The sequence below is a fragment of the Homo sapiens genome, chromosome 22, assembly GCF_000001405.40.
Source record: "Homo sapiens chromosome 22, GRCh38.p14 Primary Assembly".
Classification (NCBI taxonomy): domain Eukaryota; kingdom Metazoa; phylum Chordata; class Mammalia; order Primates; family Hominidae; genus Homo; species Homo sapiens.
This window is the reverse complement of record NC_000022.11, coordinates 48,032,466-48,102,352: the sequence shown is the minus strand read 5'-3', so window position 1 is coordinate 48,102,352 and position 69,887 is coordinate 48,032,466. Positions and strand designations below refer to the sequence as shown.

The window sequence follows — 69,887 nt, the reverse complement described above, 5'->3', positions numbered from 1 at the left end:
ATTACCATCCACGTAAGATGTGACTTGCTCTTCCTTGCCTTCCACCATGAATGTGAGTGGAAGTGGAACTGTAAGTCCATTAAACCTCCCAGCCATGTGGAACTGTAAGTCCATTAAACCTCTTTCTTTTGTAAATTGCTTAGTCTCAGGTATGTCTTTATCAGCAGCGTGAAAACAGACTAATACAGAGGTGGATGAAAGTCTTCCTCCTGCCCTGCGGATTCCTGTCCACACAAGCTCATACAGGCTGGATGTGTACCAGGGACACAGGCCCCTCAGCATCAATCCCTAAGCCTTCAGGCCTGATCTCCCACCCTGGAACAGGACCCGGTCCAGAGGTGCGTGAGGGCAGAGCCCTGGGCAGGACGGCCCAGCTGACCTGTGGGGCTGCTCCAGGTTCCTGTGTGGCCCCGGAGCCCATCAGTGGGCACCAGTGTCCTTCAACCCAGCATAGAGTGAGTTGCCAGCTATGAGCCTCATGCGGACCAGGTCAGCTCCTCCCTATGGCTGAAGGATGGCCGGCCTTTGTCTGGGCATCCCAGGAACTCACTTCAGGGACCCCACCTTGGTGCAGCCCTGACTTGCTGGATCGAGCCGCAGCATAGACTTTGAGATTTATTTAAGGTGAGATGGTCTCATTCCATGAAGGACAAAAGCCCACTAAGGGTGTTGGTGGGGAGGGGTCCAGAGGACAGTTCTAGCCTGACCTTGGAGAACTGAGTATTCTTTCAGTTGACCTGGGTTCTATTTGACACCCTCAAATGTCCAAGGCTCATTCATTCGTCTTTTCATTAAACATATTCAAAAAATGGCAGACCATTTCCTAAACAAAGATGTATTTAAAAACCTAAAACACAGGCTGGGCTGAAGGAGTTCCCAGCGTATTTTGGAGAGAGATGGTTGGAGGATGTTTGCAGAGAGTGGTGCAGGCACAGCCTTGGTCCTCAGATTCATGGCTCCAGAGAGAAGGGGCCTCCTTCCATTCTCCTGAGGAGCAAAGGGCACTGGAGAGACTTCTAGGGACCTGTGCACTCTTCCCCCGGAAGGCAGAGTGTCTTGCCTGTCAAGAATGTCCCCTCCCTTCCCTCAGCTCTTCCCTCCCCTCTCCTTTCTTCCCCTCCACTCCCTCCCCTTCCTCCCCTTCTCCGCCCACATCCCTTTCCCACAGGTGTGGTTTCTGCCTCAAGGATCCCCTGAGTGATGGTTTCCTCTCTCCTGTCTGAGGACCAATAGTGAGAAAGTGAAAGAAAAATTAAAACCCTTGAATTGAGCTGGAAGAAGAGGAGATATTCCTAAGGAGAACACTTGCCATTTTATGGACCAGATTAGACCCAATGAAGAGGAAAATGAGACAGAACCACCCGCACTGTGTTCAGGAGTCCAGGCTGTCGGAGGCGCGTGTGGGGTGGCTGGAGAGGGCAGCGAGGCCAGGCCAGAGGAGACGGACGGCTCTACCAGGACATGGCGGCTGAGGTGACCCCCTGCAGGGGCAAGCCCACTGGAGGGGGCCCTTAGGTGATGTGAGGAGCTGCAGCACCGGTTACCAAGAAGGAGCGTGGTTTTGAGATCTGAATGAAACACCTTCACCATCACCGATGACCTTCCCGCCTCTTTCTCAGGGTGGAGGAGCAGGGAGTCCCTACCCAGACAGAGCACAGCTGGGAGAAAGGTGGGGCAGGAGTCCCAGGGAGATCCAGGGAGGGGCAACGCTCTGGGCAGAAAAGCACAGAGACAGTGACAGCAGGAGCCCAGGGAACATGGGGACCTCCAGGGGGACCCCTCCCTCATGCAGGGGAAAATGAACAGAGCTTGGGAACAGAGCACTGGGGTCCCGGAGCCTTGGACTCCCAAACTCTCACCTGCAGGACAGAACCAGAATGAGCATGTTAGGAAACCCAGTGGCTGGACAGGGAGGGGGACAGGGAAGGAGGGAGGAGGAGGAAAGTAAGAGGAGGAGCAGAAGGGAGGGGAAAAGTGGGAGAAGGATGAGGAAGAGAAAAAAGAGGATGAGAAGAAGGAAGAAGAGAAGGAGGAGGAGGGAGAGGTAAAGGGGGAGGAGGAAAATAAGAGGAGGAGGAGGCGGCAGACAGAGGAGGCTCTGGGGTCCAGCACTCAGTTTCCTGACTTATAGTAAAGACAGATTGGAGTCACCCAAAGAAGTAGATTAATATTTTCAAGCCCATAACTGGGTCAGCTCCAGGGAGGAAGGTGACAAGGAAGGGACAGTGATGTGTGGGGCATATTGCCCTGGTGGAGGGAAGGTTTGGCCATCAATGAAGGGCTTTCATTACCCCAGGCCTGGAGGATCCCAGATCTTCAGAGGCCCAGCTCTGCACAGAGCAGCTCCTTCCCAAAGAGGCCACCCTGGGCCTCTGAGCAGCTGGATGGATCTGCCTCCTCCTGGGTTCAACTGGCCGAGCCCTGGGGAAGGCTCACAGCTGCAGCAGTGTCAGTGCTGGACACAGGACAGATGACCAACAAGACACCGCAGAGCCGTGACCTTCTGGGAGGAAGCAGCCCCAGCAAGGGTGGCTGCTGCGGAAGGAAGCCTGAGCCCCCGGGAGCCCCTCGGGCTTCCAGAGCGGAGTCGGCAGCTGAGCTGAAACTTGCAAGAGAAAGAGGATTTCAATTTAGATTTTCATTTTTCTCTGGAAACGTGATAATTGGAAGGGCTCTCACTGCTCCAAGGAAGGCATGATTCACCTTGTTGTCACCAGAGCTCATCCAGTGGTACCCCAGACCCACAGGGCAGCATGGCAGGGCAGGCTGCTTGGGGAGCAGGTGGGCCGTGTATTCCCCATCTGACTGCAGCAAGGCCTCGAAGCTCGGCTCTGAGGTGCTCCTGTAAGGCTTCCAGATGCAGAGCCAGGCTGGCAGGTGCGGACTCCAGCAGACACGCAGCCTCCTGTGAGCACAGCCTGCCCGCAGGTCATTTGGGGGCCCAGCCAGGGGCCATCCTGGTGGTCTCTGCTCTCTGCATTGCTGCAGTCCTGGCTTGCGGCTGCATGGGGAGTGGGGTCAGCCTGGCCCTTCATGGGTGCCAGCTCTTCAGTTCTGGGAGAGGGCAGGTGGCCTCAGGACTACGGCTTTCACCAACACAAGTGACCAGAGCATGGTACTTCAAAGGCACTGGGGTTTGTTTAGTGTTTAAGCCCATTCCAGTGCTTTCTGCCCGCTGTCCTCTGATCACACCTGGGGGGTGCTGTTATTGGGCTCCCCAGCCCTCTGAGGATATTGGCAGTAAGGGCTGGGGAGGTTGGGGAGGTTGAGCAGTGGGGAACAGGAAGGCACCCTGGACGAGGTGCCCGGCAACGGCAGGGAGACATGGAGGCTCTGGGGAGGGCCCCGGTGGGGTGGGAGTTGAAGCTTGGCGTCTCGAGCTGACACCCTAATTTCAAATCCGTGCCGCACTTCTCGTGAGCTTTGGGGAAAGTTTCTTGCCCTTTCTGCACCTCATATTTCCCATTTGTTAAAGTGAGGATCATGACAGCACATACCTCATAAAGCGGCTCTGAGGATTGAGTGAGTTAATATGTGCAAAGCGCTTTCAGCATTTCCTGGCGGAGAATGTGCAATGGAAGTGTGAGCTATTCCTCAAGTTGTTCACGTTTTAAGCAAATTAGATAAAGACAAACTACTCTCTTCCTTGATTACCCAAACCAGCAGACAGTGTTTACCTCAGCATGGAGTTTTTTTCAGGTTTGTTTTTTAATTATAAAAGAAGTAACATTTGATAAAACATGCAAACAATGCAGAAATTCACACTTTATATACATTCCCGGAAGTAATTATTGTTAACACGTAGGTATGTGGCTTTTCTTCTGTTCACATATTAACACATACACTTTAAAAAAAATAAAGTGGCATCAAAACGAAACCATCATATCAGTTGGCTTTCGTTTCCTGCAGAAACCAGATGTGTCTGTGGGTCACTGCAAATAGATGCACCTGCTCCCCTTTCCTGCTCACACAATACCACTTCCTCATTCAGCCATTTTCATCATCCATATTTCTTTTTTCATTTTTTTCTGTTAAAAACAGCATCACTGGGAACATGCTTATGCAGTAACTTCTGAGCACTTTGTGTCTATAAAACAGACTTTTCAAAATGAAGCATCTTACAATGTTTATAGGTGATGTGTGCTGTCAAATTCCTCTTTATAACCATTTTCCAGTTAATGATCTCACCCCAAAAATGAAAGAGTGCCCAATTCCCCCACACCCCTTTTAATATGATCAGTGTTTCACTTCTTTATTCTTGTGATAGATGAAAATCACGTTTTCTTCTTTAGTTCACATGGATGCGTTAACTTTGAGGTTGAATTAGGGAGTTCTGTTTTGCTTTTTCCCAATTGACTTAAAAGACAATGAAAGATGTAGCAGACACGTGCATTTGAGATGTAAGCATGAACATGATCAAGGTGGGGCAGAGGGGCCATGCCTGGTGGCCCCTACTGGAAGCGCTTCTCTGGGAACCTGACCACAGGAAGGCCCTGCCCTCCCCACCTGGCGGGCCGCACACACACACAATTGTGTGTGGGGTGATTTGTGGTCCTGTCAATTTTAAAGGGTGAGGCACCCCCTAAAACCTTTTTTGTTAAGGCGTTCACTAAACAAACAGGGAAGCAGGCCACACTGGAGCCCATGGGAGCCAGCTCCTCCACACAGAGGCTGTCAGGATTTGAACTCAGGGTGCCTGGAAGCCATGAGTCTCCGGTGCCTTCTCCTGTGTGCTCCAAATAGTGCTTTGCCATCTTGCTCATGTGTGACCTCTCCCAGGGGCCCCTCCTGACCTTCCCAGAGTGCAAGCGCCACCCCCAGCCTTTGCAGCTGTTGGCGAATGTCACCTGCACCTTTCAGCACTCTCAGCCCCACCTATACCCCAGCATACCGGCCGCTCACCTTCACTCCCCCAGCACCAACGCCAGCACTGCGACAGGGAAGGGGCCTTAGGATGGAAATGGCAGCCCTGTTTGGTCTGATTTTGAAAGAATCCCAGGGCCAGAGAGGGCTGTTGGGGGTAAAGGGAGTTCCTTTCCCCGAGGCAATGGGGATGCGTCAGGAAGACGCCCATGTCTCTGTTACCCCAGCCTAAGGCATGCCTGCCCTGGGGCCCTCATTGCAAGGGGACCCCACAGACAGTGAGACTAGAAAGAAGCAAGCAGATTCTTCCTGGTACATCCAGGCAGCAGGAGTGGCAGGGTGGTCAACTGGCGTGAAGCTGGCAGCAAGGAGGGGCTGCCAGGTGGCTGCAGGCATGGAGGGGCAGGGGTGGTATTCGCTCTGGCTGAGTTGCAGCCTGATGGGCAGGTGGGGGGCTCAGCAGATGCCTCAGGCAGGACCCAGAGCCTGTTCTGCAGCTCCAGATGGCAGGGGGCAGGGAGGAGGGGCTCCTGCAGGCCGGGCTGCAGCCAGGTCAGCAGGGGTGAGAGCCCTTTGGCCAGATAACCCTCACAGCATCCTCTGCTTCCACATACTCCTGGGATGTGGGGCTACAGGTTTCTCCAATCCTTCCAGGCATGGGAGGAGAGAACTGGAGCTCTCATCCCGTTTCCTGAACAAATAAAAGCAAATGAAATATCACAGTCAAGCAGCAAGCTGGTCCTAGACAGACACCCTGGAGTCGCGGATGGACCTGGGAGACACTGGCTGAGGAGGAGACACTGGCTGCGCGGATGGACCTGGGAGACACTGGCTGAGGAGGAGACACTGGCTGAGGGCTGCTGCGTTATTCTCCTGCCCAGGGGGATAGTCTTGGGCCTGAGTTTGCCCTTGGTGAAGTCTCCTGTCCTGCACCAAATTCCAAGCACGCTGGCTGCTCACTGCAGGACAGAGTCCAGATCCTCCTCACTAGGCTGATCCACAGAGTGGGCTCTTTGCCCTGGTCAGGACAGGCTTTGGGCTGGGAAAAGGATTCTGTCCAGTCCAGACCCCAGAAGCCCCTTCTGAGTCCGGCAAATGAGGCAGGGCCTGATATGCCAGAGGAGATGCTTAGCTATACCTCCCAATCCCACCTGTACCTACACATCTCACCTGAATCTCCCCTTCCCACATGGACCTGTCCATCCCACCTGCACCTCCCCACCCCGCCTGCACCTCCCCACCCTGCCTGCACCTCCCCACCCCGCCTGCACCTCCCCACCGCACCTGCAACTCCCCAACCCACCTGCACCTCCCCATCCCGCCTGCACCTCCCCAACCCTCCTGTACCTCCCCATCCCGCCTGCATCTCCCCATCCCGCCTGCACCTCCCCATCCCGCCTGCATCTCCCCATCCCGCCTGCACCTCCCCATCCCACCTGCATCTCCCCATCCCACCTGCATCTCCCCAACCCACCTGAATCCCCTCCTCCCATCTGTACCTCTCCATCCCACCTGTATCTCCCTGTCCCACCTGCACCTCGCCATCCCACCCGTATCTCCCCATTCCTACCTCCAAGTGCAGCTGCCCCTCTGCATCACATTAATGCGGCTGCTAATTGCTCTAGGTGGGAGACTTGCAATAGCCCTGAGCCTGTCTTCATTGCAGGAGGCTGAGGAAAATCACCCTCACCCAATCTTAAATTTCCACCTGGCAGAGTCTGGGTGTGCTTGTCTTTCTGTTGAATAGGAAATGTTTGCTTTCATGGGAAAAATAAAATGTCCCTTTTGACTGCAGCCTGCGGGTTCTATCCTGCTTGTGCAAGAGCTGAATTCAGATATCTTAGCCATTTTCTCATAAAAGAGCCTTTTCCTAAATCACTACAGTAATGCTGTGTAGACTTACATAAAACATCCACACCTCCCCAGCCCTCAGCATGTTCCAGTAGCAAATATGTGAGTTGCGCTTTGCAGGTGAAACCATTCTGTTTCCACCCTCATCCTTTCATCTTCTCCGGGTCTCTCCTCTCCCAGGGTCCATACCCCAGCTTGGATATTGCACAGATATGCAGAGCAGAACAGGCTCTTCAGCAGAAACCAGAAAATGCCCGCTAGTCGTGGAGATATCTTTCTAATTAACCATAGAAATGAGGTCTGTGTCTTCATTCTCATTATGATCATTATACTGTTTCCAGAGGAAAAGTCAGCTCTGCATGGCTACAGGATCTTAGAGCGATGTCTCGGTGTCTGGGGCTCTTTGAGTCTCCCTAAGCTTCAGATGAACCTGGTAGGTGATCCCACAGAAAGATGGGAGACCAATTGCATGTGATACTGGCTCTCCTGCCAAACATGCCTCCGCCCATTTGTTTAACCATTGGCTCATCCACTCTCCAAACACTGCTGAAGGCCACTATATGTTTGTCCTTATCAGATGCCAGCTGTTTCAGCATACTTTTTCATATTAAAGTTACATTACACCCTAGGAGAAGGTCATGATTTTGTATGATCACCAAGGGCTGTGGTGTCTCAGGTTGGATTCCTGACTTTGTCATTTGCTACAAAAATGACATCATGCAACTTATTTATTTATTTATTTATTTATTTATTTATTTATTTGAGACAGAGTCTTACTCTGTCACCTGGGCTGGAGTGCAGTGGTGCGATCTCGGCTCACTACAAGCTCCACCTCCTGGGTTCATGCCATTCTCCTGCCTCAGCCTCCCAAGTAGCTGGGACTACATGCGCCCACCATGAAGCCCAGCTAATTTTTGTTGTAGTTTTTCAGTAGAGATGGGGTTTCACCATGTTAGCCAGGATGGTCTCGATCTCCTGACCTCGTGATCCACCCACCTCAGCCTCCCAAAGTGCTGGGATTACAGGCATGAGCCACCGCGCCGGCCGTCATGCAACTGATTAAGTTCACTTGACCATGTCCACATGTTCTTAATTGCCTCAAGACTTTCTTTTTATATTTGATTTGTTTGAATCAAGAGCAACTGGCACAAGTATTCGGTGGTTTTGTCTCCAGTTTCATTTAATCTCTGATAGCCCCTCCTCTCTTTTTTGGGGGTGGGGGGAAGGGAGCTTATTAAACTTGTTGTTGATGTATCATTTGACCTTAGAATATCTCAGTTTGGCTGATCAGTTTATTTTTGTGCTATTCGAAATGTTTCTACAATCCACCAACTTCTAATAAATGGGTGTTTGCTGTCAAGACCCAGCAAGCTTCAGGTTCAATGTTTTGGGAATGAGCACTTCCCTTTTTTTCTCTCAAGAGGCACATGAGTCCAGTTGTGCCGTGGTAGCTATGTCGACTGGGATGAGAGGGTGGGTGCTGTCAGCCTGGACTGTGGTCCATCATAATCTCCTCCGATAACTCCTCTCCCGGTGCAGGGGACGGGTGGCATTGATGACGGCATTCTGGATCCGGCAGCTCACTGGTGGTCACCAAATGGTAATCTTGAAATTTTATAACTCTTTCTGAATTTATAAGCTGGTATATTTCTATAACAATCTTTTCCATCAATGATTCATTTAGTAATATATTTAGTAATCAATTTATTTAGTAATTCTGAAACATGCATCTTATAGGAAAGCAAGGTAAATTTTGATTTTTTTCCTCCCTTTGTTCTTGAAGTTTTCAGAGGAATGTCAGTGGTTACCTTGGCCACCCCCGGTGATGAGTTTGATTTTTGAGTGTCCTCACGAAGTTATGAATGACTTTCAATCAACACCCATTAGATTCCTTATGATGCTCAAATGGTCTCCTTTCGCTCCATGTCCTGTTGACACAACCACAATGACTTCTGGTAGCTTCTTCAGTTTCTGGGGTAGCAAGTTCCTCAGGCTTGCCATGCATAGTTCCTGCCTGAGAACTGGACTTAGCCACTTTCCTGAAAAGCCTTGATTCTTTTTTGTTTGTTTACGTTTTTGAGATGGAATCTCCCTCTGCCACCCAGGCTGGAGTGCAGTGGCGCAATATTGGCTCACTGCAACCTCTGCCTTCCAGGTTCAAGCGATTCTCCTGCCTCAGCCTCCTGAGTAGCTGGGATTACAGGTGCCTGCCACCACACCTGGCTAATTTTTGTATTTTTAGTAGAGACAGGGTTTCACTTTGTTGGTCAGGCTGGTCTCGAACTCCTGACCTATTGATCTGCCTGCCTCGGCCTCCCAAAGTCCTTGGATTACAGGTGCGAGCCACTGCATCAGGCCAAAGCCTTGATGCTTTTTTGTGGAAAATCATGCTTAGAGAACATAATCCAGGTTCCTAAGTGCTCATTGCTGTGGACTATTAAAGTTTCTGGGCGTTTGTGTTGGACTGAGCTAGGAACTAGATAATAAATTTTTTAAGAGAGAAACAAATCATTAATTTATGCTGATGTTTCCAATTCTGACTGAGGACTGCTGGGTTTTTCCCGAACTCCTCGATGTTACATTTGCATCTGTTTTCTATCATGTTGGAAATCTTGGCTTCAACAACATCAATGTAAATAATATTTGTTTTATTATACAAATATATATAAGCTAATTTCAAAATAACAATATTGATTCTAACAATAAAACATCTGAAAGCGGTCTTTTTGTGTCTCTTGGGAGACACAGTTGAGATTCAGAATTTAAAGTCAATTATAACAATTATTTTTTTTCTTTGTGTGCTTGCCACCAACTCGAAATACAATTTATTTCAGCTTGTTTTCAAATTTCTGTGGTCTTCTTTTCTTTTTGATTCAAGCTTTAAGGATTATTTTTAAATGTAGATGGTTTCAAAAGCAAACTATAAAACAAGGTGTATTCAGAGAGGTTTCTCTCTTCTTCCTTCTGTATCTTCCCTCCCCCAGTGGCAACCATTATAATTCATTTTTGATTTATTGTTTCATGTGTTTCTCCATTTTTCCATTTAAACAAAAAGAGAAATATTTTTAGAGCACTGTTCTGTTCATTGTTTCTTTTCTTTCTTTCTTTTTTCTTTTTTTTTTTTTTCGAGACGAAGTCTCACTCTGACCTCCAGGCTGGAGTACAGTAGTGTGATCTCAGCTCACTATTACCTCTGCCTCCTGGCTTCACACAGTTCTTCTGCCTCAGCCTCCCGAGTAGCTGGAATTACAGGTGCACACCACCACGCCTGGCTAATTTCTGTTATTATTAGTAGAGACAGGGTTATACCACATTGGCCAGGCTGGTCTGGAACTCCTGACCTCGTGATCCGCCTGCCTCGACATCCCAAAGTGCTGGGATTACAGGCGTGAGCCACTGCGCCTGGCCGCCTCCATAATATTAAACAAAACCTTCAACCCCTCAGTCTGAAGGGGTCACATTTGGGTTCATTTTCTGGTACAGCAGTTCCTCAAGAACGGCAGGCAAGCATTTGCCTCGAATCTCCCGACAAAGTTCAGCACAGAAGAAAGGGAGGCTTGGCCCAAGGACCACACCAACGTCTGCCCACAGTGGAGTTGGCTGGCCATCCACTATGATCTGTGTTCCACAATGGCTCTGAGGTTTTGGCGTTTATTTCTTCATCCAGCAGGCATAACTCTTGCTAATGCAGAAAGTGTCCAACGGCATGCAATTCCGATGTGAAACACCCAACATTTGAAAAGTTACTTTTTCTATATAGACCAATCCCATCAGATGAGCTGGCCCACGGTGCTTCAGCTGTCTGTCACTGGCTGTGTCCTACCAGACGGGGAAACCCCTTCCAGGTGGGGCTGGGGTCTCCGGACTCCCACATGGCTCATGCCCACAGTTGGTGCAGGGAAAAATGCCAGTGAAGATGAAGGATGAAACATGAGAATAAAATAAGTTTTATAACTTACTTTTTAAATAAGCAGGTATAAATTAAAATCAATATAAGAAAAACAGGCTCCCCAAAATAGAAGAGGGGTAGGAAAACCGATCTTACCCAGGCAGGCCCAGTCAATCCCCCAGGAAGGAAACCTCCAACGCAGAACAGTGGGAGCAGCTGGAGAAACAGGCCTCGTGAGATCTCAGGACGGGGCTGGGACTGAGGCAGAAAACCAGGAGGGTGCAGGCAGGTGCATGGGGAGGGAGGGGGGCCTTTTGGTTTTGCAGGATGTGCTGTGTCACACTTGAGAAGGTGGCAATGTAACTTCACTGCTGTGATCAGGGACCTGTGAATCCCGAATATCTGAGACAGGTCTCAGTTAATTTAGAAAGTTTATTTTGCCAAGGTTGAGGACGCGCCCATGACACAGCCTCAGGAGGCCCTGATGACATGTGCCCAAGGTGGCCAGGGCACAGTTTGGTTTTATACATTTCAGGGAGAAATGAGACATTGATCAGCATATGCAAGATGAACATTAGTTCAGCTTGGAAAGGCAGGACAACTCGAGGCGAAAGCGGGACAAATGGAAGTGGGGAGGGGGCTTCCAGGTCACAGGTAGACAAGAGACGAATGGTTGCATTCTTTTGAGTTTCTGATCAGCCTCTGCAAATGAGGCAATAAGATGTGCATTCATCTCAGTGAGCAGGGTGGGGGGCTTTAAATAGAGTGGGAGGCAGGTTTGCCCTGAGCAGTTCCCAGCTTGACTTTTCCCTTTAGCTTAGTGATTTTGGTGGGGCGGGGAGGGGCCAAGATTTATTTTCCTTTCCTAGAGGGCAAACCTGCTTTCTCTCTCATCCCCACCAGCTGGGATCAAGTCCATGTATTCCATACAACCCAAAGGCCCTTGTCCACTTTATGCTGCCTCTTTCTGCCCTTTGGGAGCAGTGGGAGGCACACCCCAGCCCCTTCTCCCTGCGTCCTGTGCGAGTCTCCTGGCTTAGCTGACTTTCGCTTTCTTATAGCCTGCCCAAGGAGGCATGGAACAGAGACCCTGGGGAAGATCGGGTCCACAGTCTACCAGTGAAAGGACTGAGCCCAGAGAGATAAAAAGACTAGGCCTGGGTCTTAGCAGTGAAGCTGCAGCCCCATTCTAGGTCTCCATAAGCATACAAGTGGACAAACAGAAGCCTGCTGCTGCGTGGGTGCAGAGAAAAATCCCAGTGCTCACAGGCACTGAGCATTTACCGTGTCTGTGCTTAGCAGCCCCAAGGGGGAGGCCATTCTCATTCTTCTTTTACAAAAGAGGAAACTGAGGCAGGAGAGGTGCCGTGCCTTGCCCTGGGCCTGGGGTGTGACCCGGAACGGGCTCTGGCTGGCGTCCTGCTGCTGGCACCACCGGCCGGGGAAGGACTGAGTCATCCTGGCCCTGTGGGAGTGGGAGGACGAACGGCTTGCTGTTCCAGCTTCTGACATGTGATAAAACAAAACAAAACAAACCCGAGCCCTTAGATTATCTGATTTGTGGTTTAATTATGTGTCTTCGGAGATGATTTAGGGGCTTAGGAAGGAGGCGGCAGCCCAGGCTCTCCTGGCTGTCCTCAGCCTGGCCCCGTCCTCCCGCTGAGAGCCGCAAGCCCAGCATGCTCAGCTTCCCTTCAAGAGGGGACCGTGCTCAGGACCCTGCAGAAAGCAGGTTCCAACTCTGACCCTGAAAGGGTCCCGGACACAGCTGTGTAGTGGCCTTGGCATTCCTGGACACAGCCATGTAGCAGCCACGGTGAGCTTAGGGCAAGAGGCCACGAGAGTCAGCCTTGCAGTCAGGTGACCTCAGCCTTGCTGGCCATCTTGGAGGCTTGTGATGGGACAGATTAGTAACAGAGGACAGTTCCTGGGACAGGAAGGAGGGTGGGAGACCTGCTGGGTGTCTAACGAGGAGTCCAGGCCCAGAAAGCTGGCCTCTTGGCAAGAGATTCCACTCCCTGGGACGGAGACGCTGGGAGGGCAGAATTTGTGGGGCTCAGATGCTCTCAGGATATGCGGGGGGCACCACCTGCTCAGTGAGCCTCTAGGTGTGCACACTCTCCCCACCCCGCCTGCCTCCCACCCCTGCTGCCCTCCCATCCCTCCTCCCTGCCTCTGCACCCGGTTCCCCCATCCATGCACACTCTTCTCTCTGACTGCGGCACCAGCCCCTCATCCTTAGTTGCTGGCTCCATGCAGCCCTCAAAACCCACGTCAGCCTGGCTGCTCCAGGATGCCTTTCCCCAGGCCCTCTGCCAGGCCTGCTGTGCCTGTCTCTGGGCCCCCATTCCCCCTGCAGGTGGGAGTTAAGCAATTTCCAGCAATCCTAGGAGTGGGAGGGAAAGGGATTGTCTCCCAGGCCCAGATGCTGGGGACAGCAGTCTGGTGGTAAGAGCCGGAGTCCCACAGCCAGATGACAGCTCCTCAGACATCTGGCGGAGACCCAGGGTGGCTCCTGCAGGGAGGAAAGAGACAGAGCAGGGCAAGTTGGGCCCCAGCCATGCCGCCCTTGAGGAGACAAGGCCTGGAAGGAGATGAGGCCTGGAAGGAGACCATGCCAGACTTGTCTCTCTGGGCCTGGCTCATTTCACTTGGCATAACGGCCTCCAGGTCCGTCCATGTTGTTGTAAATAGCAGGACTTCCTTCTTTATGGCTGAATAATGTTCCATTGGGTATACATCACATTACAGTACGCAGTCTTCCATAGACACACATGGAGATTGTTTCTGGATCTTGGCCCTTGTGAGCAGTGCTACAGTGAGCCTGTTCAGTGTGCCAATCACTCCTTGAAATACTTACTTCGACTCCTTGAATATACATAATTTTTATTTGTCAATAAAAATTTGACACAAGGGATAAAAATGGGACAAAACCCCCCCAGAGCCATCCCGCAGGCACTGCAAGGCAAACAAGGGAGTGGCCAGGGCGCTCCTGACCAGAGTCAGTGGTTCTCAAATGATTTAGTCTTAGGAACCCTTTCCACTCTTGAAAATCACTGAAGGCCCAAAAACCTTGGGTTCACATGAGTTATAACTATCGATATTTACCATGTGAGAAATGAACACTGAAACATGTTTTAAGTGTTTGCATATTTTTTAATATAAAAATTGCAGTCAGCTCATGATGTGTAAACATAACCTGTTTTTAATTAAAATTAAGTGTTTTCCAAGACGAAGCCAAAGTTAAGGAGAAGAGTGACATTGTTTTATATTTCTGCAAATCTCCCTAGTGCCTGGTTTAACAGAAGACAGATGGGTTCTCATCTTCTCTTCGGCATGCAAACTGTTGCAATATGTTATTTTGGGTGAAGTATGCAAAGACAATTCGGCCTTGCATAGATATCCAGGTGGAAAATGGAAGCGTATTTTCATAGACTTTTCAGATAATTATGAAGATTATTTTTGATGTTACATCAAAACTTAACAAACGGTAGTTTTTAAAAAGTTAGTTGCCATGTGGAATCTGAAACTATATCAATTATCTTTCACAATGAGCTGCATTCAAGAAAAAAAGCCAAACATTGGTCAGCCATCAAATAGCACTGTTACAAAGGCATGGTCTTGTGAGATCATGCATTGGTTATTTGAAAATATTGGTTCACTGAATTATGAAGACCTTTCAAATATTAACACATGATATTATTGATATAAAATTGCATTCCTTAGTATCACTACTTACTTCTTCACGAGAGTTTTTAAACATTGGGAAACTCTTAGTCTCTCAATGGCACATATGTGTTCGTCAAAATTCCAATTTTTGCTTAATATTTCCAATTTGTCATTCATAAATACTGTCATTTGTTTGTATTGAAGTGATAGAGGCTCATTGTTTCATTTTTAGGAAAATGGTTGGCAAAGACCCACGTCTAAGTAACCACAGTTTGTGTTAGCACAGACGTCCCTACGAGGAGGAGTGTTCTTTCATGAAGAGAACAGCTAGCTCAGCCCGGAACTTAAACAGCCATACCAATGCTTTTCCTCGGGCCAGCAAGGTTCCTTCCATGGTCAGCAGAGATGTTTTCAGTGCACTTTCCATCTCTTCACATGGAATACTAAAAAGATGCATGCTCCAAGGTGAAGTTCTGTGCTGCTTTGTCAGGGACATTCATGAGTGAAACAGTGTTTTCCCATCTTACCTCTGTCTGTCTGTCCATGCGTTATCATCCGTCCACCTGCCTTACCGCAAACGTGTGTGGTGAAGGAGACGATGACAGTGGCACATGTTGGAGACATGCTATAATTCATTGCAAGGCATCCTAAGTCTTACCTGTTGCCATCAATTCTGCACACCCTTGCGAATGTCAACACAGTGCAAAAGGCAAGTCACTTCTTAGCAAGCGTATGAACATAGTTTTAACCTGAAGAACACCCTGAAATTATCTCTGGCACTCCCAGGGGTCCACAGAAGGCAACTTGCGAACCCCTGCCTTAAATAATACAAGAAATGGCCGGTATCATTCCTGAGACCTCATCTGCTGTTGCTAGGACCTGGTGCCTCACCCTTTCTGGGAAAGCGAGAGCCGGATTCTCAGCATCCAGGAGGGTCTTTCTCTCCCTGCGCCTTAGTGTTTGTTTTCTTCGTTTCTTCTCTTAGAAAGCCCAGGTTCCCACCATTGCAGATCACTCCAGACTCAGGAAGTTCATGGGTCTGAGCTGGGATACTCACCACACCACTGTCCATGCGTCTGTGCAGCCCCCACCCCCACCCCGACCCGGGCCCCGACCCCCACCCCGACCCGGGCCCCGACCCCCGCCCGACCCGGGCCCCGACCCCCACCCCGACCCGGGCCCCGACCCCCGCCCCGACCCGGGCCCCGACCCCCGCCCCGACCCGGGCCCCGACCCCCATAGTCACTCCACTCAGTGCTCTCTGCTCACCCCTCCTCCTCTGTCCTGAGACCCCCTACCCATGCACTTTTTAAACTCCACGTTTATCTCTTGAGCCCCTGTTCCCATGCAGGCACGGGACCTAATCTAAGACACAGAAGTTTCCCTGGGAGAACAAAAGTGAAGCGTTCGAGACGCTCACGATGTGGTGGGGAGAAAGCTCCACGATTCAACCCTTCCAAAATAAAGTGCACAGTAAAACCCACAGGGAGGGGCCCCTGATGCTGCGCAAAGGTGCAAACGACCCACACAGCCTGGGTACTGGGGCTGGGGTGGAGGAAGGACAGTCCCTCTGGAGGAAATAATGTATACAGTGGTCCATTTCCAAGACAAAGTGCCTTAAATCAGCTTAGGTCAGCAAACTACACAAAAAAAACAGAAGATACTAGGCTCCTGGTTGGATAGCTGACACCTGCTTATTGGTACACCCCACTTTTCTTGCCCTCATCAGAACCAAAGAAGTTTAGTCTAAGATGAAGGTTTATCAGCCTGCAAAATGGCTCACTGTCTGTTCTTATCAGCCTGCCCAGCTACTTAGGTCATAAGTCAAATACTTAAAAAGCCCCTGAGCTAACTAGGATTGCAATGCAGTGTTGGCTGCAACAAAATGCAGCAAGACAACCCTAAAGAAAACACCTAAAGCCCCTGCCCAACAACAGACAGTTGACGTCTGGGAAGATTGTGGCCCCAGAGTACTCAGCCTATGAGGAACCGGGGGAGGGGCCTGCACACTAGGGGATAAGTTGGTTGTTGTGGCTGTGCTGGGTGCCCCTGCCCATCAGACACCCGATCTCACAAGATCATCATTAAAAGTCTCACTTTCACTGTTCTCCGGGTCTCTGAGTCCATTTTTTGGGTTTGGACAGGAGAGTTTGTTTCCCATACCTCAGAGAAGACACGGACTCCAGCCTGAAATGCTGGCTGGAGAAGGCAGTTGCTCAGGTGAGTGTTGGGGGAGCACATTTTGCAGAGAGCAGGAGGTCCCTCTCTACCCATTCCAGACCCTTTTCTCTCCTCATTTCCCTCTCACAGAACAGCAGATGCCCCCAACCCTGCAATCTCCCACCAGATAAAACCTTTGAGGGTCATATCAGGCCACTCCCTTTATCTCTTCCCTCACCTCCAATCAGGTACAGAGTCCTGGCGATTTTCCTCCTTCACGTTTCCTTCTTCACGTTTCTGGCATTCCATGCCAGCTGCCCTGGGCTCCCTCTAAGCCAGAATGCCCAGCCCAGGACGTACCTGAAAATCACCCTGATACCTTTCAACCAATACTCATTCTTGGCCTCCACCTCCAGGGACTCTGACCCCATCTTCCTGGTGGTGTCTGAGCAGTGGGGTGTGTTTACTAAGTTCCCCTAGTGATTCTGATGTACATGGGAGCTGAGAACCCAGATCTAAGCCCTCATGGCTTCCCAGCTGAGGTGGCGGCTGTCCCTTGCTGGTCCTACAGGTACGGTTAATCTTCTCCAGGCCTGCACCTCGGCCTTCTCCCACATGAGCCCCTACAGGGCACCCTTATTTTATTTAATTGAGGAGTAACTTACAGTAAAGTCCATAGATATTTAGGATATAGTCAATAAATTTCTATGTATGTCACATGATCAAGGCCCTCCTCTAAATAAGCTTCTGGAATATTCCCAGTGCCCCGGAGGCTCCATGTGCCCCTCCCAGCCAGCAGCCCCACACTTGTATGAACACAGAGGAGTGGCCTGGATTTGGAGCCCTGCAGACGGGGGCTTCTCTGTGCCTGGCTCCTGGCTCCTGGCTCCCTCCCTCAGCACCTGACTGTGTGGTCCTCCCAGTGGCTGCATTGGAGCCCCTTCCTTGCTACGCTGTGCAATCTTCCCGCACAGGGACCCTCTCACACACACACGGAGGCCTCCCCAGTCGAGCCTCTGCAGCTGCAGCAGCCAGGGCACGGCGGCATTCAGAAGCAACAGTGTGGGGGCGCAGAGGCCCACAGGAAACGTTCTCCAGGACCCCGAGTGCTAGGTAACCCCCCCGTTGGCATGCTTGGAGGTTCATGATTTGAAGACAACAGCACGTGTTTTGTCAAAAATTTGTACATGTAAAGAAGGCACGAAGCACACTGGGACAGCTACCTTGTGAAGGGAGAAGGGGAGTGTGGAATGGAGAGCAGAGAGGAGAGGAGGCTTGGGCTCTGCATTGTGCACCTGGGGCCCAGCCAACCAGTCGCTCTCCAAAACCATCCTGCGCTCCATCGGCTCTCAGGACAGAGTCATTCATCCTCCTAGAATGCAAGGGTCTTGTTAGGAATCCTGCTGCTTCCTAATGAGTTTCCATCTAGTCATCACGGGACAAACAAAGCTTGCTTTCCAAAACAAGCCCCGGTTGTTGACGGCCACTTGACATTTGTGTGTGGTTTCCATCTGCCTCAGATCTCTTCCTACCACAGGCCTCCCTTCTCACTTCCCACTTTAACCACAGCCCAAGAGCCCTTTCTCTGAGGTGACTTTTCCTGCCCAGCCCGAGGCTGAGTCTGATAAGGCTGCAGTATCCAGTGCCCCAAGCCTCCGTGGTCAGCACCTGCCCCCGAGTTCTGGTCTCTCCCTTCTTGTAATTCCTCCCACCAAGGCGCAAGGCTGAGGCCTGGGCCTGGACCCTGGGAGCCCCGGCAGCCCCTCCACGTGATGGCTGAAGGGAGCAAGCAAGGTCTGGAGTGAGAGAGGGACAGCAGATGCAGGGGTAGCCCTTTGAGCTGGAGCTCCTGGGCTGAGGCTGGAGGGTCTGCAGAGGCAGGCAGGGCCACCTGTGGCCACCTTGAGGCTATTTCCTGGAGTTTGGACTGAGTTGCCCCACAGATGGAGGGTTGTCAGCAGAGCCTACACAGAGTCCAGGACTCGTTGTGGCTGTGGCCAGGCCTCCCGGAGCTGCATTGGAGGAGAAACTGCTTGGCAACTCTGTCCAGTCTTTGACCATTTCCCATTGAGTCAAATGCAGTAAACGTTGATTCTTGCCTTGAGGTCGAGTCTCAGAGCTTTCCTCCAGTTCTAAACTTGGCTATAGAGTCCCTGACTTGAGGCGATGTCAGAGTTCTCAGCATTTCAATGCTAGTCAAATTGAAATGTGAAACGTCGGTATCTTTGGAGACAATCACTGACGGACAGCTTGATTTGTCAGCACCCAAGGGAGTGGAGACTAGGGAGGAGGGTGCAAGGGCCTGGCTCTGTGGTCAGACCCAGGTTCTCGGCACAGCCACCTACCGGCTGTGCTGACCTAAATGGACATGTCCTTCTGCCAGCCTGAACCTCCATCCCTCCGTGCACCACGAATGTGCAGACGCTGGTGCTCGCCCTGAGAGGTGCTGTGGGTCCAGGGGTGTTCGTGTCATGCATTACAGAGCAGAACGTCTGGCCTATTAGACACCTGTTAGATCACTCCTGTTGTGAAGTGTTCTAATTTTAAGATGTATTTTAGAATTTACTCTGCGTTACATTAGAAAGTTGCTGTGTCTAATTCCTATGCTTGTTTCCACCATGTACTTCAGCGTGGAGAGTCAACACGACGGAGATGGTTTATTTTGAGATTTTTCCCTGCATATGTTTATTTGATGCATTCTCTTTAAAAAATTGAGATCCATTTGGTTTAGGGCCAAATAATAACTTAGCTGAAATAGAACGTGCTTTTAACATCACTTGATGTCCAGTAACATGACTTGAACTCAATTAAGCTGGTTCTAGGACACCTTTCCATTTGCGTTTCATAATGGAAAGCAGAGTAAATGAAAAAGCAATCAGTATAAATATGGAAAGTGGACACTCTCATAATCACCAGATCATTGCTGGAAATTAAAAAGCAAACGCGCAGGCCCATGGTTCCCCTGCAATGCTCTGCTGGGCGGTGCGGACTTGAATTGGGTGCTAATTAAAGCTGTGCAATAGCGGATGCATGGCGTTCGATTACTTTGCTGAATCCAGGCGTGAGAAGGTACTGTCCTTATGACAATGGTTAATTTTCTTATTGGAGTTCAAAGGTACAGAGACCAGGGCTTTTATTGATAAATGGTCAGACGCCCGTGTGCACATTAATTTCCACTGGCCATCTCGGGCATGGTGGAAATGAATGCACAGCCATGGGTGGAATTAAATGCATTTTTCATCATCTGTGAACCCTGGGAGAGAAAAAGGCTTTAGCGGCCTTAATAAGGCAGACAGGAACTTCAGCCCAGTTTTTCACGTCCACACTGGCTGGGCACAGAGCCTTGGGTCTCTCAGGTCCAGCTGCCTATCTGCCCCTGGGAAAAGGAAGGACAAGGAGCTTCCTCGAACAGTGAACATGGTTACTGGGTGCCACCCAAGCCCTCAGCAGCGGGGACCTACCACTTTCTCACCAGCTGGCACTTGGCAGACTCGACTTGAATGGTCTTTGCCCCAGTCTCCCACTATCTAAAGGGCGGGAGGATAACCTGCTTCATGCAGGCTCTGTGATGATGAGAGAGGTCCCAGCCTGCAGGGCCCTGCCAGCCCAGGCACCTGACACAGGGGGGACCTAGAAGCACTGGTCCTTGCTGTGGTCAGTCATCACCGACATCACTGTTATTATTATAGAATTACCCATGTGTTGAAGGGCCTGAATCTTCCCCCTCCTGAACATCATCATCCCCTGCGGGAGGAAGGGGCGGCTTTCCATCTTTGGAAATGAACAAGCAGTCACCAAATCCTTGGCCAATGTGCTCACTTAATGTCACAGCCAAAATCCCCCAGCCATGTGGATGTCAGCACCATTCCTAAACAAATGTCCAATGAGAGGTTTGTGATTGAGAAGTGATATTCATCACAGTCCTGGTTGGGAATGATGATAAAGAAACACCGTGCTTGCGGCCTCTGCTCATACAGGTAAGAAAGGGTTAAGGGAAGGCAGTGATAGGGGTGAGCACACAGGGCCCACAGCGCAGGAACTTCCCTCTCCCTGCTTGGAGAGGAAAAGGGAGCAGCCCTTCCAGACCCTGGAGACAGCGGTGCTGGTGTGGGTGTGCCCTTCTGTAGGGGGACACAGATGGCCGTAGTGACAACCCAGGGGGCGGACTCTGGCAGTGGATCTTGGGCTTCAGCCTTCTTCCTTCTGGGATCTTTCTTGTGCCTCCGTGTGGCTGATGCCATCTGAAAAGCAAAGGGGTGGAGAGCTTGTGGACATTCTCATGCAGGCATTCCCCCGGGACGCGGAGCAGGGAGAGGGGTGGAGAAACCGTGGACACGCTCATGCAGGCAGCCTCCCAGGACACGGCGCAGGGGAGAGGGGTAGACAGGTGAGCGGGAAGAGCCAGTGGTGACATCAGTGTAGATGCCCTTGCATGGTGCCCCTGACCAGGGCCCTCTGGGCTGCCTCGGTTTCCTCTCGGCATCTGTGCCATTGGCAGATACATTTGCCTTCCCATAGGCACTCCCTTGAGACGCACCGTGCTGGTTTCTCTTGGGGTCCTGGGGCTCGGGATGGCCACACCAAGGCCTGCATCTTTCCCCGGACCCTGACCTCGGGAGACTATTGCCTCACGTGGGACAAGGCTTCTCTTCACCAATTCCATCTTTCCATTCCACGTTGTGGCTCTGGGGGAAACACACCTGTTTACTCGCCTAGGATAAACCTACACATCTATGGCCACTTCTGACAAGGTTGGGTGGGAGGCAAAGGCCAGAGAGCAGCACGGGCAGTGTCAACCAGGAGACGCAGGCGTGCCTGAGAACCATCACACTCAGGGTGCTCTCAAAGCCTGAGCTTCAGCCCTTATGCTGCAAAGGGACAGGAGCATGAAGGGAGGAGAGAACAGGCCTCTAGGAGGAGGGCCCGGTGCCTCTGCCGTGGGGCCTGCGTTCCCTGGGGCTCCAGCATACAGCAGGTGCGCCTTAATTGCCAGAGCCCAGAGCCGCTGCAACTGTAGGCGGCACTTAGTTGTGTGGTGGGGGAGGGGGAGGGGTTGATTGGGTTTGAGGTTGTGTGTTGTGTGTTTGGTGTGTGTGGTGTATGTGGGTTTATGATTGTGTGTTTGGTGTGTGTGGTGTATGTGGGTTTGCGGTTGTGTGTTTGGTGTGTGTGGTGTATGTGGGTTTGCGGTTGTGTGTTTGGTGTGTGTGGTGTATGTGGGTTTGCGGTTGTGTGTTTGGTGTGTGTGGTGTATGTGGGTTTGTTGTTGTGGGTTTGGTGTGTGTGTGGTGTATGTGGGTTTGCGGTTGTGGGTTGTGTGTTTGGTGTGTGTGGTGTATGTGGGGGTGTTGTGCGTGTGTGTCACCTACCCCTTCCACCTGCGTGGACCTGTGTGGAGCACCGCCCCGAGGAGCTGGCGTTCAGTCGAGTGGGGGGATGAGTAAGAGGTGGCCCTGCCTGGGCCTGGTGGAGGCTTCGGGGCCTGAGTGATCACGGGCACTGGTGAGATTTGGTCAGGTCCCTCCTTGAGGAGAAGGTCCCTGAACCCCTCCATCCTGCCCTCAGGAATGCTACTGGAGTTCTGGGGTCCAACTGGGATGAGGGATCTTCACCTCCCTCTTCACTCTCATTCCCAAATGTTTTTTATAGGAATTCAGATCTTCAGCCAAGCTGACTGTGAAATGAGCCCGTGGGTTCACCTGGATCCGCAGGTTGTGAAAGTCTGGCTGCCCCTGCTTCACCCCCTCTTACATCTGCTGGAACATTCAGAACTGAGCTGCCAGAGCCACAGGTGTTCTCCACAGAAGGATGTGCTGTCACCGCGCCTGGGGCACTGAAAATGGGCACAGTGACCGCGAGATACAATCTGGAGGCAAGTGTCCCCATTCTCCCTCAAAACATCACATACAGCTGTTTCTGTTCTTTTGCTCTAAAAACCCAAGGTTTCGTCGAGTATCTTGCATTTGGTTGCCTTCCTCGTGAGCAGGTGGATGCGTTTCTTGCAGCCGCTGTAGCAAATGACTCCCAGCTCAGTGGCTTGAAACAGTGGGCATTTGATCCCTCACGGTCATGGGGGCCAGAAGTCAGAAATCGGGGTGTTGACAGGGTCGGCCCCTTCTCGCTCCCCTCCTCTCCTGGTGGCTGCGGCGTCTGTGGTGTTTGTGGCTTCATCACTCCAGTCTCTGCCTCTGTCTCCACGTGGCCTCCTCCCAGCAAGTCTGTCTTCATGAGGTATTTTCTCTTCATATAAGGACACACTCTTTGGGTTAGGGCATACCCTGATGACCTCATTTTACTTGATGATTTCTTTTTTTTTCTTTGAGACAGAATCTCACTCTGTCTCCCAGGCTGGAATGCAATGGCGCGATCTTGGCTCACCGCAACCTCTGCCTCCCAGGTTCAAGCAATTCTCCTGCCTCAGTCTCTCCAAGTAGCTGGGACTACAGGCATGCAACACCTGGCCCAGCTAATTTTTGTTTTTTTAGTAGAGACAGGGTTTCGCCAGGCTGGTCTCGAATTCCTGACCTCAGGTGATCCACCCGCCTGATTACATCTTTAAAGGTCCTATCTCCAAATAAGGTCACATTCACAGGTACTGCATCTCAGGAGTTTAACGTATGTTTTGGGGGGACACAATCCAGCCCATAATAGGGGCTTCAGTCAGGTGCACCTGCCTGCCAGTTACTCGCTGTGTGTGTGGTCCGTGCTGAAGAACAGAAGCTGGGGTGTGGTGGAGCTTTGGCTTCTCCATGGTGCTCTCTGAAGCCCTGGCTCCCACTTGAATCGTCCCAGTGGCCTGAGGATCGTGATGGGGAGGAAGCCTCGTCAAGCAAAACAGGCAGGAGTTGGGGTGTCAGGTAGTTCTTAGGGGCCAGCCTTCTCTGCCACCTGCTCCCCTGAGACTTCAGGCAAGGTTTGTGTCTCTCCTCTCATTTCCTCCATTTCCTGCACCACGAGATAATGGTGCAAAGGCTGTACCATCCAGAGTTCAATGGCAGAAGGACTCTCCCATAGATGATCACACACTGACCCCACAAAACCCTCCAAGCACAACAAAGGAAAACACATCAGGGACTAAATGCAAAGCAGCACACAGGGCCGAGCCTGGGGTCAAGGTGGGTCCTGCACCTTCCCTCCCGGGCATGGACTGAGGCTGGTGGGGTAGAAAACACTATTTCTTCTATGGTTCCATGGCTTTCTTTCTGATCACATTGGCCCTGGGGGGACATCCAAGTGAAGGAGCTTTGCTCTGGGAAGAGAAGATACTGGGTCATGTGGTCGAGACACTAGGCTCGTAGACCTGGCCCTACCTCCAAATTCCAGTGACTGTGTAGAGTCAGTGGATCTCTGGGCTTTTGTCTCCTCATATGAAAACTGGGCTCACCATTGTCATCCTGTGATGCACTGATGGACAGGTGGACACTCCAGGATGGCATCTGGCCCATGACGAGGTTGCTGTTAGAGGGTGATTTTCTTCCCTTCTCCTCTCGTCCTCCATGTTATAGTTAAACTGTGGCTCCCAAAGAGATGTGTTCAAATCCTATCCCCGATACCTATCAATATGACCTTGTTTGGACTAGGACAAACCCTGAGTCCAATACGACTGGTGTCTTTATAAGAAGAAAAGAGACTCAGAGATACACACACACACACACACACACATGCGCACACACACTGGAAAAGCTATGGGAGAAGCCACAGAGAAGAAGATGGAGGCAGAGACTGGAGTGATGCAGCCACGTATCAGGAATGTCCGGGGCCACCAGAAGCTGGAAAAGCAGAAGCAGGAAGGATCCTCCCTTAGACCCTCCAGGGAGAGCCCCGCCCTGCTGGCACCTTGATTTTGGACTTTTGGCCTCCAGAACTGTGAGGATGCATTTGTGTCGTTTTATGCCACCTGGTTTGTGGTACTTTGTGCCAACAGACACATGAAGCTCATGCAGCCCGGCGTGCTCATTTTGGGTGGGGAGTGGGAGGTGCACACACATGCATGCACACAGGCACATGCACACACACAAATGCACATACACAAACACACGCACACACACATGCACACATACAAACACACATGCACACACATGCTCACACATCAGCATTTGTGCATCTAACTTCAAGCCCCCTCTCTTCCCCAGCCCCCCTGTGTATATAAATCAGGGATACGTTTTTTACAAAGGGGAATGATCCTTAATGCCCCTGCAGCAGTTCATACAACTGGGTGAGGCTGTCACCCAAAACAGAGCCCCCTTTAGAAGATGAAAGACCAGGAGAACGTCATCTTCCACCCACAGGACAGCCTGTGGTGGGACAGGAGGAATGAATGTTTCCTAAGAGCTCTTCAACCCAGCTGCCTCCAAGACACCACAGAAGGAAGCTGTGTTAATATTCACTGCAGAGACGCCAGGCTTACAGGAGGCCACGTACAGGCGTGATGAGGGGGACCTGGTGTTGTTAATGAGCTGTGTGATCGTGAGGCAGGCACTGGACCTCTCTGTTCTATGGTTTCCCTGATTGCTCCTGGTGAGAGACCTTTCCTGTCCCATGGGGATGTTGTGAGGACAAATGAGGTCATCACTGTCAAAGCAGTTTGAACACGAGGGGATAAAAGGCAACACCACATAAATGCAAACTAATATACTTATTCCTGGGCTAGAAATGTCTCCTTACCTCTTGCCAATAACACTAGTTTGTTTCTGTAGTATATTACAATGACAAGCTTTTAACTCCCACTCTTAAAGCAGGAAATCCTTGGCTGTTCTTGTTCTCTGCTGGGGAGGAGACCCAAGCAGTGGGGTCCAACCACGTACATGCGGGTAAGGGAGGAGTTCAGGTGGAAAGCAAGCCTCGGGGTGATGTCCAACTTGCCCAACCTCCAGGCCAGGTCAGATACCTCATGTGCAGGACACCTCCCAGGTGCTCAGCACACGTTAGCGAAGCGATTTCTGCTCTGCACTCCCCACCACCTGAGTGGTGGTGAAGGACATGTCTTTTCCTCCCCTGGGAGCTCACACCTTCTCCCATGGTGTTTGTGCGGGCAGCTCAGTTTTTGTCAGAGGAACAAAGGAACAGATGAAGCAAGCTGGGAGCAAGGCGCTTCACTTGTGAACCAGGAGTGTTTATATTGTGTCGAGTTAATCAGCCACAGAAGCACTCAGCCCACAGCCCATCCATGTGGCCAGGAATCCTGCGTGGGGCCCGGAAATTCAGAGGCAGATAAAACCCAGCCTTTGCCATTGAAGACCTCAGAGTCTGGTCAGGAAAAGAGATGGTAACAGTCAGTTACCAGGCAGTGTGAATGAAATGCAGAGATGGGGAGAAATAACCTAAAAATAAGAGGAAAAGTGGTTGCCTGAGAAGGGTAGCTAGAACCAGCTTCCCGATGGAGAAGGGAGATGTTCTCAGTCCACAGAAGCACAACTTGAGGGCATTTAGATCCTTGGACACACAGGTCTAAGAAGAAATGTGTTGTGGGATGTCAGGGGCCAAGAGAGGAAGGCTGAGTCCGGAGGCCAGAGGTGGTTGCAGGTTTCCAGCTTGATTGCTTGATGCAACCGGAGGCGTGAGAGCCCCCGCTCGAGGCCCCCTCCTTCTGGGCCTTGCTCTCCGCGTGCCAGTGGTAGCCTCCATGAAATGTGATCCAATACAAGTGGATTAGTCAGGGTTCTCCAGGGAAACAGAACCAATAGGATATGTAGAGACTTAAGAGGAGATTTATTATGGGAATTGGCTCATGCGGAGGCTAAGTCCCACGCCGTGCTGTCTGCAAGCTGGAGAAGCAGGGAAGCTGGTGGCTTAATTCAGTCTGAGCCTGAAAGCCTCAGAACTGTGAGACGGAAAGTGCTGTGTGAGTCCCTGAGTCCAGAGGCCTGAGAAGCAGGAGAACAGATGTCCTAGGGCAGGAGAAGGTGGAGTCCCAGCTCAAGAAGAGAGAGAGGATTCTCCCTGCCCCTGCCTGTTTATTCTATGGGGGCCCTAAGTGGATTGGATGGTGTCCACCTACAGTAGGGAGGAAGGGTCTTCTTTACCTTGTCCCCTGATTCAAATACTCATCTCTTGAGGAAACTCCCTCACAAACACACCCAGAAATAATGGCTCGCCAGCCGTCTGGGCACCCTATGGCCCAGGCAAGTGGACACATGAAATCAGCCATCACCACAGTGCCCCTCCCCACCGTGCCCTGATTCTGTAGCCTCTCAGCAGCATTCTCAGCATGACTGTGGTGATTACACTTCAGTGTGCGTAGCGGGGGCTTTGGGTAGGAGAAGGCAGTGGTTTAGCCCCTCAGGCTAACTGTCATTTTATTTTTCTTCAGCCCATGTGAGATTTGTCACTCTGAGTGTGATCATGAGGGGCTAATTCTCTGGGATCACAAGGTGTTGAATTTATACATTTGCCAAGGCCTTGAGTTCTGATGGATGGAAAAGAGCCCACACATCATGGCTTTGTCCCTCTCTGCACATGACTTTGTCTGCCCCTGTGCATGGTTTTGTCCGTCTCTTCTCAGGCTTTTGTCTGTCTCTGCACCTGGCTTTATCTACCCCTGCTCATGGCTTTGTCCATCCCCAGTCATGGCTGTGTTCACATCTGTACATGGTTTTGTCCACCTCTGCTTATGGCTTTGTCTGCCCCTGTGCGTGGTTTTCTCCATCTCTTCTCATGCTTTTGTCCGTCTCTGCACCTGGCTTTATCTACCTCTGCTCACGGTTTTGTCCATCCCCAGTCAAGACTGTGTTCACATCTGTGCATGGCTTTGTCCACCCCTGCACATGGCTTCATTCACCTCTTCTCGTGACTTTGCCCACCCCTGCTCATAACTTTAACTACCCCTCCTCACAGCTTCATTCCCCTCTTCTCATGGCTTTGTCCATCCCGCTCATAACGTTGTCCACCCCGGCTCATCGCTTTGTTCACCTCTACACATGGCTTTGTTCAACCCTGCTCATTGGCTTTGTCCACCTCTGCTCATAGCTTTGTCCCCCTCTGTGCATGACTTTATTCACCTCTTCTCTTGACTTTGTCTACTCCAGCTCATGAGTTTGTCCACCTCTGTGCACTGCTTTGTCCACCTCTGCTGGTGGCAGACATTGCTGATCACTCTCGGTGCCTTTTCCCACTGAGTGCTGATTGCATTTCAGATCCTCTGTTTTGGGCTCCGAGAGATCCCTGGAGTGATCACTGGAGCCTCGGAGAGACTCCAGGCAGCCTCTGAGAGATCACTGGAATTGGCTTAGGACATCATCAGTCTTGGCCATCCATGCTATGGGGAGGTCACGTGTTGTCAAAGCTGAGGGGCCTTCTGGCTCCTTGTCCAGTACTCGCTTCTTGGATGCAGAATGAACCTGCATGTTTCTACAGACACATGGAAACATGGGTTTTTGTCCCAAGATCTTGCCTAAGTGCCTTCCAGCCCTCCTGTTATCTGCTCTAAAACTACTCACATCCTGGTTTAAACCCCTAGTTCCACACTCTTAGCTCCAGACTCAAGTGCAACCCTCAGCTCCACCTTCAGACTGGACCCTGTCCCTTCCACTCGCTGCCCAGAGCTGACTGGTCCCAAGATTGTTCATTGATCTCTTCGCATCCTTCAGATCCTACAGTGCCCTTTATTGTTATGATAATTGGCCACTACCACCAGTGACTATTGAGTGGTAAAGATGCCTCTTCACACATGTCATTCTAATGCTTGAAATTACACTGAAAAGTATGCATTTTTCATTCTCATTTTATAGATAAGAACACTGAGGATCAAGAAGGAAGGTGGGGATTTACACAGGGCTACATAGAACTGGATGTTGAACCTAGGTGGATCTGGACCCAAGCCTGTACTCCTTAGACTGTGCTATGACGCTCCCATTACACTCATTCATTCATTCAACATATAATTATCAATGAATGCAATGAGAAGAAATCCAGGCTTGGCTCTTTCATTTACAAAGTTTACAAAACAGGGAGTCTTGCCATACCTATCTGTTTATTAATCTATTTCCCCACCTCCCACTAGATGGCTTCTCCAAGGCTAGGACTGATAAATGTGTATTCCTAAATTCACTGGCCAAATACAAAGAGTTCTAAGCAAATCTTGGATGAATGGAGGGATGGATGAATAAATGGATGGGTGAATGAGTGAGTGGATACATATATGGATGAGTGAATGGGTATATAGATGGGTGGATGGTTGGACTGATGGATAGATGGTTGTTTGATGGATGGATGGATGGGTGGATGGGCGGATTGCTGGATGGTTGAATGGATGAATGGGTAGATGGGTAGAAGAACGGATGCATAGATGGGTGGATGGGTGGGTGGGTGGATGGATGAGTGGATCCACCCTGGCATGCTGAGACCGTGACTGAGGCAGGGCTGGAGCCTAGGCTGATTGGAAGAGTTAGCTTTTTGGGTCACCCTGAACATCGGTGACTCTCCCAACTCAAGACCCAAAAGATCTGGAGAGTTGCCCGGGGACAGGTAGGAAAGGGGTGTCACCCCAAGGCCAGGGCAGTGGGAACAGCAGCTTTCAGCATAGACATTAAATGAGAATATTGTCTGCAGAGAATTTAACACCCATTATAAAACCCAGGAAAAGCCAGCAGGCTTTTTATTGTCACTTTTCATTGGCAATTTTGAACACTACTAGTAATAAAATATCCCTTACTTGTGAAAAAAACCTTTCTTGGTCTACATTCTAAGCATTTTCTCTATTTACCACTGAGTTTTTAATCACACACATATACTCACATACACAGACATATGCATGTACACTCGTGCGTGTGCATATATACAAATATATGTCAATAGACATGTACCTCAGTATTAGTTAATTTCATGTGTCGACTTAACTGGGTGCCCAGATTAAATGTTCCTTTTAGATGTCTCTGTGGTGGTGTTTGGGGGAGATTTGCATGTGAATGGGTGGGTTCAGTGAGGTAGAGTGGGTGGAGATCTTCCAATCCCTTGAGGTCCTGAGAAGAACAAAGGCTGAGGATGCAGGAATTCACCTCTCTTTTGTTTCCTTCTGCCAGCAAGAGCAGGAACTTGTTCTTCTCCTGCCTTGGGAACTGCGGTTTACACTGCCAGCTCTTCCGGCTCTCAGGCCTTCAGACTGAGGCTGGAAGTTACACTACCAGCTCTTGGGGGTCTCCAGCTTGCGATGGCAGATCATGAGGCTTCTCAGTTTTCATAATCCCATGAGACACTTCCTTATTTTTATTTATTTATTTATTTTATAATTTTTTTTTTTGAGATGGAGTCTCACTCTGTTGCACAGGCTGGAGTGCAGTGGTGCGATCTTGGCTTGCTGAAACCTCCGCCTCCCAGGTTCAAGTGATTCTCCTGCCTTAGCCTCTTGAGTAGCTGGGACTATAGGTGTGCACCACTATGCCTGGCTAATTTTTGTATTTTTAGTAGAGATGGGGTTTTGCCACGCTGGCCAGGTTTATCTCAAATTCCTAACCTCAGGTGATCCTCACGCCTTGGCCTCCCAAAGTTCTGGGATTACAGGTGTGAGTCACTGCACCCGGCTGCCACTTCCTTATAATAAACCTCTCCCCATCCTTTCTCTCTCTCTCCCCCAGCTCACTCTCTCTCTATATATAAATCTATAGAGAGATGTGTGTGTATGCACATACACACATGTTTATCCTATTGGTTCTGTTTCTTTGGAGAACCTTGACTAATACAACTTAAAATTAACTTATTTGTATTATTCAACCTTTAACAAACATTATTTTCTACATGAAATTTGATTTTTTAAAAACTCTGGTTATACAGTGGGCCCCAGTGCAGGTGGGCTCAGCCATATGGGTTGATTTTAAGCCAAAGGTCACATGCGTATGGGACTTACAGAGCATCAGTGGCCTTGCTCTGCATCACTGCACTGGCTTCTGTCCAAGGAGCTGATTTGCAGTGAGCAGCCGTGGCACGGGGACTGCACAGAAGAGGCCCTGGAACACGGCAGCTCCGGGGTTCTGTGTGGCCACTTGAAGTTTTTACCCACATTTAAAATCCGAAACAGAGAAGTAGCCTGCAAACTTCGTGGTGTAATATTTTATTTGGCACATGCAAATTTTGTCTCACACATGAAGTATTTCATTGAGTTCTGATATCTTGGAAATTTATTATTTGAAAATTGTTAATTCTTTTAGAACTTAAACAGTGGGTCAATATTGTAACACGGTTATGACTAAAAATACTTTTGGAATTTAGAGGAAAGGCTGCTAAGACGATCGATCCATCCCTGTGTCAGCCTGCTGGGTACGCGGGTGCATTCAGTCTTCTCCACAGGAGGGGTCTGCGCAGGGTGAGGGGGCTTTACATCCGCAGGTGTTTGTGGTGGACCAGATGCTTGTGTTGGTAGATCCACATATAATATCTGCAACTCTCTACAGACCCTCAAAAGTGCATTCTCTCAAAACATGCAGCTGGGACTCATACCAGGGACTCACACTGCAGGCACCTGCTTTCAGGCCTGGACATTCTCGCCAGACAGACACAAGCTGAGCCAGCAGTGTTCACAGGAGGTCTTCTTCAGAAAGCCATCCAGTACCTGGGGATGGGGAGGTGTGCGTGCTGAGCGGACACCACATTCAGGACTTGGGGAACCCTTAAGGGGCCCGAGTCTCTGACCACCGGGTCCTGCCTGACCTTTTGCATGAAGGTTGCGTTTAAGTTAGGGCTGCCAGAAAAAAGACAGGATGATGTGTTAATTTCAGAGTCAAAATTTCAGGTACACAATGAATGTTTTCAGTATAATTTTGTCCCATACAATACCTGGGATTCTTTATACACTGAATGTTGTGTTCCTTCAAAATGGATCTGTTGAAAACCCTAACCCCCAATGAGAACACACTTGGAGATACGGCCTCTGCAGAAGTAATGAAGGTTACATGAGGTCATGAAGAGGGGCCCTGGCGCACTAGGATTGGTGTCCCCTATAAGAAAAGACACCAGAGGACGCTCTCATTCTCTCCCAAAGAAGAGGTCATGTGAGCACGCAGCAAGCTGCCAGCCACCAACCAGCCAGCAACAGAAGAGGCCTCAGAGTAAAACCTACCTTACCAGCCCTTTGATTTTGGACTCCCTGGTCTCCAGAGCTATGAGAAATCAACCCCTGTTGTTAAAGCCATCCAGCCAATGGTGTTTGTTATTGCAACCAAGCTGACTAATGCAGACTTAGTCTATTAAAGCGGTAACTTTTTTTTTTATCTGAACTTGAACTTGAATCAGCATCCTGTGCTTTTTTTGTTTGTTTTTGTTTTGTTTTGTTTTGTTTTGTTTTGAAACAGAGTCTCGCTCTGTCACCCAGGCTGGAGTGCAATGGTGCAATCTCAGCTCACTGCAACCTCCACCTCTCAGGTTCAAGTGATTCTCCTGCCTCAGTCTCCCGAGTAGCTGGGATTACAGGCGCCCGCCACCACACTCAGCTAAATTTTTGTATTTTTAGTAGAGACAGGGTTTCACTGTGTTAGCCAGGATGGTCTCAATCTCCTGACCTTGTGATCTGCCCGCCTTGGCCTCCCAAAGTGCTGGGATTATAGGCGTGAGGCACCGCGCCCGGCCTTGTTTTTAAAATCTAACAGTCCTTGTTTAGGCTGCCAGCTGGACTGTGAGATAAGGTCTGGGTCTGGGGGAGAGTAGGTGACATCTGGGAACTTCTTTCTTCCTACGTTGCAGCACTTCTCAGAGCCTGTAAGATAACCAGCTGGCACCACTGCGTGTGTCCCTGCCTTCTCCTGAGGTCAGATGGCTACACCTGGCATCTCAAGGATGGTCCTCCCTTCCTTGAACCCCCACGGGTGGGTCATGGGACAGCTGGTGCACTCAGCCTCTATCATTCAACGGCATCTCCACTAAGGCCACCAATGAGGCTGAATGCCTCGCTCCCTTGCCTTCCATCCCCAGCACAAGGAAGGCCCCCAGCAGGGGCTTCATGCGTGTTAGGTGATTTTGGAGCAAGGATACACACTTGTAGGATTGCTTTAGGGGATGTTTGGGGCTGAATTATGGCCCCTCAAACGTGTATGTTGAAGTCCCAACCCCCAGTACTTCACATGGTGACCATATTTGGAGCTAGAGGCTTTAAGGAAGCAATTAAATAGGTAAAATGAGGTTTTACAGTGGGACCTAACCCAACAGGACTAAGAAGAAGAGATGAGGACACAGACACCCACAGAGGGATGCCCATGTGAGGCCTAGGGAGAAGACAGCATCTACCAGGCCAGGAGAGAGGCCTTCAAAGTGTGCACAAATGTGAACCTGAAGGAGCCAGTCCTTCAAGATGGATCCCAAGTGGCTAATTGGGCCTAAAACAGAGCCAAACAGACTTTGCTGACTAGAGGTCACACTTGTACTCTGAGTGCCTTGAAAACCCCCACCTCTATTCAGCTGTGGGACACCAGTGCTCACCTGAACCAACCAATCAAGAGCTCACCTGCCTCAACCAATCAGAACTCAGTGGATTTCAATCCTTCATTTGCATAAGCAGACCTGATGGGGAACCTGGTCTGTTATAAAACCTGAGCCTTCCCTTTGTTCTCCAGAAGGGAATGTTGTGTCTCCCGGGTTTGCAAATTGTTTGCTGGAATAAAATCTCTTTCCTCTGAATTCCTTTTCAGATAACTTACGTTCACAGAAGAAACCAACCCTGCCAACACCATGATCTTGGACTTCCAGCCTCTGGGACTTTGAGAGAATAAAGTTCGGTTGTTCAAGGCACCCCAGTCCTGCATGAGGACACTGACGCCGGGTGGTGGTGGCCAACGTCCAGGAGCTAGAGTGAAACACACAGCCCCTGCAGGAGTCAGCCAGGTGCCTCCTCTCAGAATCCAACTCGGGGCTCCTTATGCTCACCCACAGCCGTGCATATTCACTTTTTTAAACATGATGGTAATTTTCTTCTCCAAGAAGTAAATGCATCTGGGCCAGCAACAGCAGGCTGACTAGATTGGATGCTGTAGGGGCTGAGTAGTGGCCCCTTAAAGAATCTGTGAAGGTGATTTTATCTGGCAGTCACGTCTCTGTGGATGTAATGAAGTTGAGGATCTCAGGATGAGATCGTCCTGGATTAGGGTGAGCCCTAGATTCAATGACATGCGTCCTTACCAGGCGAAGAGAGAGAGAGAGAGGTGAAGAGGTGGGACACAGAGAAGAAGTCCTTCTGAAGACGGAGGAGAGACGGATGCGGCACTAGCACAAGCCCAGGAACGCCAAGCCACCAGATGCTGGGCAGGGCAGGAAGGATTCTCCCTGGAGCGTTTGGAGGGAGTACTGCCTTCTGGCCTCCAAATCTGTGAAAGAATACATTTCTCATGATAATTTATTACAGCAGCCTCGGGAGACTGGCAAGCGCTAAACTATATGTTGTGTGCTCTCCACGAGGCACACACTGAGCTTGGCCGGGGCATTCGTAGGTGGTTAACAAAAAAGAGAGAAGTGAGAAAGAAATGAGGATTCAGGGGCAGCCCTCACGATGGGCCAGCGGAGGGGAATCGCTCTCCATTCTCGCCCAGCCAGAAGCTGTCATCTCCTGGATATGCATGTTCTTGCTATTCCAGAAAATATTCAAACATGGACAGAAATAATCACATTTTCGATGAGCTGGAGGTTGAAGCTTCTGTTCCAGATGATTAATCAGACTTTATGTGCCTCTCAGAGTTGGGGAGTTTATGTAGTTTTGGAAATGGCTTCCTATTTTATGCACCATCTGCTGAGCTGTTAATAGTGGACAGATCGCGTTGGCAGCTAGGAGGAGAAGTAAAGGACCCGGTGGAAGGAACCCAGATATTTCAGTGTGATTCTAGGGGACAGTTGTTTGTGAAATTTGCCATGACCCTCATCACTCAGGCACCAGGGCCTCCCTTCCCACCATGCTGCAGCCTTGGAAGGGCCAAGCCAGTGTTCCTGGCAGGGTCAGACTGCTCAGATAGGTGGACAGATAACCCAGCTTTTCACTAACAGTCAGGTTACTTCCAATAGAAATGAAGATGACTGTGGCTTTTTAAGACCTTTCCTTCTGCAGGTAGCAAATATACATATGATGGTAACCTCGAGAAATATAAGCCTGGCTCTGTGTGGTCCTTTTACTCATGCAACAAATTCAAAAGAAATAAGTGCCTGGACACATCTGCGCACATGTCTAACTACGTCGATTTTTGCTCGTCATGACATCGATTGAGAATAATCTGGTAAATAGAAAGTTTAATGGCCAGAAGGAGAAGACAGTCCTAAGGTTAATGACTAAGACACAGAAGCAAGCTTACTGTGACATCGTTGTCAAAGGAACACATAGCTTTTGCTGTTGGGTAGTGATGGTAGAGACAGGGTGGCATCCACCGAGGCCATGCGGTCTGGGGACAGGGGCCACCTCCCCCTACCCTGGGCTTTGTGAGAGTCACAGCCTCCGAGTCAGGGAAGAAGCCAATGCTGTCCTTAGAGTTTAATTTACAATGCCGAGGACTTGGCCCATGGACTTACGAAGGACGAGCAGGGCTTGGAAAGCTGGGAGGCCCCACCCAGCAGGAGAGCAGCTCCAGGTGCCTGTCCATGGCCCAGAGGAGGCACAGGTGTCCCGGCCACTTCTTCCCACATGAGGAGAAGGGGCCAGGCAGGAGTGTGTGACACCCACCTATGCTGCCATGACAAATTACCCCAAGCTGGCTGCCTTAAAGCCACGCACACTCGCTCCCCTAGGTTTGGAGGTCAGAAATCTGAAATCCACGTCAATGAGCTGAAATCGAGGCATCGGCAGGACTGACTCCTATTGGAGGCTTTAGGAGATAATTTGTTTCTTGCTTCTCCAGCTTCTGGATTGAAGTTCCTTGGCCCACAGCCGCTTCCTCCTTCTTCAAGCCCCAGCATGGCACCTCGCTTCAGCCGCCATACTGCCCTCTCTTCTTCTGTAGGACCTCTCCTTCGGCCCCCCTCTTGTAAGGATGCCTGTGATGTCATCCTTAGGATGCATCTAGATAATCCAGGAAGATCTCCCCAGCTCAAGCTTCTCGATGTCATCACATCTTCAGAGTCCTTTTTGCCACATAAGGTGGCATTTACAGGGGCCAGGAATTCAGACCTGATGTAGGTCCCCTTTCGGGACCCTTGTTCAGCCCTCTGTGGGGGCTAGAGGGGCCCTTGGTCACACGGTCATAGCCACTGCCGAGGCAGACACAGAAGGGCTCCCTTTGCTAAAGAAGCATAGCCAAGGGCTGGAGTCACAGCTGAGTCCCTCAAACACTCATGGAAGGGACGCTTATTATGCACCCAGTGTACGTCACCCCCGAGCTGCAGGCTGGCAATGCAGTCATTCACTCACTCATTCAAACATCCCCACACTCAGGGGACACTCACTGAGGGACGCACCTCCCCAGAAACGTGGATGGCATCAGAGTACTTTGCGAGCAGGATAGAGGCTGCGCTGCACCCAAAACAGCAGAGACAGATGGGTACATTATAGCACAGAGAGCCACTGTGCAGAAGTGAGTACACCATGGTCTCGGCGCGGAGAATGGCTTCCACCAGCCCTCTGGGGCCTCGACAGACAGGAAGACTTCAGCAGGCAGTGGTGAGAAACAGGAGACCTCCTGGCTGAATTGGAGTTGGCCAGGCTGAGAGGAGGAGGCAGGTGCAGTTTCTGGCAGCACTGGGGGTGAAACCTGTGCTTGCCTCTGAGAGCCCCAGTAGATCCATGTGCCAAGGAGCAGTGAGCATACTGGGTATAATCTATCCTCCATATATCTCAGAACTCCACTTCCCCCAACCACCACCTCCCGCTGTTTCTTGTCTGGTCCAGGAAGCATCTTCTCATGGCTCAGTGGCTGCCTCCCAGGCATCTGAAGCTGGGCAGCAGGCCCCGCAGGCAGTTGGCCAGGTTCCCGAGTGACTTGCTGGGGTGAGCACAGCAGCACCCACGTAAGCACCTGAGCACCTGAGAGCCCACAGCCAGGAGCCACCGGGCAGCGGAGATCAGACTCCTATGCAGTAGAGAGAACCAGTGCCTGGTCCTGCCCCACCTCTCCTCCGCCTCCCCCAGCTTCCCTCTATATTCCCTCAACTGTGTGCTCCTCTCCCTCCGTGTGCTCCTGCCCTCCGTGTGCTCCTGCCCTCCGTCTGCTCCAGCCCTCTGTGGATCAAATGAAATCGCATGTTTGAGGGGATTTCATCAATCTTAAGACAGCACTGACAGCTTCAAGTGGAATAGTTGGTGCGAGGCGTGGATGCAGGCCTGGACCGAGGTGCAGCGGGAGTGCCCTGGTGACTTGGAAAATGTGAAGGTGGACACAGAGTACCTCCTTCATAAAATCATTAGAGTGAAATGTTCTTATCCAGTTATGCAGTTGACTCTTGGTGGGACCTCAGGAAAAATTAATTAACCTATTTGTTCCTTGCTCTTCTCTTCGGCAAGAGGGGCAATGCCCTCATTTTGCAAACGCCCTCTTTTTCTTCAGAAATTCTGTAAGGCTTGATGACCTCGTAGCTCTCTAAATTATTGGATGGCACCAAAAATTCCAGAAGACAGCACAATGGGCCCAGAAATTTCCAAATGTCAAGGAGACTCCAGCAGAGCCTAGCCATGTCCCTGGAAGCTGCGGAGCAGGCGCGGGGCCCAGACATGGGTTCTCCCTCCCGGTCACTGTGGACAGCTCTTGTCTCCTCCAGCGATGTTTGCCCCATCTGAGCTGCATCTCCAAGCCTCACCAAACTCAGTCTACTCTGGTGACAGCTTGTACTGTCTGCCATGATGGCCGAGGCTTTCTCTTTTCCCTGCGAAGTGAGACCTCTTCCTCACCATCCATCCAGCCAACCTTTTCCAGACCCTGACTATGTGCACCTCCCATTTCACAGCATGGTGGGCAGGAGCAACTGAGGTAAAGATGGATGCTTTGACCTTGGGCAACCCACCTTAACCTCTCAATGTCTCCATCTTTCTCACTGAAAAAGGGGGGTAATAATAGTACCCACCTTTTATGGTAACTTTAATGATTGGACACTAACTGTGTTAAGCACTCACTCCAACTGTTGCGTGCATTGGAGCCACCATCCGTTATCAGCAGCGCTCATCAGCTTGCAGTTCTTCATCAACCCCAGACTATTTTGAAACTCTGGGCTGTTGTTTTTCTGTTCTTTCTAACTTCACATCTTCCTCATCCATATCCTTGGAAAACTCAGCAGTGAGCTCCGGGGACTATAAACTGACTGAGGTCTGGATATTAGGGTAGGATCATCGTTATTCACTGTGGCAACTGACATCAGTCTACTTCCAAGTTGTTTGTAACTCTTACGTTTTTGAAAATTATGATAGAGGTACGACAGGCAGTGTCCTCACTGGCTGTCATTCCCTCACCCCCAGGAGCACAGTGACCCATTGGCCAGCTCCAGAGGTCCCTGTGGTCATACATGAATGGCCATGCTGGCCTTGGCACCCATGATGGTGGCTGTATCCACCTTGCGTCCAAGGGTCATTGTTCCCCAGCTTGTGCTGCTCTGGGTCCCATTGTCCCTTTCCACACCATGGCAGAGCCTCTGGCTGCCAGCCGTGGCCTTCGAGGACAGACATCACTGTGCTCCTTAGAGAGGCTGGTGCCCCACGCGTCTCAGAATAAATCCACCTCCCATCCACACTTGCCTTAGCCTTCTGGCCCAGACCTCTCTATTAACAAGGGAGTTCTGCCATCTCCACTCATTCCTGTTGCCTGTCCCTCTTCTAGGCTTCAAAAAAACGGCTTCAACGGACTGGCACAACCAGCTGCAGAGGCCCCTGTCCTTGCAAAGATTCCAAGTCATAGGTGAGCACCCCCACATCAACACGTTCTTCTTCCCCGACCTTGCCTTCGGCCTCCCCTGGGCCCCACACTCATCACTCACTATCACGCTCCATGCTGGGTTCTAACAGTATGTATCTACTAGGCCCTGCATGCCTTTGCCATGCCAGCTAGCTCCTGCCAGGGCAGGGTCTGGACTTCTTTTCCTTGTCTGGCCTGAGATTGTGACCTGGTCATTGACCTAGAGGCATTGAGGGGCCGGTGGGATGCACCAGAAGAGGCACAGAACCACCTGAGACATTTGCTTCAGGTGAGGTCATTGCACATTCTCCAGCCAAAGGGAAAGGGCTTCCATTGCTAACCCTAAGAGTTCAGGAGTTTCAGGCTCTTGGGCCCATCCATGAATGTCCCCGTGGCAGATCTCAGGGTCCCATGCCCTAGGCTATCCTTCAGGGTTTTTATAGTTTTGTGTTTTACATTTAAGTCTTTAATCTATCTTGAGTTGATATTTGTACGTAGTTTAGGGAAGGGATCCAGTTTCAGTCTTCTGCATATGGCCAGCCAGTTATCCCACCCCATTTGTTAATAGGGAGCTCTTTCTCCATTGCTTGTTTTTGTCAACTTTGTCAAAGATCAGATGGTTGTAGGTGTGTGGCTTTATCTGGGGGCTCTGTACTCTGTTCCGTTGGACTATGTGTCTGTTTTTGTACCATGCTGTTTTGGTTACTGTAGACTTGTGGTAGACTTTGAAGTTGGGTAATGTGATGCCTCCAGCTTTGTTCTTTTTGCTTAGGATTGCCTTGGCTACTTGGGTGCTTTTTTGGTTCCATATGAATTTTTAAATAGTTTTTCTAATTCTGTGAATAATGTTATTGGTAGTTTGATAGAAAAAGCACTGAATCTGTGGCCAGACTTCCCAAAGCAATTTATTTTTCTTTCTCTTCATTTATTTGTTCAATTTTGGCCTTTTCCAGTTTGGGTATAAAGCTTACACCAGCCTCCTGTCATGATCCTGGAGCTCTCCCTGCTTTCCGATTTCTAAGGAGTCTGTATAGTGTTGCAGTCAGTGTGATTAACTCTCAGTGGTGGCTACTTCAAAAGACCCTCATGTGTTGATGTTCTAACTAAGCCCAGGGTCACCCCAGCCCCTGCACAGGCCATTGTGAGCTAAGCAGGTGCTCCTCTAAGTTCAGAGGCAGAGTTTTGGAAAAGGCATGCAAACCCACACGCTAAGAATCCCGGCTGATTGAAAATGTGCACGCGTGGGCCGGGCGCAGTGGCTCACGCCTGTAATCCCAGCACTTTGGGAGGCCGAGGTGGGCGGATCACGAGGTGAGGAGATCGAGACCATGGTGAAACCCCGTCTCTACTAAAAATACAAAAAATTAGCCGGGCGCGATGGCGGACGCCTGTAGTCCCAGCTACTTGGGAGGCTGAGGCAGGAGAATGGTGTGAACCCAGGAGGCGGAGCTTGCAGTGAGCCGAGATTGCGCCACTGCACTCCAGCCTGGGCGACAGAGCGAGACTCCGTCTCAAAAAAAAAAAAGAAAATGTGGACGCATGTGTGCATGTTTATGTGTGCGCATGTGTGTATGCTTGTGTGCATGTGTGTGTGCTTATGTTTGTGTGCATGTGTGTATGCTTGTGTGCATGTGTGTGTGTGTGCGCGCACGTGTGCATGTGTGTGCATGTGTGTATGCTTGTGTGCATGTGTGTGCATATGTGTGTGCACGTGTGTGCATGTGTGTGCGTGTGTGTGCGCATGTGTGTACATGTTCTTGTAAACAATCTCGTCCTCCCCCATCCTCAAGAATGTGCAAATTTAAGACCTCAAATGTATACACATTTTCACCCATCAAAATGAGAAATTCACACTGTCTCCATTATTGGAAAAGGTGTGTGAAAATGCACTCTCCAATACTACCAGTGGGATAAAATTAGTGCAGTCATTTTCGGGGAGCCAAACACATCAGCCAGCAAAATGGAAAGTGTGCCCACCTGGAACGCAGCAGTTCCTCTTCTTTCCACATACCCTGTGAGTCCCCGGAGAAGACCTGAAACACAGCAGGGGCTCAGGAAGAAAGAACTGAAGTGACATTGACCAGCGGCAAGATTGCAGGAAGGAAAAGGGAATTCTGCTTCCTGAACCCATCTTTGGGCATTTGCACAGGGGCTCTCCATCTCTCCAGCTGCTTCCTAATCTGTAGTGAGGGCTTTGAGCCAGGTCAACAATGCTCAGTCTAGCTTCTGAGGGATGCTGTTGCTATGCCAGCCTGGGGGAGCTTCTGCCTTTCACAACCTGGCAATGACATTTCCTTCCAATGGGAGAAAAAGAATTCTCACCATCCACTCGCTTCCTCCCACACTTGCCCGGACACACCGGTGCCTAATGCTGCCTCTGTCTACAGAATGTAGGATGACAAAGTGTCTGCTTTCTTACAAGCTAATAATTTTCATTGTCTCAAGCTTAATTTATCACCGTTTTATAGCAGTCTCCTGAGCACATTAAACATTTTTTGGACTCTATAATCATTAATGTCCCTCCCAGCTCTGGCTTTCTGGGATGTTAGAGACACATAGATGTTTTATTCTTTCCTCCTTTGTAGTTGATAAAACTTCATGCAGAATGAGTGTAAACTGGCTATTCCATTGTTTTGGAAAAATAGAAAGTTCCCAACAAAGATTTGCTGTATTTCAACACACAGAATACAGTAATACGGTGTGTGTACATGCTATATCATTTTTAAATGAAAGGGTTTCTTCTCACTGTATCTTCACGTGTGTGTTAAACAGTGGGGAAAATCTGAACGATGACAATTACTGAAGCAGAAGTGCCAGGCAATCTTGCCTAATACTGCCTTTGTCTACAGAATGTAGGAAGACAACGTGTCTCCTTGTCCACAGCCCTCACAGACTTGCCAATGTGGGCTGGGTGGGTCACTTCAGGTTGGTCCACTGGATCGTGACTGGGGCTGTTGTTGGGAGAAATATATCTATGCTTTCAGGCAAAGGATGAAAATTCCACATTCCAAGAATCTGAACTAATAACTCCTATAGAGCCAGGGGAAGAGGCTCCTCCACCCAGGAAATAGCTGTATATGCATGTACATGGCTTTATAAATACTAGGTAGCTTTCTCTTCTCTTTCATAATTTCATTTAGCAAGCATATACTGAGCATTTTCCACATATAAACTATTCCTTAGGCATCAGAACACTATGAGGATCCAGACTAAGCCACTGCTTTCAAGATGCTCCCGAGAAACCAGTTTGGGTATCAAGCTTAGGTGAGCCTCCTGTCATGATACTGGAGCTTTCCCCGTTTTCCTATTTCTAAGGAGTCTGCCTAGTGTTGCAGTCGGTGTGATTGACCCCCAGGGGTGGCTACTTCAAAAGACTCTCACGTCTTGATGTTCTAGCTAAACACAGGGTCACCCCAGCCCCTGCACAGGCCATTGTGAACTGAGCAGGTTCTCCTCCAAGTTCAGAGGCAGAGTTTTGGAAAAGGCATGCAAACCCACGTGCTAAGAATCCCGGCTGATTGAAAATGTGTGCGTGCATATTCTTACAAACAATCTCATCTCCTTCCTGAGAAACCATGGGGGTGTCGAGGGGGTCTGCAGGGAGTGTGAGAATGAACACAGAGAGATCTGGCAGTGCCGTTCACGTGTGAGGGATTATTCCAAAGGCGGTGCCTGGAGCCAGTGGATTTGTGTTTCCAGGAAGGCATGGGTGTGCAGTGAGGGGGCAGGTGGGTGCTGTCTATAGCTGGTGACCATTGATAAGGCACATGTGGCCATAGCTGCCCTGGCCACCAGGATGCTGCCTTTGCAGGGGCTGCCTCACTCAATTCTCCAGTCAACCCCTGAGGAAAGCAGCTTCACCACCTCAACTTCTCCAGCCTTTTGAAGGGTCATGAGGCTTTCCTGAATTCACATGACCTGAGAGAGGAGAATTGGGGTTTTAGCTCTGGCCACATGACCCCCAGACCTTCTTCTCCTTTTTTTTTTAATAATGTCAAATTTATTGTGTGACTTAAATATTCCATATTTTGTATTTATGTCTTTTTGTGTATCTCAATATAAAATTACATACCATTTAAGCAAATAATAAAAATTATTGTTTTATTATTATTATACTTTAAGTTCTGGGGTACATGTGCAGAACATGCAGGTTTGTTACATAGGTATATACGCGCCATGGTGGTTTGCTGCACCCACCAACCTGTCATCTACATTAGGTATTTTTCCTAATGCTATCCCTCCCCTAGCCCCCAACTCCCCAACAGGCCCCGGTGTGTGATGTTCCCCTCCCTGTGTCCATGCATTCTCATTGTTCAACTCCCACTTATGAGTGAGAACACGCGGTGTTTGGTTTTCTGTTCCTGTGTTAGTTTGCTGAGAATGATGGTTTCCAGCTTCATCCATGTCCCTGCAAAGCAAATGAAATCCTTTTTCATGGCTGCATAGTATTCCATGGTATATATATGCCACATTTTCTTTATCCAGTCTATCATTGATGGGCATTTGGGTTGGTTCCCAAGTCTTTGCTATTGTGAATAGTGCTGCAATAAACATACATGTGCATGTGCCTTTATAATAGAATGATTTATAATCCTTTGGGCATATACCGAGTAATGGAATTTCTGAGTCAAATGGTATTTCTAGTTCTAGATCCTTGAGGAATCGCCACACTGTCTTCCACAATGGTTGAACTAATTTACACTCCCACCAACAGTGTGTAAAAGCGTTCCTATTTCTTCACATCTTCTCCAGCATCTGTTGTTTCCTGATTTTTTAATTATTGCCATTAAAACTGGCATGAGATGGTATCTCATTGTGGTTTTGATTTGCATTTCTCTAATGACCTGTGATGATGAGCTTTTTTTCATATGTTTATTGGCCGCATAAATGTCTTCTTTTGGGAAATGTTTGTTCATATCCTTTGCCCCCAGACCTACAAAGCTGCTTCCCCTAAGGGAGTGTGAGCTGCTCCAGCTGACTCCGCCCGGGGCCATGGTCCTTCTCTGCATCAGCTGTGCTTCCCAATCCTCACTGTGCACAGGGCTTGGAGAGGATAGGAGATATTGTTGAAACGTGGGTGCTGGGCTTAGGTCATGCAGGTCTAACACACTCCTGGGGGAGGTCAGGCTGCTGGTCCACAGCCCACACTCTGAGTAGCCAGGTGTAGAAGATGTGAGTCCTCCCAGGGTGGGGGTTCTTGTTCATGAGGACCCTACCCTGCTCCTCTGGCCACAGAGCCCACCTTAAGACCTTCCTGTACCTGAGACTCAGAGAAGCATCCATCCTGGTGGATTTAGCCTGTGCCTCATCCAAGTCAGCTGCTGCCTGTCTTTTGGGAGTGCTCCCTGCTGGTGCTTTTGCTGGGCAGAAGCTGGCCTGGACTTGGCCTTCTTCCCGCCCTCCCCCGCAACCTTATCTTTACCCTGGAGTTTCTCTCCAGGTGGGAAGTTTACTTTGTTTGGAAAGAACTTCCTGGGGCTTCTACCTGGGTGCAACTATCTCTGCAGCTTTGCAGAAGCAATGGGACCAGGCTGGGAGGAGGGAGCCCTAGGTCCACATGTTCTTTTATACCTTGACATTTGCACAGTGCTCTCCCCCTCCACCAAACCCTTTCCCACTCCTTCCCCCTTGATCCTTTCTTGGCTGTCTCTCCCCTTGTAGTTTCTCTGTAACTTTCTTTAGGGGAAATAAAACAGCCTTTTTTTGTTTTGTTTTGTTTACATGTTTTGGGGACTCTGCTTTTCTCTGATTAAGTTTCTCTGGGAATCCTACCCCATCAGCTGTATTTTTCCAAGAAATCCTTAAGCATATGTCTGCTCATGCAATTTTCATTTGATGCTTATCTGATAATGACATGGATCTTTTCTATCTCTTTAACTACATCTTCCTTCTTGTTTTGGGTGGACTGGGGTGGATGGGACATGCTGTTTTGGGGTGAGTTTCTCAGCCAGGCAGTGACTGCTCCCAAAACTTTGTTTCCAAGCCTTGGATCCCCTCACCTCACAGCCCATCTGCCAAATGCCTCGTGATGGTGGAACCTGACTCTACGCAGACATCTCAACTCAACCGGCTCAAACTTAACTAACCAACTCACCATCCTCCCTTGGTCCTGAGACTCCTGCCAGCCCCATACTTGGGAGTGGAGCTGCTGCGGTGGGAGCCTCAGAGAGTTCATGCATCACTCCCACCCCTCTCTTCCTCACCGAGCCAGCCACGCAGGCACTGACTCCTGCCCTCTATGGATCTGACCCCAGACACTAATTCAGTGTCGCCTCCTGGACAACCCGAGTTCTGCCCCAGCTCCGGGCTCTTTCCCCTCCAGCCTAAGCCAACATCACAGCCTGAAGCGGATCTCCCCACCTCCCTCCAACCCTTGTATTGCTGCCCTCTCTGGGATAAACATCTGCCCACGCAGCTGCCCTCTCAGCAGCTCCCGTGGTGTCAGGGGCACCTGCCACTGCACAGCCCGGGCCACACTGCAGGAACTGTGGCTTTGCCACCCTCTCCTCCATCTCCTGCCGGAGCTCTGTGTACCGCCTGCCCTTGGCCGCTCGTGGTCCTTTCTCTCTCACACCTCTGTGCCTCTGCAGGTGCGACTCTTTTGTCCCAGAAAGACACCCTTCTCCCTTGCTGCCTATTTCCTCTCCTGCCTTGAGCTCCCAGCTCAGGTGCCTTCCCAGACGCTCTGGGTGTCCTCCTGTGTCCAGCGTTGCCTGTGCTGTCCTCACTTGAGGTGACTCACTAGAAAAGGAGCCTCGCGTCAGGCCCAGCGCTGGTTCCCTGCAGGTGCTCAGGAACTCCTGTCGGGGGAAGGAGCGGCCCGCTTGCAGATCTCTCGATCTGTCACTGAGCATCCTGGCACACGTGACCTGCATCCCACTTTTACTCCCTGGAGGTCACATGGGATGGGGTGGGCTTGAGCCTGAGTGTGGCTCTTACACAGGCCCAAATCTGCCCTCCTCTCTCACCGCCCGCCCACACTGCTCACGCCACCTCCTTCTCTCTCTCTCTCTTCAGGGCTTTCCAAACCTCCATCTGTCAAATTTCAATTCTCCTTCATAACCCAGCCAGCAAGAGCAGCTTATCCTTTGGAAAAACTTCCCTGCAACTGTTAGATATGAATGTCCCTGTCCTTGCTGTTTGCAGGACACATAATTCTATTAATTTTTTATGATCCCTTTAATGTCGTGGGGATGCATTGGTGTCCATCTGAGTTCACCATTAGACGCTGCTTACGTGAGGGCAGAGCTGAGTCTTATTCATCTGTGTGTTCCCTGCACCATTCAGATATTCTCATAAAGTGGGCCTTCACGAGTGTCTTTGTCTGATGAATGATTTAACATCATCACCTTCTCTCCTTTTTTTTTTTCTAGCAAAGGTTTTGCATCTGTGAGAAGGAGCTGCATTATTTTAGGAAGAATCTTTTGGAGTCTGATGACTTGAGTTCAGATTTGGGCTCTGACACAAACTACGTGAGCTTAGGTGAGTCCTTCTGCACTTCAATTTCTTTAGCAGTAAAGCTAGGACATTACTATCCATTCCAAATATGCCACGAGAAATGAATGAAATGGAATATGGAGGCATCTGATCCAAGGCTTGGTGTAGATGAGGCTCTCAGCACAGCTGTAGTTTACAGAACGCCTCTCCATGGCATCGGAGCAGGCACCCGGACCCCCAGACCTGAATTTACAGGTGAGGGTGGGTGCCTGCCCTTCCCTGGCCTGGTGTCAATGAGAGAGATCTTTGGTTTCCTTTTGTCTTCTGCACTCACAAAGCCGTGTTTAGGACAAAATCCCACGTCCCAGGTTAGATCAGTGGAATACTACTTTCTAGGGAAAAATTGGAAAATATTCCCACAATTTAGCCAGAGTATATTTTATTCATTCATTAATCTGTAGCCATAATTAAATGGCCACAACCTGCCTTTCCCTGAATGAAGTCATTTTCAGCATTTATTTTAAGAAACACTATTGGATTTGAAAGGACCAGTGAGTCAGGTTGGACTGGTAATTAGATGGTCTCATTCCAGGCCTCTAAACAATCATTCTAATGACATCATGGTTAGACCTGCGGTTTCTTCTTAGCGAGGAAATACATACATACATCTCGGGTTCTGGCCCCTTTCCCAAAGTGTGGGCCTGTCTGCATCTCATGCCAAGAAGCGTCGTTGTACATTCACCAAGGACGGGGCAGCCGCAGCCGTAGCTGGTGCCTCTGATAGAGGAACGAACAGGTGCGTTCCCGGAAAAATGGAGGCCATTCTCTGAGCAGAATGCCTTCTACATGTGATGCTGTAGAATCCCTCCTCCAGGGGATTAAGCTCCATGGACTGTTCACATGCGCATGTATGCACACACACTCACGTTCACACACACACACACTCACATACTCTCACATTCACACAAATACATACTTTCACATTCACACACACACCCCTACATACTCTGACAGTCACACACATTCACACATACACTCATATACTCTCACACACTCACACACATACACTCACACCTTTTCACTCACATTCACACATACACACACATATACACTCACATACTCTCACATTCACACACATTCACACACATCCACACTCACTCTCACACAGACACCCCTCCACACACATATACACACAATCACATTTTCACTCACATTCACATACACATACACTCACACATTCTCACACACACATTTACATACTCTCATATGCACACCCACTCTCTCACACATACACACACACACCCACACTTGCATGCATTCACATTCACACACACTCACACTCATAGACACCCCACACACATACACACACATAATCACACATTTTCACTCACATTCACATACACTCACACATACATTCACACTCACATTTACATACTCTCACATGCACACACACGCACACCCATTCTCACACATACACTCACAGACACACACACATGCACACACCCACACTTGCACACACCCACATAACACAACCACACAGGTATACACAATCTCACACACACATTTCTAGTATCAGGGAGAAAACCGCAGAAGAGAGGTCCAGGTAAAATGCCATCAATCAAGACAGACTCCTGGCCGCGGAGCTTGTCCTGGGAAAGGGAGTACAGGAAGAGAGAGAAAATAAGCAGAAATATGGAGTGAGACTGGATGTGCTGTCTCCAGCCGGCCAGGGACCGGGAGCCCGGCAGCTCCACTCTGCTCCGCTCAGAAGGGCCCGTGTATATTTCTGAGCAACTGGACGCTGAGCTGTCTTTAATGACAACAGAGAGCTTCAGGAACCCCTGAGCACGGCGGAGAATGACAGATACAGGTGTGTTTGTGGCAATTATCTCTGTCTTATTGTGGAATTAGTGTAAGGGTTTGTGGCTACAGCAGTTGCTGGCTCTGGGCGCCCTCATGAAATCAAGGTTCACAGAGGCCAAAGGCTGGAGCCAGGTATCTTCTCTCTCCGCACAGTCCCCCAGGCTTGTTCCCGATGCTCTGCCTGGGAGGGACGTCCCTGCCTCCTCCGTAAATATCCAGAGTGGAAGTGCCTTGGGCGTTTCTGAAATTGTCCATGCTTTCTTTCAGGATAATGCAGTTGGGTTTCCTATAAATTCACCCCTTCCTTCCTTTCTGTGCAATGCCTGCTGCTAGTTCCTCCTCCCTTCCTATTTCATGCTAAATGGTTTTTCCTGCCTCGGCATTGCCCAGATTTTTTTTTTTTTTTGTACTTCTGTGACGAGTCAGTGCTTCCCATTGAGGGCTGTGCATTTTAAAACCTCTGCACTTCAGACTCATGGGGTTTTCATTTCATTCTTCATGCTAACTCGCTATTCTTGCTCATCCCTGCTTGAGCTCTCTGCTGCCTATTTATTCATTTTAAAATATTTATTAACGACCTACTCGGTGCCAAGCCTGGACCAGACCATGGGGACACAGCTATGAACCAAGTAGACACAAGTCTTGTGTATCTCGCTGGCAAAGCCCCACTCGGCACCCAGCAGAGCTCCTGGGCAGTGGCTGGGGCCTGGTTTCCTTGCGAGTGCCAATGACGAGTCGTGGAAAGAACACAGGACATGAGGCCAAGCATATCTGGATTTGCCTCAGTGAATCAACCCACATTCATGGGCTCTTTGATCAGGGGAAAGCAGCAGAAATGGGTGGCCACTCACCCTCCACAGCCATAAAATGGGAACCACAGTACCTACCCACTGGCTGGCTGAATAGCCGGGGCTAGCATATGTGAAGCCTTTGGGTGCCTGATAATGGTAACTATGTGTTATTAGTTTTGATTTGTCACTTGTCTTCATCCCAGAAACACATTGGGGGAAGTAGGAGAAGCAGCAGACACACTTCTTGCAGTCAGGGCCCTCATCATCTAACAAGAGGGAAAGGAAATGACCTGATTCTATCCAGCAAATGTGTACTGAATCTTTGCAGGCAAGAGGCATATTTCAGGCTCAAGAAGAGATGCAGAGAAGACAGATGGGTATCCCAGGGGACCGCTTTGCACACGCAGGCTGACGCCAGGCAAGTGAAACAAATGCTCTGAGGTTTGCAAATACAGATCAATGAGGGCTGGGCGCGATGGTTCACGCCTGTAATCCCAGCACTTCGGGAGGGTGAGGCAGGTGGATCACCTGAGGTCAGGAGTTTGACACCAGCCTGGCCAACATGGAGAAACCCCACCTCTACTAAAAATACAAAAAAAAAAAAAGAATTACAAAAAATTAGCCAGGCATGGTTGCAGATGCCTGTAATCCCAGCTACTCTGGAGGCTGAGGCAGGAGAATCGCTTGATCCCAGAAGGCGGAGGTTTCAGTGAGCCAAGATCGCGCCATTGCACTCCAGCCTGGGCAACAAGTGCAAAACTACATCTCAATAATAATAATAATAATAATAATAACAATAATAACAAAGTATGGATCAGTGAGGTTCAGAGGTAAATTGTGGGAGGGAGGTTTAGATTCCAAAATGTTTGTGAGGGAGTTGATGCTTATGTTGGGCCTTCAAGAGTGGAGACAACTCTGTAAGTAGAAGCCAGGGGTCCGGAAAGCTCTGGGTGTGTCTGGACTTTTGGAATTGGGAGAGAGTGAGCGTGTTGTCTGGAGCACGAGGAAGGCACTCCCAGGCTAAGCTGAAAAGGCGGGAGCAGACGCATGGGCCTTGACTCCCAGATGGGAGAGGCCCAGCAAGGGCTGCTGAGCAGGGAGTGACTTGATCAGAGTTGAGATGTGGAAAGATCTTTCTGGAAGCCTTTGAAGAAACAAACGACGAGAGCCCAGGTAGGAGCCAGGTGCCATCATGTAAGCGGGCAGCAGGCAACAGTCCCACCTGACTCAGATGCAGCGGAGGGAAAGCAAGATGGGGAGTCCTTCCAGAAACCACCGTGCGTCCAGAGGGTGCAAGGCACAGGACCATTTGGGCCAAATCTACAATGTGTTATCACCAGGTAAGACCGCACGGTCCACGTCCATTTCCCCTGAAAACCCTGCAGACTGACTCTTTTTTGACATTTTTAGGAGAGGAAATGTGAGAACATGCTTTGAAGCTGCCATTGGGGCCTGTAGCTTCTTGTAACATCAGAGCTGGAAGGGCTTGGAGCCTGACTCTCCCACACTGTTACAGGAACCACCTGCCAAGGTTTCCTGGCAGGTGACTGGCAGTCTCCACCTGAATGCAAAATTGCCGACTTGGGCTTAAAATGGACTGGGCACTATGACAACAGCCTTGCATGGATTACCTCATGAAATCTTCACAACAACCTTATTTTGAGACGAGAAACGGAGGCTCACAGGCTTTGGCTAAACTACCCAAGGTCTAATTGGTGCTGTATGGTGGAGTGGGATTACATCTCGGGGGTCTGGTTCCAGACGCCACACTCTTGACCACTGCACCAGGCCCAACAGCATGAACATGAAGCTTTGGGGCAACTCTCTCCATGGCAGGGCAGTGTGGACCCAAGCTCTTCTCTAGTTTGAACGGCTGCCCCCAGTGTGTGATCTGAGGCCCTGACTTTGGACCAGAGCATCCTTGTTCTTTGAACCCAGTGGTTCTGTCCCCAGACTTTTCTCCCCAGCTCCGCCAACACTCACAGGCCTGACTTGGTTTCCTCACCTCTCACTAGCCTACTGGCTCCCCTCTAAATGCTGAGTCAGATAGTGTCTGTCACTTAACCTGGGCTGGCCTGGCCGGGGCGCAGCCAATGACCCCTCCTCCCAGGGGACGTCCCTTCACCCCAACAACCCCAGGGTCTACTGAACCCCACAGACAGCCACATCTCTCCCCAGCCTGGAAACACGGCAGGTGATAAGGCTTGGATGTTTGTCCCCTCCAAATCTCATGTTGAAATGTGACCTCCAATGTTGGAGGTGGGGCCTTTTGGGAACTATTTGGGTCATAGGGGGATCCCTCATGAATGGCTTGGTGCCATCCTTGAGGTACTGAGTGAGTTTGTGCTCTGAGGTCCTGTGAGATCTGGTTGTTTAAAAGGGTGTGGCATCTCCCCCGGCCACTGTCTTGCTTCCTCTGTCCCCATGTGAGACACCTGCTCTCTGTCCTCTCCCATCATGATTGGAAGCTTCCTGAGGCCTCACCAGGAACAGGTGCGGGCGCCATGTTTCCTGTACAATCTGCAGAATCGTGAGACAAATAAATCTCTCTTTTTTTTTTTTTTACAGATTACTCAGCCTCTGGTATTCCTTTTTTTCTTTTGAGAGGTAGTCTCACTCTGTTGCACATGCTGGAGTGCAGCGGCGCAGTCTCAGCTCCCTGCAACTTCTGCCTCCCAGGTTCAAGTGATTCTCCTGCCTCAGCCTCCTGAGTAGCTGGAATTACAAGTGCATGTCACCACACCCAGCAAATTTTTTTTTTTTTTTTGTATTTTTAGTAGAGACGGAGTTTCACCATGTTAGCCAGGTTGGTCTTGAACTCCTGACATCAGATGATCCACCTGCCTCGGCCTCCTAAAGTGCTGGGATTACAGGCATGAGCCACCCACCCGGCCAGGTATTCCTTTATAGCAACACAAAAACCAGCTTAACACAGCAGGCTTCCCTCCATGCAGGCTTCCTTCCCATTTCTCTCCAGTCATGCTGAGGCCAATTTGGGGTCCAAGTGCAGAGATTTGCTTTCAACGTCGATGCTGTTGAGCCCCTGCCGTGGAACAGGCCCCATTCTAAGGATGTTACATGGGCCCCCTGGCTTCTTCCTCTGCACCTCCCTGGGAGGGAGGTGCAAACAGCATCCCATTCCCAGATGAGAGCACCCATCACGGGGCCAGGAGAGTAAGGAAAGGGCCCAGGCTGCCTGGGTCGGTGCTTTGACCACTTAGCCACACTGTCCACTGCTGCACCAAACATCCTTCCAGAGCACGCCCTTGTCCAGTGTTGGGCTAGAGCATTGGTAACCCAGGTCCAGCCATGCAGCTTCTGATATGGCCTGTGCAGCCTTTTTTTTTAATGTCTTATTTTAAATTTGACAAACAATTGTATATATGCATGAGGTACAATGTAATGTTTCTATATATGTATACATTGTGGAATGGTCGAGTCAGGCTAGATTCATATATCCACCACCTCACATACCTTTTATTTCTTTGTGGTGAGAACATTTAAATCCACTCTTTTAGCAATTTTGGAACATACAATACGTAATGATGAAGTGTAATCACAATTCTGGGCGATGGATCTCCAGAACCTATTCCTTTCATCGGGCTGATTCCTTCGACCAGCATCTGCCCGTCCCTGACCCTCACCCCAGCCTCTGGGAACCACCAATCTACTCTCTGCTTTTGAGTTTGACTCTCCTGGAATCCACATACGAGTGTGACTGTATGGTTGTTATTAATACCTTTCTGTGCCTGGTTCATTTCGCTTAGCAATGTCCTCCAGATTCACCCACATTGAGACAAATGGTAGAATTTCCTTCTTGTTTGAGGCTGAATAATATTGGAGCATTTTACAGATGTCCCCTCTGTGCTTGATGACGATGTTGAACAGAAACGAGTGATTTCTTCAAGTCCTTGATGACGATGTTGAACAGAAACGAGCGATTTCTTCAACCTGCTCTCTCCCGTGTTTCTGGGGGTCAGTGTGCACCCCCTTTTTTCTTGTGGTCTATGCTTTCAGCCTAGCCCACCCTGGAATGTTCTCTGGGGATTTTCACTCTGAATGCTCCAGGGGCCTCTGCTATGCACACAGACCTGACACCCAACAGATATTTGTCAGTAGGAGTCCCAAGAGCACTGCCCGGTGGAGGACCACAGTGGTTTCTCCTTTCAAAATCGACAGCATTTATCTACCCTCAGGTGTGAGCACTCAGCCAAGTCTCAATCCCACCCACATGTGATCAAAGCACAAGACTACTTTTTTTTTTCTTTTTTTTTTCTTTTGAGACAGAGTTTTGCTCTGTCTCCCAAGCTGGAGTGCAATGGCGCGATCTCGGCTCACTGCAACCTCCACTTCCTGGGTTCAAGTGATTCTCCTGCCTCAGCCTCCCAAGTAGCTGGGATTACAGGAGCCTGCCACCACACCTGGCTAATTTTTGTATTTTTAGTAGAGATGGGTTTTGCCATGTTGCCCAGGGTGGTCTCGAACTCCTGATCTCAAGTAATCCACCTGCCTCAGCATCCCAAAGTGCTGGGATTACAGGCATGAGCCACCACGCCCGGTGAAAATGGCAGCTTCTTGTTGCTGAGGATGCCGTGGCAGGGGATGTGCACACGCCCTCCAATCCTGAAGAAACTGCAGCAGGTTGGTGTCATTTTCCACGTTGCTCAGAGGAGGGTGTGTGCATGAGCAGGGCTGAGGAAGGCTCCAGGTCATGCAGCTTAACTCCTAAATCCGGAGCCCACACCCCTACTCTTGTGCCTCCTTGCCCCCTGGACGTCCCGGAGTGATGACCTCCAAGGGACTTCTCTCATCCACAGAAAATCATAAGAAACACTGCCATGTGCTCTTCTAAAATCTGCATGTCTGGGCTCTGTGGACACAGCTGTCTCCAGCTACAAGACAAAGCGCCTTGGCACCATGCGTGCTCCTGGAACCTCAGAGCTGTTCCTATGCAGGACCTTCATAGATGCTAAAAGCAGGAAAAAAAAAAAAAAAAGCAAAGAGAAAGCAATAGCAAAAGAAGCCACAAGATCTGCGCCATAACTCCAGAGCCTCTCGTAGTCAGATCATTTTATGAAAATTTCCAGCTGTGGGGCTCTAATCCACTAAGATTGTTCAATATCTCATTTCAGGGAAACAGCACTTCCAGGGCCAGCCACTCAGCAGCTCTGTTCTGAATTTTCAGTGAAGGTGAGCCTTTGAGCAGGCCTCAGTGCTGGTTCCTCCTCACCCCTCTTCCCACCTGCAGCCTTGGCAGAACCTTACCTTTCCTCTTGCAATTCAACTTTTCAAAGAGAGAAAATGAAAATGTGATTTTCTCCAGGCAAATCTCTCACAGTTTTATACATTTTCCTCTCTGGGCAGGAATAGACCTTTCTTTTTTTTTTTTTTCTTTTAGAAAAATCGAAAGTGGTTTTTAAATGTCAAATTTTCTGATGGAGGACAAACTGCCTTTTAAATATCACAGTTTCTAAAATGCACCCTTGTTAATTTTACTCTCGTCATCTTTCTCCAGAACCTGTCCCAAGTCTCCATACTGAGCATCATAAGGATGTATATTTTCTGGCCAAGTGGCAATGATGAGTTTTCAGAGGTAGGTATTTGGGATTAATTAAAGGAGAATGTTCTCATAATTGGCAGGGACACTGTGGCAGGCTCTCACTCCTGGTCCAGGGGTCTGGACCTTCCCACTTGCTCCCTGCAGGATCTGGGCAGCCCATGCTGGCCTGCAGGTGCGTCACTGCATCTCATGGGCATGCCAAGCTCCAGAGGTACCCTGCTGTGAGCTGCCTGCCTGCATCCAGCCCTGGCAGAAGCCTCAGGCTTCAGCATGGGCCTCTGTGAGTCAGCTGAACCTTGCACGGCTCCTCCCAACACATGACCTTGCAGAAGAGATTTAAATTTCTTCTCACATCAGGGTCTCAGCACAAGTGAGGAGGCCATGAGGACCATGTCATCTACTGCTGAGGGAATCAGGAGTTGGAGCGTCTCACTAACAGCTTAGGATGCAAGGTGGGCTCGGTTCATGCTGACGCAGTTCTCAGCCCCACAGTCAGGAAGGCTGTAGGCCCCGCAAAAGGAAGAGTCCACCAGCAGGGCAGGAGAGCGATCCAGGACCATCACTGGGCCAGGGCCAGGCACAGGAGCCAGCCTCTGGCTTTGTCTTTAGCATGGACTGAGCACAGAGGCAACAGCCCCTGAGTACCCACCTTGAACGGAGGGGACCCTTTCCCCCAGCCTGTTCCAGCCCAGCGGAGCCATGGAGAAGCCCAGAGGCACTTCCAAGAGGGGGAAGCTCCCAGGCTGTGGATTCAGGATGTGTTAGTTACCTACAGCTGCCCTAATAAATTAACCCAAACAAGGTGGTGTTAAAACAACAGGCATGGACTCCCTCACAGTTCTGAAGGCTAGAAACCCCAGATGGAGGTGACGGCAGGGTTGTCTCCGTCTGCAGGCTCTGAGGGAAAGTCTATTCCAGGCCCCTTTCCAGCTTCTGGGTACTTCAGGCCTGTAGAGGCACCACCCCCATCTCTGTCTCCATCTTCATGTGGCCTCCCCTTGTGCTTCTCCCCATCTTTTCTAGGGACGCTTGTCATTGGATTTAGGACCCACCCTAATCCAGATGAGCTCATCACAAGACTCTTTTTTTTTTTTTTTGTGAGACAAGATCTTGCTCTGTTGCCCAGGCTGGAGTGTAATGGCACGATCTCGGCTAACTGCAACCTCTGCCTCCCAGGTTAAGAGATTCTCCTGCCTCAGCCTCCTGAGTAGCTGGAATTACAGGCATGCACCACCATGTCCAGTTAATTTTTATATTTTTAGTAGAGATGGGATTTCACCATGTTGGCCAGGCTGGTCTCGAACTCCTGGACTCAGTTGTTCCACCTGCCTCAGCCTCCCAAAATGCTGGGATTACAGGTGCGAGCCACTGTGCCCGCCCACAAGATTCTTAATTGCATCTGCAAGGACCTTTTCACCAAATAAGCTCAGATTCACAGGTCCCAGGGGCTACAATGTGGACGTGGTATTTTGGGAATCATCATTCAACCCACTACAAGAAATGAGACTTACCTCCAGCTCAGGGAGCAGAGGGCACCCCCCAGTGTAGACAGCGCTGAACCTCAGTGTGGGAAGGGAAAGACAGGAGTAGCAACAATAGTGAAAGAATAAGAATACATCTTGCCCGGGCTTCCTGTCAGGAAGGAGCATGAAGAGAGAAGCCGTGTGTATGCGTGGACTGATGTTTTTAATAATGGTATCTCCTGAGCTGCATCCCACACTTAGGGGTAACTCTCATCCTATGTCCAAAGCTCTATGTCATGGAAATCAAATTTAAAACTGACACCAAGCATCGAGATGAGAGCATTTGGGCGTCAGAGAGCATCACTTGTACACATTCAAAAAGAAAAACCTTGGAGCTGGTTATGAGGCTGCTACCAGGCACAGGCCTCAAGGAAGTCCGAGGGTCCCCTCTGCTCAGACCCAGAATCCCATGCCGGGGGTGGACGTGGCTTTGGCAGAAAGAGTTCTGGGAAGCTCCTCACTGTCAAATGCAGAGCGGAGGCCAGGAGAGGACCCTGGTCCTTGGAGTCACCCAGGAGCTCACCTTTCTGGGCTCCTGGGCTCTGAATCCACTCCCTAGCACAAATTCATGGGTTTCTTAGACTAACTTCTATATGTTTTTATAATGGGAAGAAATGGCTTATAAGATTCAAAGCAATGAGACCTTCGTAGCACTCAGTTCAGTGCCAGGCACATGTAGACAGGAAATCAAAGTCAGTGGCTGTTCAAGCTGAATTCACGTCCAGGCCCTGCCACCAAATTGCCGAGCAACTTTGCTCCCCTGTGAGAGAAGGTGAATTCTGCCCAGTGTCCCAGTTCCCTGTATAGCAAGCATCCCGAGCACAGTGAGGTTTGGGACGCCGGTTCAGGAGATCTAAGCTCAGGTCACTGAATGGTTGCCATTCCGCAAAAACAGAAGTTGGGGATTGAAAATATTTCAGGTAGCCTGACACGGTGGCTCACGCCTGTAATCCCAGCACTTTGGGAGGCCGAGGCGGGTGGATCACCTGAGGTCGGGAGTTCGAGACCAGCCTGGCCAACATGGCGAAACCCCATCTCTACTAAAAATACCAAAAAAAAAAAAAAAATTATATGGGTTTGGTGGCAGGCGCCTGTAATCCCAGCTACTTGGGAGGCTGAGGCAGGAAAATCGCTTGATCCAGGGAGGTGGAGGCTGCAGGGAGCCGAGATCGCACCACTGCACTCCAGCCTGGGCAACAGAGTGAGGCTCTGTCTCAAAGAAAAAGAAAATGTTTCAGGTGTTCCATGGAGCAGTGTCACTGCCACTCCCTGCTGTGGGGAAAGGCAGAGAGGGAAGGCAGCTGTGAGTGGAGACATCACTGTGGTTGTGAATAAACCACTGAAACCATCGTCCCACAGCAGGCTGGTGGGTGGGGAGGCCCTGGGGTTAGACCTAACACCCTCCTTCCTGAGGGCCGACATTGGACAAACAGGTGTTTTGACTGTTGAAGACACACAGCTGGGGTCTCACAGCCAGCTCAGCCCAGAATGAAGCTCAGAGACCAGAGCTCAGCTCCTGAACAGGCGTCCCCAACCTCACTGTGCTCAGAACCCTTGCTGGACTGGGGACTGGGGAGACTGAGCAGAATTCACCTTCTCTCACGGGGGAACTACCTGGCGATTTGGTGGCAGGGTCTGGACATGAATCCAGCTTGAACAACAGCTGAGTTTGACTTCCTGTCTACCATGTGCCTAGCACTGAGCTGAGAGCTTTGAAAATTTCATTGCTCTGAATCTTAGAATGCCCAAAAAGGTCATCATGAAACCCATTTTACAGATCACGAAACTGCCATAGCAACGATCCTTGATGCATTTATTAAATTCATCCATCTGTTCAGCTTCACAGCCTGAGATTTTTCAGATAATTTAGACAACGGGAGTTTGTCTGACTTCAGTTATTCAGTTAGTGGCTCATACACAGAATATCATAACCAGAAAGATTTTCCTAAGGGTGGCATCCAATTTCTTCATTTTACAGAGGATGACACTGAGGTTCTGGGACGACCTGTGTCTCACCCAAGGCTGCCTGGGTAAAGGGGAGCAGAAACAGGTAGAGGGAGCTGGTCTCCTGAATCCGATCCAGCCCCGTTTTCCTGCCAAGCCCTGGGATGAGGACCTGAGACGCCTTCTCCCACCCACTGCTCTGCGCATTGCACAGAAGAGCGGCTGCTGGTAAAGTTCTGGGAGTTCTGACACATGCACGCCACAGAAACACAGGACTGGGGGTTGTCACCGCTATCAACGTTAATGACAATAAAGGGAAAACAGCATTTCAGTGTCACTTCACTGAGCCATGATTACTCATGCTTCCAGCAAATACTCAAGGAATCAGCACCCCCTACCATCCCTGCTTTATTATGTGTTTTTTTTTAAGCCAGCTCCACTAAACACAGGCTGCATCTGAGGCTGAGGCTGGTGTGGGGGTTAAGTTTCCTGGCAACACATCTGCTCCTTAGCCCTGAAACTTCAGGTTCCTTCTGGCTGGGGGCTGGGGGCTGGGATTGTTTCTGTAGTTCTCATTTCAGACTCTGCTGATGCCAATAAAAAGAAACAATGTCTATCTATCTATCTATCTATCTATCTATCTATCTATCTATCTATCATCTATCCATCTATCTATCCATCTATCTATCCGTCTGTCTATCTATCCGCCTGTCTATCCGTCTATCTATCCATCTATCTACCTATCCGTCTATCTATCCGTCTATCTATCAGTCTATCTATCCATCTATCTATCCATCTATCTGTCTATCCGTCTGTCTATCTATCTATCTATCTATCTGTCTGTCAATCTATCTATCCATCTATCTGTCTGTCTGCCTATCCATCTACCTATCCGTCTGTCTGTCAATCTATCGTCTGTCTGTCAGTCTATCAGTCTATGTATCCATCCATCTATCTATCTATCCGTCTATCTATCTATCAATCTATCTATCATCTATCTGCCTATCTATTCAACTATCTATCCGTCTATCTACCTACCTATCTACCTACCTACTGACAATCACGTGCCATTAAATGAGATTTCTCTCAATAATAGACCTCACAAACAAAGGTCGTCTCCTGAGATTAGGACGCTCCACCTTCACTGTGCCTTTTCTTTGTTTAGATGGCACAGTACTTGCCATTGTGCTGCAGTCTCCTGCAGGATCTATACAGTCACACACTGAACAGGTGCATGGCCCAGGAGCAACTGGCCATACCACATAGCCTCGGTGTGTAGGAGGCTGTGCCGCCCAGGTGTGTGTGAGTGCACCCTGTGATGTTCACATAGCCATAAAATCACCCACAGGTGCATTTCTCAGAGCATATTCCTGTCTTTAAGCAACACACGACTGTATTTATTTATTTATTTATTTATTTAGAAGGAGTTTGTTCTGAAACAGAAGCCAAAATATTCTCTGGGTCCTTTTTGGGGAATGGGCTAAGAACTTCCTTGGGAAAGGCCTCAGCCCCTTCCATTCCCACCCACAGTTCCAGCTGGAGGGCCAGGGAGGCTGCCCAGGCCACAGTCCCATGATCACAGCTGATACATGGCAGATCCCCAGGTAAGGGCCAGGTGGGCATGGGCTGATGGCAAGGGTAGGGCCTGGGCATTTTCTGCACTCAGGTGGGGCTGCAGGGCCCCAAGGCCACAGGCAGAGAAGCCCCTACCTGCCCAGCCCTGGGCAGCACCTGCGCCACACATCACCTACTCACTGCCATAACCGGGCGGCCTGGTCCTCCCTGCGGGTAGGAAGCGCGGCATGTCGATGCCTCAAAGGCCAGAGCAGGCGGACACAAGATGTGCGTACACCCACCTGGGGCTTCTGGATGTCACCTCCACCTGCTAGGACCAGGCGCTACTCTTCCTGCCAGGGTCCTGCCAGGGTCCTGCCAGCAGCTGGGCAAGGCATCGGCGGCAGTGAAACCAACCACAGGCCACTTCTGCTGCTCACGCAGAGTCTCAGTGCAGGAAACCACCCCCAGGAGTCCTCCCAGGTCCAGGCACAGAGGACAATGCTTGGGTCATGGACATGGTGGAGGAATGCAGCCTCAGGAGATGTGAGTGGCAGCCCACACAGTGTCCCTGCCTCCTTGGCCTGGCAGCTGCTCTACCTGGCATGGATGCCGGCCCCACCCCGACCTGAGCCTGGTTCAGACATGACACTCCAGTTCCTTCCCAGGCCTCATGGACCCCGGGGGAATTCCAGTGCTGCCTGCTTGCCATTGCCTCTCAGATGCTCTGTGTGTGTGTGTGTGTGTGTGGTGTGCGTGTTATGTGATATGTGCCATGTGGTGTGTATGTGCTGTGTGGTGTGTGTTACATGTGTACTGTGTGGTGTGTATGTGTGGTATGCAGTGTGTTGTATGTGTGGTGGGTGTCATGTGTGTTGTGTGGTATGTGGTGTGTTTGGTGGTTGTGGTTGTGTTGGTCAGTTACTGTCACTGTCTCTCTTTCTCTCTCTCACACACACACACCACACAATTTCTTCAATCCTCACAAGAAAACTTTAGTTTACTGTAAAAGCGACCACTGTGAATGACATCTGCTTTGGGAAGATGTATTCTTTCTTACGCCCCCTAGACATTATGAAAACCCTGGGTGTTATACATAAAGCAGGCATGAGAAGATTCTGGTAAAGGCAGGCCAACTAGGGGCCTCAGGACCCAGGGAGTGTCAGGATGGTGAGTCCCTGGGGTTTCCTTTGGCATCATATACCCCAGACTCCACCCCGATTGAGGAGGAATGGAGCGCCCCTCCCAGCCCATCAGGGTAACAGAGGAGGCCCAGGGAAGAGTCGGATTTTCACCACTGTTCGTGATCTGCTAATTTTTTATTTCTTTTATAGAGATGAGGTCTCACTCTGTTGCTCAGGCTTGTTTCCAACTCGTAGGCTTAAGTCATCCTCCCACCTTGGCCTCCCAATGTGCTGGGATTACAGGTGTGAGCCACCATACGTGGCCGTGGATTTTTTTTTTATGTGGTTGAGTTTTGAGAGTTCTGTACATATTCTAGATACTAGAACATCTTCAGCCTCTTAGCAGGGTCTTTCACAGATTGAGTTTTTAATGTTGATGAAGTCAGTTATTAGCTTTTCCATTTATGTATTATGTTTATGGTGTCAAGTCTATGAACTCTTTGCCTAACTGTAGGTCCTGAAGATTTTGTCCTATTTCTTTTCCCAAAACCCTTTATTTATATGCTTTAAGGTATCTTCTTTCCACTCTCCTTTCAGAATTCTGATCACAAGAATATTAGATCTTCTGTTATAGTCCCACTGGTCCCTGAGAGTCTATTCATTTTTTTCATTCTATTTTATTTCTCTAGTTCAGATTGGGTAATTTCTATTGCTCTATTTTCCACTTTAATGATTTTCTCCTCAATCCCCTCCATTCTGCTGTCAAGCCATCCACTGAGCTTTTCGTGTTGGTTATAGTATTTTTCAGTTCTCAAATTTTCATTTAGTACTTTTTATATCTCCTATTTCTTTGCTGAGACTTTGTATTTCTTTGTTGAGGCATTTTGTGTCTTCGCTTGTTTAAATGTAATTGTAATTGCCCATTGAAACATTTTTATTGTGGCTGCTTTGAAATCCTTGTCAGATAGTTCTAGCATCTCCGTCTTCTAGGTGTTAGCATCTATTGATTTTTTTTTCCTTTAGTTTGAGTTCATCTGTTCATAGTAGAGTGGATGATTTTCCACTGAAACCTGGACATTTTTGTATTATATTCTGAGACTTTGAGTCTTATTTAAAACTTTGCTCTTATCTGTTTTTTTCTGATACTGTCCCAGCAGCAGAAGAGGGGCACTGCCTCACTCCTGCCAGAACTCTCAAAACTCAACCATATAAAAAAAATCCATGGCCAGGCATGGTGGCTCACACCTGTAACCCCAGCACATTGAGGGGCCAAGGTGGGAGGATCACTTGAGGCCAGGAGTTTGAGGCTGCAGTGAGCTATAATTGCACCACTGCACTCCGGCCTGAATGTGAGAGAGAGACACTGACTCTATAAAAATCAAATAAAATAAAATTTAAAAAACAGCTAGAATTCAGAAGACATGAAGAAATATTAAACCACATTTGGATTTCATTACACATCTACCAAAATGGCTAAAACAAAAAAAGTGACAACACCAAATGCTGTCAAGGATACGTAGAAATTGAATCATTCATGCATTGCTGGTGGGAATGTTAAATGGTAGAGCCACTCTGGAAAACAGTTTGGCAATTTCTTAAAAATTAACCATGGAACCCAGCAACTGTATTCCTGGGTATGTATCCCAGAGAAATGAAGATTTATGTTCACACAAAATCCTGTATACAAATGTTTACAACAGTTTTTTTTGTTGTTGTTCAAAATAGCCCCAAACTGAAAACAACCCAGATAGCTTGTAACAAGTAAATCGTTAAAAAAAAAAAAAAAGTATCCTGTAATCCCAGCACTTTGGGAGGCTGAGGCGGGTGGATCACGAGGTCAGGAGATCGAGACCATCCTGGCTAACATGGTGAAACCCCGTCTCTACTAAAAATACAAAAAATTAGCCGGGCATGGTGGCAGGCGCCTGTAGTCCCAGATACTCAGGAGGCTGAGGCAGGAGAATGGCGTGAACCCGGGAGGCAGAGCTTGCAGTGAGCAGAGATCTTGCCATTGCACTCCAGCCTGGGAGACAGAGCGAGACTCCGTCTCAAAAAAAAAAAAAAGTATCAGCATACTTAAGGCTACTACTCAGTAGTAAAAAGAAACAAACAACTTCCCTAAATTTCCAGAGCATTATGCTGAGTGAAAAAAAAAACCCAACCCTCGAACGTTACATATGCCACAATTCCATTATTATAATAGCCTTGAAATGACCACATTCTAGAAATAGAGACGAGATTAGTGGTGCCAGGCATTGAGGACGGTGGGGTGCAGGAAGGAATGGGTGTGGTTACAAAAGGGCATTTGAGGATGCCCTTGCTGGTGGGAATCGCTGGCTTATTGGCTTGTTTCCAACTCCTAGACTCCAAGGATCGCTGGATGATAGAAATTTTCTGTGACTTGACCTTGTCAATGTCAATATCCTGGTTATGATAATGTGCTATGATTTTGCAAGATGTTGCCTGTAGGGGAAACTGAGTAAAGGGTACATGAGTTTTTTCTGTATTATATATCTTATAATGGTATGTGAATGTGATTCTACAATTATCTCAAGATAAAAAGTCTAATTACAAGGGCACAGGCCATAAGCATTACATCTGCCTATTTCCATGTCTTGAGATTCTTCATACTTGTCAATTTGACTGTGTAGGGTAGACCTTGGGTTTTATGGCATCTGCTATCTCTCTCAGAACACGTCTGCCATCATATTGCAAAGCTTGTTCTCAGTCTCCTGGAGCATGAGAGACTGTATGGAGCAAGAAAGAGCCACCCCAGTAGGCCGGGATGCCCCTTCCTCCACCAAGCTGGCTGCTTAGGGTTGTCACCTGAGTGGGCTCAGGTGAGACCAGCAGGGACCAGGACACCAAGCTCAGAATCATGCAAGTGCATGTATTGTTCTAAGTCACAAGGAATGGGGGCATTTGTTATGCGGCAGTTGATAACTGACACAGGCTGAATGGTTATGTGTTAGGGATGCTGGGCGTGTGGTATGGACGTGACCTTGGATGAGAAGGTGGCCCAAACTCCTTCTCTTCTGAGGTCTGGGGCTCTATCTCAAGGCTATAAATTAAGTTCAGGCCCCTATAAGGCACTTGCATTCTTAGCTTGGAGAGAGACATTTGTCTGTCAAAGACAGGATCTGTGTTTCCTTTTCAGTCTCATCTATTTACAAGTGTGCCTCCAGGTTCTGTTGAAATTTGTCTGAGAATTTATGGTCTCAGCCGATCAACCATCCCTTGAATTATTCAGCTTCCTAAAGCCTCACCTCACAACAGGAAGTGAGCCCAGTCAACTTTCTATGAAATAATCCATCAACACCACAGGCTACATGGTGGACTGATTGACGTTCAAAGGCCTTGTATTTGCAGTTTTGCAAGTTATGCCTATAATACTCACAAAGGTGAAAAAAACCCTGTGAGTATTATTCAGCTGTAAACTACAGACAGGAAAATATCTCAAGCAAAATAACCATGGCTTGCATTGTTTAGCACTACATAAATTTCAAAGAGCTTTCAAATCTGAGATGATTTTTGGCCTTTATGGCATTTCTCTGACATGGGAAGAGGACATACTTATATGAGGAAATCTAGCTGCCACTCAGTCCTAACACGTTAGGACTAGTCAACAGCTAAGCTGAGCAAACTGCCTTTCCCCGAAATGTAAAATTTTGACTGGTCCTAGCTGCATTCACTTCTGTATCTATAGGAGGCACATCACAGATGCTCAATCTGAATTTGTACGTGTTTTCTGTCATAAAGGTACCTTGCTCAACCTGACAACCTTAACCCCTAATAGACCACCTTGCTCATAATAAGTGCCCAAGTGATGTTTCCTAAGCAGAGTTGAGTTACTACTGGTGAACAACATTTTATGACTGTTTCCTTTATTTAAATGCTAATTTTTTTAAAAGCTCACATGCTGACTTAGTCCACCTCTTCTGTTGGATATATGCAAGCCCCAGTAAACACAAGCCAGTGGTGATAAGTGAGGGTTGCATGAAAAAATATCAACAGACTGTGGAGCCCACATCAACACTCAAATTCACAAATACCCTTGGCAGTTCAAACACATTCTCATTTGCAGCTGGATGACCTGGGAAGTAACACTTATGCTCTCTGGACTTTTGATTTCCCATCCAAAAACAGGAGCAATGATACCAACCTTGTTGGCAGTTATGATAATTAAGAGTAATATGTGCTAGCCGTCTGTCAGAGATCTTGTTCCGCATGAGGGCTGCTACAAGGGCAGATGCTCTTACTGTTGACAGAGACTGCATATTGTAGGTCAGTAGAGTTCAAGTACCCAGTATTATAATCAGAAACAAAAGGATTGCTATCATTGGAGCGAGGCAGAACTGAAGCTGCCTTCTCATTTGTCAACACTCAGCTTAAAGGACACTCCCTATAGATGCTACCTCTTTCCTTCTCCAAAGGTGGCACCCACACCCCTCCATGGCTTGTGGTACAGACCATCCTGCTGTGCTGGTGACTTCCCGCCTCTGTACCTGTGTCCTGGGCTATACTGCCCCTGCCCTCATCCTCCAGGCTGGTTCCTGGGAGGTATCCAGAATGGGAATCACGCTGAGAATTCCTACCTTCCACATCTATAGTGTCCACCCCTGCACCTTCCTGCCTCCCTGGAGCATCCAAGTAAGTTCACTCTTGCTGAAGCCAAGTCCCCTTCTCATTTCTCTGTTGCTGAGCTGCGTTGAGCAGAGTCTGGGATGAAATGCTGGTGGTGGAGAGAGGAAAGCAGAGGAAGAGGTCTAGCATTTGAGGCTCAGAGCTTGAAGTCTGAGACCCATTTTCTTTGCACCTCCAGAATGGAGATGGATCCTCCTATCCCAAGATAAGCTCTTACCTTGTAGTCTTGCAAAATACCGTGAGAACCCTAACTATTTTGTAAAAAGTGTGATAAAGCAGATTTGCCCCAAGTCCACAGAAGTATGCAGTTCTGTGTGCCCATGGAGAGGCTGGCTCTGCCTTGGAAACGACAAAGCTCCATTCAGGTTCTTGTTAAAATGCAGATCGGGATGTAGTAGGTGTGGGTAAGGGCCTGAAACTCTGCATTTGTAACAGGGTTCCTGGTGCTGCTGCTGTCGCTGGTCCTTGCAGCCCCTGTAGCCCAGGGAGGCCAAGGGCTGGAATCCTGGATTTAGGGGTCCAGCTGTGTGGCTTACGGCACATGGCTTATCCTGTCATCTCTGTAAAATGAAGACAGGAATGCTCGTCTCCTTGGGTTGCAGGCAGAACTGAGAATTCTATGGGTAACTACAGCTGTCAGAAGGGCGATGTGGTGTCAGGCGCAATATACAGCTTCCTTACACAGGCAACAGATGCAAGAGCTTCGGGGAAAAAGAGAAATGAGGTATCAGGTCAGGGAAAGTCATGGAGAAAACTTAAGTGCTTATGGCTAAGTGAGAGAAGCCAACCTGAAAAAGTTACAGACTGTGTGATTCCAACTACACGACATCCTGAAAAAGGCAAAATTATGAAGACAGTGGTTGCCAGAGGTTCGGGTGGAGGCAGAGAGGAGCAGGTGGAGCACAGAGGATTTGTAGGGCAGGGGAGCTCCTCTGGATACTGTAATGGTGGATTCCTGTCATATTTGCCCAGACCTACAGAATGCAGAACACCAAGCATAAACCCTGGTGGAAATTATAGATTTGGGCCAATGTATCAATATCGGCTCATCAATTTTAACAACGTACCACTCCAATGCAAAATGTCAATAACAGAGAAATGGTGTGCGGGACATGTATAGGAACTCTCTGTATTTTCTGCTCAATTTGTCTATAAACCTAAAATGGCTCACAAAAATAAAATCTATTGTTATTTTTTAAAATGAAAATAAAAATAAACATTAACAGATATTTCAAATTCTAAAAGAGATACAAGAACTTAGCAGCAGAACTGTGGCTAGCAGAGGACAGAGAGCAGGGGGCAAGCCTCCTCCCCCTCCATCCTCATCTCTCCACCTTCCATCTCCTCCTCTACCAAAAAAGAAGCACCAATAATAAAAATACCAGCAGTCCACAGAAACCAAGACTCCATCTGTTCTGTGGTAAAGCTGCTCTTTGCCAACCCTAAGGAGATTTTCCGTCCGTCCTTTTGAACTCATGGCCGCTTTCCTCCCAGCTCACCAGAGGCAGATCACAATGGAAAAGGCAGCATTTTTCCAAGTGTCCTCTCTAAGGCTGGGCAAGAGGAAGATCAAGTTCGAGGGAAAACATTCTCTAGCAGGTTTGCCCTGCAGCGTTAGGCCTGACTCCGAGTCTATCCACGCATAACAATCTCACAGAGTGCCCGGCCCAATCTTAGTGCTTGGCGGGTGGGAGACGTCACCGACCTTCCTCCAGGGATCAGGCAGTGTCCACACCCCGCCCTGCTGTCTGGTCCAGAGCTACAGCTTACACCCATGTAGAATTGCCACTTTTTAGTGGAATAAATAGCTCTTATCTACACTGGATCTTAGTCAAAAGTCCAGGAAACAATGAGAGCTCTTGTCTATGGAAGCACTTGTTGAAAATATTTTAGTTTCCATGGTTGCTGAAAACCCTAAAGGTAAGATGACCCTACAATTTATCAGTGAAACTAAGATACATTTGAGAATAAATGGCACAGAAGCACTACAGATAATTTTTAAAAAATTATATATGTACATACTTATGAACATGTTCATACACAAATCAATTTGTTTTATTCTATTGATAAGCCTATTAAATAATTCTATTCAAAAATAATTTGCAAAAATAAAATGTATTTCAAAAAATAGCATCTATTCATGTTCATTAAAGCATGACTTAAAAAGTCTTATCTTTAGTTATTAATATCATACTAATTTTATTTATTTATTTATTTTGAGACAGAGTATCACTCTGTCACCCAGGCTAGAGGGCAATGGTGTGATCTTGGCTCTTTGCAACCTCCACGTTCTGGGTTCAACCAATTCTCCCACCTCAGCCTCCTGAGTAGCTGGGACTACAGGTGCACACCCCAATGCCCAGCTCATTTTTGTATTTTTAGTAGAGATGGGGTCTTGCCATGTTGGCAGGCTGGCCTCGAACTCCTGAGCTCAAGTGATCTGCCCACCTCGGCCTCCCAAAGTGCTGGGATTAGAGGTGTGAGTCGCTGCACCTGGCCTATTATACTGATTTTAAAATTAAACAATAGTTTAATAAATTTGGGCACAATCTATGTACTTTTTGATCTATTTCTTAGCCAGATCCATATAAAATATATATCACTAGTATTTTGCTGAAAAAGTATTGTTAATATGGTTTTAATTTGAACATTTTCAAAATAGTGACTATAATTTTTTTCAAGGTCAAATTTTATGAATAAGGCACTTGAAAATATGATAAATTAAATGATGACAAATCCAAATGACCCTTCTCTTCAAACCTTGGTATTTTTAGTTGAGAAAATATTTTATCTGTAGGTCCTGAAATACCCGGTAAGCTCAGATAAATTTCTGCTAAACGTGAATATTCTCATATGTAAGTTTTTACTGAAATATTAAATACATCAACTTGTAAATTTTCACAAGTATACACTACTTAAATTCTTTAGGTAAAGCGGAGTAATATAGAATGGAAAGTCAAATCTTTAACAAAGACTCAAGAGAACATATGTAGATAAATATAAAAGACTCTATTTTCTTCTTATTTCTTTGAAATACAATTTGTTTTTATATTTCTTTGAAATACAATTGTTTATAACTAAGCGTAGAGTATTACATTGTGGCATACATGATAATGTAGACATGATATATATGATATTAACTCTAGCACAAAATACCAGGTGAAGGTAAATAGAGCTGCAAGCTTGCAAGGCTTTTACATGATAATACATATAAGGTGGCACAATTTCAACACTAAATATACTTAAACATGAATAGAATATATAATAATCTCTACAGCAACTGCAAAAAAATCAATATTGGCAGGGAAGAGCTGAACAACACTATTATCACCCAAATTGGTACTTTCAGAGAACTACTCACATGACTTCAAAATCCATATTCCATTCAAGTACAAGCATGTTGTAATCGCCAAGATAAATCATATGCCGGGCCATAAAATGAATATCAGTCAAGTTAAAATGATTATAAGAATATTGAATATGCTCTTTGACTAGAACAAAACTGAGTCAAAAATCAACAAAAACACAGTATCTGGAAATCCCCAAAATAACAGAAATTAAATAATATATTCCTTAATAATTATAGATCAAAAAAGAAATTACAAGAGAAAAAATATTTTGACCAGATTCTTAATGAAAACACATTAAAAACTTCAGGTTGTTAATTCAAGCTCTTCAAAATGTAGTTGAAGCAGGCTTCCAAGAAACACACGACAATAAATGCTCATATTTGAAAATGATAATGGTATAAATTCAATGATATAAAATTGCATTTTTAGAAGTTAGAAGCAGAAAAAACAGTAACCCAAAACAAGTAAGAATAAGAAAATAGTAAAGATAAGAACTAGAATCTAGAATATAGAGAAAAGAAAAACAGTAGAAAAATTAATGAGCCCAAAATTTAGGTTTTTGAAGATCGAAAAAATCGATAAACTTTTAATATGATTCATTAATAAAAAAGGAGAGTACAAATTACAGTTAACAGCAGTGAAATTGCGGGGAGGGCATCACTACAGATCCTATGGACATTAAAAGGAAATGAGGGAATGTTGTGGAGGCGTTTACGTCAATATACTTGACAAGTTAGGTAAATTTATTGAAATAAAATTTATCATAATTGACTCAAGATGAAATAGGAAACCTGAATAGGCCAAAATGTATAATAAAGGGGAGAGCTCCTTTGTCCGTGGAGTGAGGATTCACTCTATTCGTTTAGCTATCGCTCCTCCCCAAATTGAATTTTAGATTCCATACAATTGTCAAAACATTTCCAGAAGGCATTTTTGTGGAATTTGATAATTTGGTTTGGAACTTTATAAGAAATGGAAATACCTCTAACATTAAAATAAATATTTTTAAAATAACAAAGTTAACAAAACATCTGACTTCAAACTTGCTATAAAGCTATAGTAATTAAGATACTGATATAAAAATAGAAAGATTGAGGGCTGGACACGGTGGCTCACGCCTGTAATCCCAGCACTTTGGAAGGGTGAGGTGGATGGATCACGAGGTCAAGAGATTGAGACCATCCTGGCCAACATGGTGAAACCCCATCTGTACTAAAAATACAAAAATTAGCTGGGTGTGGTGGCGTGCGCCTGCAGTCCCAGCTACTCGGGAGGCTGAGGCAGGAGAATCGCTTGAACTCGGGAGCTGGAGGTTGCAGTTAGATTACTGAAATAAAATAGAGTACCCTGTGTTTTAATAGTCTATTAATTTTTTATTTAAAATATTTTTCTGTATTTTTCCTTTTTTCTTTTCATATTTAATGTATCCAGCTGATCATAGTCCATTAATGTTTGAAGAATAGCACCAAAGCAATACAATGTGAAAGAAAAAGTCACTTCAACAAATGGTGCTGGAACAACAAGATACATTTAGGAAAAATTAAATCTCAGCCCAATCTCACAATATACACAAAGATTTAATCTGTAAAGCTTCTAGAAGAAAACAGACAAAAGAACGTCTTCATGAATGGAGGGTATGAAAAGTTTTCTTAATACACAGAAAGCAATACCGTAAAAGAATAAGACATAATTAATTTGTCTTAATTAAATGTATGCCTTCTCATTAAAAGAAAGCATTAATAAAATGAACGAGCAAGCCACAGATTGCAAGAAAATATTTGCAAAATATGTATCTGACAAAGACTTTTATCAAGTGTGTCTAGAGAACTCTTAAGGCTCAATGATGAAAAGACAAACAATCTAATTAAAAACCAGCCAAATATTTTTTAAAAGATATA

At 48.5% G+C, this 69,887-nt stretch overlaps 2 long non-coding RNA genes across 2 annotated transcripts, besides 10 other annotated features; one reads left to right on the top strand and one right to left on the bottom strand.

Annotated features, from left to right (window-relative positions):
* Positions 2,148 to 3,584, bottom strand: LOC107985536 (uncharacterized). The gene is made up of 2 exons (XR_001755616.2): positions 2,704 to 3,584; positions 2,148 to 2,605 (listed from the first exon to the last, which is right to left on the bottom strand). It is a non-coding gene; the product is annotated as an uncharacterized LOC107985536 (long non-coding RNA).
* Positions 3,452 to 3,691: an enhancer, noted in NCBI's record as "active region_19274". NCBI's record gives its function as "activates an Ori minimal core promoter by ATAC-STARR-seq in GM12878 lymphoblastoid cells {active_cell/tissue: GM12878}" and the evidence as "EXISTENCE:reporter gene assay evidence [ECO:0000049][PMID:35858748]".
* Positions 3,762 to 3,971: an enhancer, noted in NCBI's record as "active region_19273". NCBI's record gives its function as "activates an Ori minimal core promoter by ATAC-STARR-seq in GM12878 lymphoblastoid cells {active_cell/tissue: GM12878}" and the evidence as "EXISTENCE:reporter gene assay evidence [ECO:0000049][PMID:35858748]".
* Positions 3,992 to 4,101: an enhancer, noted in NCBI's record as "active region_19272". NCBI's record gives its function as "activates an Ori minimal core promoter by ATAC-STARR-seq in GM12878 lymphoblastoid cells {active_cell/tissue: GM12878}" and the evidence as "EXISTENCE:reporter gene assay evidence [ECO:0000049][PMID:35858748]".
* Positions 11,740 to 11,989: an enhancer, noted in NCBI's record as "active region_19271". NCBI's record gives its function as "activates an Ori minimal core promoter by ATAC-STARR-seq in GM12878 lymphoblastoid cells {active_cell/tissue: GM12878}" and the evidence as "EXISTENCE:reporter gene assay evidence [ECO:0000049][PMID:35858748]".
* Positions 12,020 to 12,099: an enhancer, noted in NCBI's record as "active region_19270". NCBI's record gives its function as "activates an Ori minimal core promoter by ATAC-STARR-seq in GM12878 lymphoblastoid cells {active_cell/tissue: GM12878}" and the evidence as "EXISTENCE:reporter gene assay evidence [ECO:0000049][PMID:35858748]".
* Positions 17,502 to 18,086: an enhancer, noted in NCBI's record as "NANOG-H3K4me1 hESC enhancer chr22:48480084-48480668 (GRCh37/hg19 assembly coordinates)". NCBI's record gives its function as "activates a minimal SCP1, AML or CMV promoter by ChIP-STARR-seq in naive and primed H9 embryonic stem cells {active_cell/tissue: H9 hESC(naive and primed)}" and the evidence as "EXISTENCE:reporter gene assay evidence [ECO:0000049][PMID:30033119]".
* Positions 18,087 to 18,671: an enhancer, noted in NCBI's record as "NANOG-H3K4me1 hESC enhancer chr22:48479499-48480083 (GRCh37/hg19 assembly coordinates)". NCBI's record gives its function as "activates a minimal SCP1, AML or CMV promoter by ChIP-STARR-seq in primed H9 embryonic stem cells {active_cell/tissue: H9 hESC(primed)}" and the evidence as "EXISTENCE:reporter gene assay evidence [ECO:0000049][PMID:30033119]".
* Positions 32,074 to 32,274: a silencer, noted in NCBI's record as "peak4509 fragment used in MPRA reporter construct". NCBI's record gives its function as "represses an SCP1 promoter by STARR-seq MPRAs in K562 erythroleukemia cells {active_cell/tissue: K562}" and the evidence as "EXISTENCE:reporter gene assay evidence [ECO:0000049][PMID:32103011]".
* On the top strand, positions 53,804 to 57,643 carry LOC124905150 (uncharacterized). Its single transcript, XR_007068162.1, has 2 exons — positions 53,804 to 53,883; positions 57,352 to 57,643. It is a non-coding gene; the product is annotated as an uncharacterized LOC124905150 (long non-coding RNA).
* Positions 58,809 to 59,309: an enhancer, noted in NCBI's record as "H3K4me1 hESC enhancer chr22:48438861-48439361 (GRCh37/hg19 assembly coordinates)". NCBI's record gives its function as "activates a minimal SCP1, AML or CMV promoter by ChIP-STARR-seq in primed H9 embryonic stem cells {active_cell/tissue: H9 hESC(primed)}" and the evidence as "EXISTENCE:reporter gene assay evidence [ECO:0000049][PMID:30033119]".
* Positions 59,310 to 59,810: an enhancer, noted in NCBI's record as "H3K4me1 hESC enhancer chr22:48438360-48438860 (GRCh37/hg19 assembly coordinates)". NCBI's record gives its function as "activates a minimal SCP1, AML or CMV promoter by ChIP-STARR-seq in primed H9 embryonic stem cells {active_cell/tissue: H9 hESC(primed)}" and the evidence as "EXISTENCE:reporter gene assay evidence [ECO:0000049][PMID:30033119]".